At 42.7% G+C, this 69,891-nt stretch overlaps 2 protein-coding genes across 2 annotated transcripts; one reads left to right on the forward strand and one right to left on the reverse strand.

The window, feature by feature from the left end:
* Positions 1-6,751: 6,751 nt before the first annotated feature.
* On the forward strand, positions 6,752-16,333 carry LOC306925125 (galactose-3-O-sulfotransferase 3-like; the record flags this gene model as incomplete). The annotated part of the gene is made up of 4 exons (XM_079503807.1): positions 6,752-6,825; positions 12,149-12,226; positions 13,251-13,791; positions 14,435-16,333. 4 exons carry the CDS (start codon positions 6,752-6,754, stop codon positions 15,233-15,235), a joined length of 1,494 nt encoding a protein of 497 aa, XP_079359933.1. The 3' UTR covers positions 15,236-16,333.
* Positions 16,334-64,926: 48,593 nt separating this feature from the next.
* LOC306924378 (beta-1,3-galactosyltransferase 2-like) lies at positions 64,927-65,733 on the reverse strand (the record flags this gene model as incomplete). Its single annotated transcript, XM_079502873.1, has 1 exon — positions 64,927-65,733. The coding sequence occupies one exon, from the start codon at positions 65,731-65,733 to the stop codon at positions 64,927-64,929; it is 807 nt and encodes a 268-aa protein (XP_079358999.1).
* Between the last annotated feature and the right edge of the window lie 4,158 nt (positions 65,734-69,891).

The raw sequence follows: 69,891 nt of genomic DNA on the forward strand, positions 1-69,891 counted from the left end.
GTGGGATGATGAAAGAGGGTTTGGAGGAGACGTAGAGCTCGGTGTCGTCCGCATAACAGTGGAAATGGATATTGTACGGAAATTCTGTGCAAGTGAGAGGAAGTAAATGATAAAATAAAGCCTGATTGTTCAAAAAGGGGTCTTTGTGGGGATAGAACATACATAGGGGAGCCCAGAAAACACAACATCATTTGAAAAAGTTGAATTTATAGGACCTTTAATATGCAACTCTCCGGTAAAAAGGATTCTTTGACTGCTATTATTTCCATAGTGTACCATACCGCACTGTGCATGTGTCCATTTTGCTCGTACCCCCGCCCCCCATGACAAAAGCTTGAATGTCAAGATTCTTTTTGTTACAGAATGCATACTGCATATGACGCGCCCAATCTATTGTTCCTGTATCTGTTGACATAACAGATATCCTGTGTCCCACCAGGGTCAATTACTCTTCTCAATTACTCCTCTTCTAAATGGCATTATGACGTTTAATAACATATAATATTATAGTTTTGTCTTTTTTTCCTTCTTAAAAGAATTTACCCAACCACCCTCAGCGCATGCACGCACGCACGCATGTATGCACGCACGCACGTACGCACGTATTGTCCCATGTCATCTGGGAATGTGGAGCAACAACCTCATAGCTTCACTGTAAGCCACTCTGAGCCTCTGCATACTCATTACCCTGTACAAATGCCAGAGATGAGCATACAAGTGTGACATAGGCTCTGAACAATGTGTTCGTTAATCATTATGTGTTCAATGTTCAATATGTTTCTTTTTGCAGTTTTATCAATATTTATTGGTGTTTCTAGAGTAAAGAGTGAAGAGATTTGGTGAAGAGGGGGAAAAAGAGGAGGCCACTCCCACTGTGGGACCCTGGTCACTGATGTATATGAGGTGACAATAGACACAAATAAACATGCTCAAGTGTGACAACCCGTACGACTTGTTCATTGCGATGATACTAGCAAGGAACAATAGATGAGTGAGAGCACTTTGATTTGAGTTTTGGCACTTCCCACTGAGGAGGAGGCCTTTATTAAGCTGTGGAAACGGTAGCCTAGCTGCCTTATAGACATACCTTTGAGTACCACTACAGATGACAGGTGTAAAAATGCACAGGGTTGGAAAGAAGAATTAGCCGAGCCACTCCATAAACGCTGTGAGTAGGAAGCTATGCTATGCTATGCACAGTATGTACATGTATGTACTTTTACCACCATGTATCTTATTACTTTTCCTGATTGTTTTTATGCATTTTATTTTGTACAGAACTTTGGAAACCTTGTGTTTATGAATGTGATATATAAATCAATTGGATTAGATTGGATAGTATTCCCTAATAACACAAGCCCCTTCTCAACCATGTGTTTCTTCTCAACCATGACAAGCTTTGTGCAGTTGACAATTCCTTTTTTAATAGTTGTCTGTTTGCTAGTATTATGTACTCTTTTTTTTTTTTTTTAAGATAGCCCTTTTGCATTTGTCTTTGGATTACCCTCACATATCCATGGGAGAATTGATGTACAAATATTACTATGTTTAACAGAAATTGTATTGAATAGAATACAAGAACAAGTAGAATTAGCGTTTCAGTGGAATATCTTTAAAAGTCCAAAACATTTGGTAAAACCATGGTTGTTACGGTCTAATAGATGGTTGCTAGGGTGAAATAAATAAAGTACTTTAAATTAATTTGCTTTGATTAACGGGACTTTAAACTTAAAGGACAACTTTAGTTTTTTTCAACCAAGGTTCATGTTTTAGGTTGTTATTAGAGAAACTAAAAGATGAGTCTTATTTTCTTTTTCATTTGCTGCTTTCTTTCGTTTTAGGGATTTTAGCTGTTTTTGACAGGGCATGGGGCTAAATATGTATTTTTTTACAACATTTTATAGCGATTTCTTTTTTAATTATTTACTATAGTCCTAATAAACCCCAGGAAATGTCATCTGGCCACAAAACATCACGAGATCTACTGAATGTGTCAAACTGACATTGAGCCTATGACACAGTGTGGCTTCCCCCCAGTAGGCTACCTTCACATTCAGTAGATCCTGTGATTTATTTGTGGCCAGATGTAATTTCCTGGGGTTTATTAGGACTATAGTAAATAATAAAAAAATAAATCTCCATAATATTTTGTAAAAAAAATAAATACATATTTAGCACCATGCTCGAATGCCCCCGCCCCCCTGTAAAAAACAGCTAAAATCCCTAAAACGAAAGAAAGCCGCAAATGAAAAAAAAATCTTTTACTTTCTCTAATAACATCCTAAAACATGAACCTTGGTTGAAAAAAACTAAAGTTGTCCTTTAAATACGTTACTTTTTACTCACAATAATCACTTGTAGCACTAGTAGTCATTTTATAACTATACACATTTGTAAAGCATGTTTCATACATTACTTTTTATCTTGTGTTTATTGAGCACCATGTTTGCATTACAGAACATGTAGACAGACATATTCCATTTTTCTTTTCCCCTTTCCATTCTCCTCTTCCTTCCTCTGACAGTCTATTTTATAGGCTACAATTTGTTTAGTGTTTTCTTTTCCTACATTTAAAAAATAATCTTTAAAAAAAAAAAATAATAATAATAATTGTATACATTTTAAACACACAAACAAATCTAACAAATTCCACGAATAAAAATAAATATAATAATATAGAAGTAGTGAAAATAGCCAATCTACAAGCTCGCAATGCGAGGCGTGCGCTTTAAGATTGGCTATTTTCACTCTAGTTAAGGTCCCAGGCACAATTCTCTTTTTTAGATTATCACAACAAGGCAACATGCAGCTTTGATCAGTTTACATTTCAGTGAGTTGCCTTGGTTGTGATTGACTTAATTTGACTGACACCAGTAGATCTCATGTGCCAAAGGGACAGGAACATTGCCACTAGCGGGGCAGATAACAGAAATAATCGTTCACTTGCGGATACAAGCACCAAAAGTGGCACACATACTCCTTATGGATTGCTCTTTTGATAAAACCATTGTGCCAAATAAAATTTCAAGATGGCGGCCATTTTTCAGCCATTGAATATACAGTAATATTGCATTTCGCAATAAAATCCCATAGACTTGTCCTATTTGAATGATCTTGGTGTCAAATCATACATTTTTCACTATGTAGAATCCAAATTTGGACCCATGGACTTACTCACTGGCTTCCTTGTACCATATATCAGTCCCGGAATCCTAATATTCTGCTAAATTAGAGGTTTGTGTTATGTCTGACGTCTGACTCGGGTAAAATGGATGGTAGTGTATACCTTAGTATTGTTAGAGGTTTAGTATGTGTGTGTGTGTGTGTGTGTGTGTGTGTGTGTGTGTGTGTGTGTGTGTGTGTGTGTGTGTGTGTGTGGTGTGGGGGGGGGGGGGGGGGGTGGGGGGGCTGTAGTAGCCAGGGCACACTGGTGGCACCGCTGCTATGAAACTCAGCATGGGGTTCAGTATCAGCTGAGTAATTAGTTTGGTGTAGCTAAATAATGACGTCAGTGTCCCAAATTTTGTCTAATAACCCTCACATCAGTTAGCTAGTGTAGATTACATGTAGTTTACCATGTATGATGTTCAGTTAGACAGCCGTGCCTGAATTGACAGGGCATGCCAGTGCGGGAGAGCCGAGCCAAGGGTAAAGGGATATACATGACTTATTCATGACTCATTCATGGACTTACCCAGATGATGTACAGATCACACAGGACTTAAATGATACTGGATGAACGATCGGGCTACGTAGGCCTACAGTAGGTGTAGATCATATATTTTATTGTCGAACCTAGTCGTATCCCATACCTTATTGTGAATGATGGCGGTAAAAGGATAACCCCTCTGCCTTGATTCACTGAACACTGAAGATCCAGGACCGAGACTGAATTCTTCTCTCTCATCACCACATGCAAGACAATCACAACAACAACTAATATTCCCCTGGTGGTGGCATTGAAGAAACTCTGAGGAGGAACAAGGCGCAATAGCACGAAAGTTGTCGCATTACAACACGAAACTGGAGAGAGTGAGAACCACAAATCGAAAAAGCAGAGAGTGCTCAGTCAGTGGAATGCCAGACTAAGCTGAGTAGAACCAGCATTAAAAGCCAAACATGTTTCAGATGTGACAAAGAAGCTGCATACTCTGAACTCACAAGAAAGCTATGACGATGAATCTCAATAAGATTGTTAATGATTTGGAGGGACTTGTGATCCAGCATGTCTTCGCAAGATGTTAGCTGCTTTGCTAAGGACAATAGCTTCACTATAAGAGTCAAGGGGCTTCTGACAAGCCAAAGCCTACATCTTTCTGGACAGCCACAAGAACATCCCTTCCCTGCTTGTGAACCCCCCTATACTCAGGTATTTCTGACAGCAGGTTTTCCTTCAGTCTTGTGGAGTTGACAGCAGATGCATCAACACCCAGCTGCATTCCACTGGCTGAACAATCTCTGCTTTTCGTTTTGTGATTATCACTCTCTCCAGTTTCGTGTTGTTGAACATGATGCGACAACTTTTGTGATATTGCGCCTTGTTCCTCCTCAGATTTTCTTCAATGCCACCACCATCATCAAGTCTGTCTGGATCCATTTTATTAATATGCATCTCATTCATTGTGTGAAAGAAGGGAATATTAGTTGCAATCATAGTGTAGCCATCATGTTGTTGTGATTCAATCATAGTGTAGCCATCATGTTGTTGTGATTCAATCATAGTGTAGCCATCATGTTGTTGTGATTCAATCATAGCGTAGCCATCATGTTGTTGTGATTCAATCATAGTGTAGCCATCATGTTGTTGTGATTCAATCATAGTGTAGCCATCATGTTGTTGTGATTCAATCATAGTGTAGCCATCATGTTGTTGTGATTCAATCATAGCGTAGCCATCATGTTGTTGTGATTCAATCATAGTGTAGCCATCATGTTGTTGTGATTCAATCATAGCGTAGCCATCATGTTGTTGTGATTCAATCATAGTGTAGCCATCATGTTGTGATTCAATCATAGTGTAGCCATCATGTTGTTGTGATTCAATCATAGCGTAGCCATCATGTTGTTGTGATTCAATCATAGTGTAGCCATCATGTTGTTGTGATTCAATCATAGTGTAGCCATCATGTTGTTGTGATTCAATCATAGCGTAGCCATCATGTTGTTGTGATTCAATCATAGTGTAGCCATCATGTTGTTGTGATTCAATCATAGTGTAGCCATCATGTTGTTGTGATTCAATCATAGTGTAGCCATCATGTTGTTGTGATTCAATCATAGTGTAGCCATCATGTTGTTGTGATTCAATCATAGTGTAGCCATCATGTTGTTGTGATTCAATCATAGTGTAGCCATCATGTTGTTGTGATTCAATCATAGTGTAGCCATCATGTTGTTGTGATTCAATCATAGTGTAGCCATCATGTTGTTGTGATTCAATCATAGTGTAGCCATCATGTTGTTGTGATTCAATCATAGTGTAGCCATCATGTTGTTGTGATTCAATCATAGTGTAGCCATCATGTTGTTGTGATTGTCGTGCATGAGGTGAGTCTTTAGCAACACTTGCTCCAGTCAGTCTTGAATTTAGGTGGTCCTGGATCTATATTTGACATCTTGGTGAATGGTAAGTAATCAAGGTATCACAATATGATCATTATCTGTATTCAGTGAATCAATAATAATAATAATAATTTTTATTTATAACGCACTTTACATTTGAAACAAATCTCAAAGTGCTACAACAAGAAGAAGAATAAGAAAAATAATCTTAAAATAATGCATGATTAAATAAAATGACTAAAAAAGCACATTTCATGGTATACTGCTAAAAGGATTAAAAGCACACCGGGCAACTAATGGTCCAGCTGGCCAAATGCCTTGTTAAAAAGAAATGTCTTAAGTCCCCTTTTAAAAGCGTCCACGGATTGTGGTGCTCTCAGGTGGTCGGGGAGGGCATTCCACAGCCGAGGAGCAGCTGAACAGAAGGCCCGGTCCCCCATGGTGCGGAGTTTTGTTTTGGTGGTTTTGAGTGTGTTAGAGATTTCCAGAGCGGAGGGAGCGGGTGGAGGCTGGGGGTTCAATGAGTTCCTTCAGGTAGGAAGGGGCGTTGCTGTGGATGCACTGATGGGTGAGGAGGCAGACCTTGTATTCTATCCTGGAGGAGACGGGAAGCCAGTGAAGGGAATGGAGTATGGGTGTGATATGATCATATTTCCGCACTCTCACCAGGATCCTAGCAGCACTGTTCTGGATGTACTGGAGCCTCTGGATGCTCTTGCTAGGGATCCCGGTGAGAAGTGCGTTGCAGTAGTCAAGCCTTGAGGAGACAAAGGCGTGAACAAGTTTTTCTGCATCTGGCAGGGTGAGTGTGGGACGGAGTCTGGCTATGTTTCGGAGGTGAAAGAATGAGGTTTTGCAGAGGTGTTTGATGTGAGGGTCAAAGGTCAGTTGGGGGTCCATTTTTACACCCAAGTTGGTGACTACAGGTGAGAGGGGGAGGTCCTGGGTGGAGAAGGTGATGCTGGTTATTGGGGATGATTTGACCTGGTGTGGGGTGCCGATGAGAATGGCCTCTGTCTTGGAGCTGTTGAGTTGGAGAAAGTTATCAGTCATCCACGCCTTTATCTCCTCAAGGCAGGTGGTCAGTGTGGATGATGGTGATGATGGTGATGACAGGGGGGCAGAGGGGGGTGGGGACTGTCCTGAGGTAGAGTTGGGTGTCATCAGCGTAGCAGTGGTAGGATATCCCATGCCGGCTGATGACACGACCAAGGGGGAGCATATAGAGAGTGAAAAGGGTGGGGCCGAGGACGGAACCTTGGGGTACGCCGCAGGTGACAGGGTGTGATCGTGAGTGAACACCTCCCAGGGAAACGCGCTCGGTTCTGTCAGTGAGATATGAGGTGAACCAGTTTAGTGCAGTGTCGGTGAGTCCTATAGTGGAGTGGAGTCGGTTGAGGAGGATGGTATGGTCGACTGTGTCAAATGCGGCTGACAAGTCCAGGAGGATGAGGAGGGAGGGGGAGCCGTTATCAGCTGCCATCAGCAGGTCGTTGGTGACTCTGACCAGGCAGAGGGGTTATCCTTTTACGGCCATCATGCACAATAAGGTATATGGAATAGCCTATACGACTAGGTTTGACAATAAAATATATGATCTACACCTTGCCCCGATCGTTCATTCCAGTATCATTTTCCCCCGTGCGATCTGTACACCATCTGGGTAAGTCCATGAATAAGTCATGTACCCTTACCCTTGGCTCGGCTACACCCGCACTGGCATACCCTGTGAATTCAGGCGCGACTGTCTAACTAAACATCATACATGGTAAACTACATGTAATTTACACTAGCTAAAAGATGCAGGGCTTATTAGACAACATTTGGGACACTAAAGTCATTATACACCAAACTGATTACTCAGCTGATACTGAACTCCATGCTGAGTTTCACACCAGTGTGCCCTGGCTGTACGTTGACATCCGCTCTGTTGAGCAATTACATTACCCCCCCCCCCCCCCCCCCCCCCCCCCCCCACACACACACACGACACACACCACACACACACACACACACACACACACTAAACCACCTCCTAACAATACTAAGATATATACGCTATCCATCCATTTTACCAGAGTCAGACGTCAGACATAACACAAACCTCTAATTTAGCAGAATATTAAGATTCCGGGACTGATATATGGTACAAGGAAGCCAGTGAGTAAGTCCATGGGTCCAAATTTGGATTCTACATAGTGAAAAATGTATGATTTGACACCAAGATCATTCAAATAGGACAAGTCTATGGGATTTTATTACGAAATGCAATATTACTGTATATTCAATGGCGGCCATCTTGAAAAATGGCCACCATCTTGAAATTTTATTTGGCACAATGGTTTTATCAAAAGGGCAATCCCTAAGGAGTATGTGTGCCAATTTTGGTGCTTGTATCCGCAAGTGAACGATTCACCTGTAATTTGCATGTTGTCTGCCCCGCTACACTGGTAATGAGCCAGATGGAAGGATTGATATGATATGATATGAACTTTATTTGTATAGCGCTTTTCAAAACATAGTTCCAAAGTGCTGCACAGAGCAAGATTAAAAAAAGCAGAAACAACAAACAAAAACAAAATGAAAATGGCACAAAAACCAATAACAAGAATGTATAGAACAGTTAAAAAACACTGTGTGGGTTTTCAAACGCTACCCTTATGTGCACTGGCAGTGCGTTCCACAGTCTAGGTGCCCGAGCGCCAAAAGCCCGATCACCCCGGGTAACTAGGTTTGTCCGAGGGACATCCAGGAGGGCCTTAAGGTCCCCACACACCGAGCGCGTTTTTTCAGATTTTTAGCGGCGTTTCTCCATCGGTTTTCCGAAAAACGCGTCCAGTGTGCAACCACCTTTATCCGAGGATCTAAGGATGCGCCCGGATTTAGTGAGGGACAGCATTTCACGGATGTAGATAGGGGCCAGTCCATTTAGGGCTTTGAACGTAATAAGTAGAATTTTAAAATCACATCTGGCGCTCACCGGCATGCAGCCAGTGAAGATCGGTGTGAAATGAAATGAAATGATTACTATATTTACCCAGGGTATCTGGGCTAAGCTCAAGAACTTGTTTCCAGCCAGGCCCTGCTCATAGAACATTTCATCGTAGTGGTTCAATGCCTTGTTCAAGGGCACTTCAGCGGTGGTAATTTTAACGTGTCGGACCGCTGATTCGAACTGGCGACCTTCCCGTATCAAGACCGCTCCGCAATCCGTTCGGCCACCGCGTATATGGTCCCGTTTCTTAGTGTTAGTCAGTAGACGAGCAGCAGAGTTCTGTATTAACTGTACACGGGATGTAATTTTCTTAAGGCCAGAGTAGATGAAATTGCAGTAATCGAGACGTGATGATATGAGGGCGTGAATAACCGTTTTGAGGTCCGGGGCTGAAAGGAATGGCTTGATTTCTGCGATGTTCCTTAACTGGAAGTAACAGGATTGGGCGACTGTTGTTATCCGTTTATTGAAAGAGAGGTCTGAATCAAAAATCACCCCCAGGTTACGGGCTGCAGGAGTGACATTTGTGGAGAGGGAACCAAGTTGTGAGTGTAGTGCAAGGGTTAAGTGTAGTGCTAGATTGACACCCATTGGCTAGATCTGGTCCGTATCTTTGCATTGTGTATAATATAGTGCAGAAGAATTATTCATTAAACTATATTGCTATTATTATGGCTACCATTATGTAACCTTTATATTTTACATTGTGATATTTGGTAGCTTGAAATAGACTATGTCTGACAGCTATCGTTTTGGTACAGTCTTGTAGGAGTGTAACCATATAATAAATAATCAGTCAAGTACTTGCATTGTATTTAGCAATTTTAAGAATACAAAAGAAAGAGGGGTTTAATTACCTTTCCATTCAATATCGCTACACTTGGTCTAACGATAAATGTGTGTATTCTCTGTGTTCATGTCAAGGTGCGTTTGTCCATAATGTCCATACGTGTTACATGTGTCCATGTATTTCCCAGTGTGTTTACTTTTAAAATGTTTCACACAGATATAATTTCTTTGTTAAATAGTTACTGTCCGATTTTAAATCATTGAATCGTATTGTATCGCCATGAATGAACCAATACGTCCATGTATCGAATCGTCAACCATGTATCGTGATACGTATCACTGTTAAAATAATGATATAGTTACACCCCTACTGTAAAGAGTGAGTACGGATGAGGACCCAAAAGCAGGACACAGCAGGCAGAACAAGTAAACTTAGAATGATCCACGAATGGGCAAAGAAGGAAGTTAAATAACAGGTCTCTCAGAATACAAATACAGGACAGACTCACCCAACAGGGAACTAGTACGAACCAACCAGAACACAATGCAAACACAGGACTTAAATAGATGCAGGATAATAGGGCACAGGTGAAACCAAAATACAATCAACACTAGGACAGGCTGGAGGACTAGGCCTGACTCACACCTTCGCATCTAGCATACAACATTGATGCATGCTAGATGTATGAAAGGGTTTGTTTACATCTTGCCCCAATGCATTTCCAATGGAAGTCACATGGTTTGACACAACATTTGTGTTGTACGGCTTTCGGCAGGCCTAAGGCCTAAGGCCTGACTCACACCTTCACAACAGATTGATGTATAGCTGATGCATGAGACGTATTGACTGATGCAAGTGCATTTCCAATGGGAGTCACATGGTTTGACACAACATTGGTGTTGTATGAGGGGGTGGGGGGCAGTCGAAACACAGCCGAAAGCCGTACAACACAAATGTTGTGTCAAACCATGTGTTCTAACAGAATAGAAAGCCAAAACCAAACAGAACAGGACACATGACCAATACAGAACATACTGAAATGACAGAAACATATCGTAATACGTCCAAAACCGAAATAAGGACAGGCAAAAGTCCACGGTCCGAGGAGCGGACCGTAACACGTACTATCTTGTTATGGTTCAACTTGTTCTTGAAGCAGCTACAGTATAACTATGGTCTGATCCCTGTGCACCTTGGCAGAACTACCACCGTCCTCCTGAGTTTATTGTAGGCCTACTTCTCCCCATGATATCATGTACATCATACATGGGCAACTGGCGGCCCGGGGGCCACATGCGGCCCCCACCTTCACTTAATGTGGCCCTCAGGTTAATATCAGAATACTGATATATTATTGGTTTCAGCTGTTACAATTCCACAACATGCAAACATGACCCGCTGTTATTACTTCAGTCTAAATTAGTAGCTCATTGCTCAACATAAGTAAAATTAAAGGCATTTGAATTAAAGGCAAGATTTCAATTCGCACTGCAACGCGTTTTGAGCTTGTAGATCGCCTATTTTTGCTACGACAGTAATAGATGGCCCTAGACTAGAGAGTGAGTGTGGAAATATAGTGGCCCTCTCCATCATCAAAGTTGCCCATTAAATGTACATTATTAGATGTATTATGTATTAGATGTACATTAAAAACATAACCATCACAGCTAGAATATTGTCTCGACTCCTATATGGAGGGTATATGCGTGACATCATCATCATACCTGGAAGTTATGCGGGAATGCCTACTGAGTGGCAAAAACCTACTTTCTGGCCTTGACAGCCCATACATCCAAACAGAAAAGTCCTATTTGATTGCATTAAATGACTTTAAACAACATTAAATTCACTTTGTCACTCACTTTGCCACTCGATTTGCCACTCGATCTGCCATTCACTTTATGCATGCGCATATCCTCTATTGCCTCATCGATTGCTGATTGATCCAGAATTCCACAACAATAACCATACCCATTAGCTGGGTCCCAATTCGTCCAAAATCAACAAGATTGTGCACTTGGTGACAAGTTTTTGATTTTTGGCATGGTGTTAGGTATGGTTATAAGGTTTTCAAAGACCATTGCAAACGAGTTGGGCTCGCCCCATAGTGGTCTGTTTGCAATGAATTAAAATTAAAGTATATGGTTAAAAAACAAAATATTTGATAAAAGAGATTTTCCAATGGATTCTATTAGTATTGGATATGCTAAATAACATACTAAAGAATTGGGGAAAAATAACTCCTGGAAAGGCATCATTTTCAAGATGGCGTCCACGGTGGCTGCCGTGAGCTTAAAATGCTTAAAATGCCTATAAACTGGGATTTAAGTTTTTGATTTTTGGCATGGTGTTAGGTATGGGCATAAGGTTTTCAAAAACAATCGCAAACGGGTTGGGCTCGCCCCTAGTGGTATGCTTGCAATGAATCCAGCCCAACTCATTTGCAACTCGATTTTAACGAATTGGGATCCAGCTACATAGCCTGGAGAGACGATTGCTCTACGCCCACTGTGACATATAAGTAGCATTGTCGAGCCATGAGGCCCATAGGAGGGCAGGAGCCTATCTCCTGTTTCTGTAGTGTGCGGCAGCTTGATGTACAAGTACACCCCCTGGACATGACGCTATAGTATGTCGCAGGGACTTACCCAGAATCCAACCCTTGATGCTGAGTGTCAAGTAGGGAGGCACTGGGTTTTGAGAGTCTTTGGTATGACCCGGCCGGGGATTGAACACCGGCCGCACTGAGCTGTGACATATACTGTAAGCTCTGTGAATTATATTTCGTCTTCCTCCCACAGGCTCAGTGAGACAGAGATGTTACGGAAGGTTTTCCTGGTTCTAGTGGCTGTCAGCACGTTCGCCGTCCTGCTGAGAGGGTGAGTGACCACACTGCGCTCCTGCAACGAACAACTTGTCATTCACAGTCATAGTAAAACTATGACAAAACATTTCGTCAACTTTTTCACAGACAAAAACGAAATGAAAATTAAAAAAAAACTAAGCTATGATGACTAAAACTAAGACTAATGTATTTTCAATTTCATTTAAAAAGAAAAATAGATCAAAGTATAAAATAGCAGATCTACAATCTCACAATGCAACCAAGTGTAAAATCAAGCATTACGACGCCAAAATAAAATGTAGATTTAGTCAACTAAAATCACATGATATTTAGTAAAAGTAGACTCAAATTAAAACATGACTAACATGACTTGAAATATGACTAAAATTGTATTCAAGTCTATGACTAAACTAAATCCTTAATTTGGTAATATCATCCCTAATTGCCAAAAATACCCAAATTACTAGGTCACCGACTCACCGTCACATTGTGACACGCTTGTAAATTTAGAACCAATTAGAACTGGGAGGATTTTCAACCGAGTACAGTGAGGCAACTCATGACTCTCTACGAAAACTGTTCAGAAGTTATGGCAAATGATAGAAACTATGACATATCGACCAATCAGAAGAGTTGGACAAGGACTTTCAATCGAATCAAGTGACGTGACTCAAAAGTCTGTACAATGGTTATTTGTTGCAAAAACGATTCCTACAGTATAACATACGTATATAATGACACAATGTGACATAGCCGTTTACAAAATGCTGCACCCCCTCCAACTGTATATACTATTACTTTCCCCATTTTCAACGGTTTTTATTACATTTTGACGCTTTCTCATGCCAATAAAGCTCCTTTGAATTGAAAAATCAACACCACACAGTCTGAACGACAATCAGTTCAATACAAAAAGAACCATAAAGAACAACATATCACCAAGAAAACACCTGAGGTCCCAACTGTACACAGAAAACCATCCTATCGACAGGACACATAATACGTCTGGCAGACATATTATAAGTTAATTAATTAAATGTAAATGCTCTCCCTTCCAGGTATATGGATGCCTTCCACCTGAGCCTCTTTGCACCATCTCACCATTCTCTACCACCATTCGCAACCAACCACTCTCAGCCAGTCTCAACCAACGACTCCCAGCCAGTCTCAACCGACTACTCCCAGCCAGTCTCAACCGACCACTCTCAGCCAATCTCAACCGACCACTCCCAGCCAGTCTCAACCGACCACTCTCAGCCAGTCTCAACCGACCACTCCCAGCCAGTCTCAACCGACCACTCCCAGCCAGTCTCAACCAACCACTCTCAGCCAGTCTCAACCAACCACTCCCAGCCAACCCCAGTCCTGAAGCCCAAACAGACCAACGTGGTTTTCATGAAGACCCACAAGACGGGCAGCAGCACCATGCAGAACATACTGTTCCGCTTTGCCGAGCTCCACAAGCTGACTGTGGCGTTCCCCATAAAGGAGTGTGGCCACCTATTCTGCTACCCACGCTCCTTCAACACCCGCTTCGTCCATCCAGGCACCCTGCCAGCCAACATCATCACCAACCACATGCGCTTCAACCACGCTGAGGTGCATACTTTTTACATTTGGAAGCATTGTCATTATTGTTTTGAGTTTGTATCAGTCAAAGATACAAACATTGCTGTCCATTGTAGACTTAAAGTGTCTCAGTGTTGATTTATACATTTTTAACTCACAGTGTAAATGTAACTATTTTACTAATAGTCGGTGAAGGAAGAGCTTAGGTCTGTTTGTGGAGGTGATTCCTTCACATATACTTAAATATAGTTTAAAATTAATCTAGGATAAGGAAACCTGGTCAGTCCCCACACCTGTCCAATTTCCAGGCTCTGCCTGAGCCAATTGATTGCTATGGCATTGGCAACCCCAGCCTACACCTGCCGAATTCTCCCGCCCCCCACCCCGATATTTGATTACTTAAAGGGCCACTTCACCCCTGACACAACCTGATCTTATTTTAATGATGTTTAGGACACTAGAAAAACTTTTCCTGGGTTTGTGTGTGTGCAATCCCTGTCCTGGACGGGTCTGTGGACGTAAAAACAAATTCACTGAGTCAGTTTGCACTCTTTCAGGCATTCTTCACACATTCTCCACAGACGTTAACTGCAACTTTCCACATGCGGCACATCCGTTGTGAAAACATCTGTGGTTTTACTGTACATATGATAATAAAAATTGTATCTTGCAGGTGCGAAGGGTCATGCCGATAAACACCGTATACATCACGATTCTCCGAGAGCCAGCCTCCATGTTTGAATCGATGTTCACTTATTTCAAACAGCAGTGTCAGAGTTTCATGAACGTTCCCTCCTTGGAGGTCTTCATGGAGGATCCCCAGCGGTACTACCGGCCGAACGAACCGATCATGGCTGCCCGCAACGCCCTGACCTTCGACTTGGGCGGTGACAAGGACCGTCCGGAGACAGATGCGGCATACATCCGTGACTTTGTGGCGGAGGTGGAACGCTCCTTCTCCCTGGTGATGATCGCAGAGCACTTTGACGAATCGCTGGTTCTGCTCCGCCACCTGCTGTCTTGGGACATGGAAGACGTTTTGTATGTCAAGCTCAACATGCGCGCAGATGGCTCCAAGCTTAGCCTCTCACCGGGCCTCACCGCCAAGATGCGTTCCTGGAACTACTTGGACGCAAAGCTCTATGACCACTTCAACACCTCGCTTTGGCGGAAACTGGCGGCCCTCGGTCCGGCCTTCGTGGCGGAGGAGTTGAACCTCATGCGACAGGCCCAGGAGAGGCTGATGCAGAGCTGCTTTGGAGACAAGACGCCGCAGCTCCGCTCGGCATCGCAGATCAAGAACGCGAAACTGCGGCCCTGGCAGCCCGGCAACCATGTCGACATCTTGGGCTACGACCTGCCGGATAGCCATGTGTCGTCTAGCCAGGACCAGAAGCACTGCCTCAAGCTGATCATGCCAGAGGTGCAATATTCAACTCTTCTCCGGGACCAAGAAACACAAAGGATCCCCTAAGATCTCAGACACCTCCTGTCTGGAGCTGGACTTAAACCTCCACCCATGGAACCGTATCAAGAGGCAGGACCCTTTTTACACTGTAAAACCCTGTTTTAATTTAACATATATAATGTATAAATGAAATCAAAAGCCCATTTTGTTTCATTAGTACACTCTGAGTAAGGGTCCATTTGCTTCCCAACTGTCAATCATTTAGCTGACCCCCTTGATTGGACCCCTGGAATCCGGGACCCTTATGTTTTTTATGCTGAATTCCTCCAACTGTTGGGCTGTGTGGCTGTGTGTGTGTGTGTGTGTGTGTGTGTGTGTGTGTGTGTGTGTGTGTGTGTGTGCTCGCACATGCTTAAGTAAAAATGTTGGTTTTCACATAATTGTAAATATTCTTGCTTTTGTGAATATTTCTTCACATTTTGTAAATTTATAATCTCAGATCCACTGTCCTGCCGTCACTCCATATTTGACTGACATCATTTTTGTAATGGCTAGAAAGTAGAAACATATAATTCATGTTGTTAAAAAAAAAAGGGCAAGAAGGTATTTTATCTCTGTGATTCATGTGTCTTGCAATTTGTCACGACTGGTTATTGCCATGACAAACAAGCAACTAAAGAATGTAATGAACAACAGAACACACAAGTGTGGTGACATCTAGAGAGAGACGGCGACCGGGGTTGTCTCAGGGGCACAGCCATGGTCTGTGCCCCTGCAATCTGAGAATCCCATCGTCAAATATTCGGTCTTGAGAGACTATAGTGCCCCTGAGACAACTGCTTCTACCTCGTTCACCCCAACACTACAACAGAAAGTCAGCGTGGCTATGCAGATGCACATAATTGAGAAAGGACAAACAATCATGCACTTTTGTATATTGTATCTGTGTTCCCTCTACATTCTCCTTCCCCCTTCCAGATAGTTCCCATCTATATGTGCTTCTGTGATGTGAAGTGTTTTTCATAATTTATGAAAGTCTTTTACTAAAAGTCGTGCATATCGAATTGTTCTCAACCTGTGGGTCCAGACCTGTGGGGGGACCCACAGGTCTAACTCTCAACATGATTATTTATTTATTTATTTATAAAATACCTTCAGGTTTGATTATAGTTTCATTATTTGTTGGATTTCTGGACTGGACTTCTCACTGTCAATACCTTGTGTGTTCCCCTGGCTGTCCACTAGATGTCCTCAGTGTGTCTTCCAGTTTTAGTCAATTCAATTCAAAGTAGCTTTATGGCTTTATTGGCATGAGAAAATACATTTACATCGCCAAAGCAAGTGTCAAAATACAATTAAACAATTGAAAATGGGGAAAGTATACAGTTGGAGGGGGTACAGCATTGTGTAAAAGAGCTGTCATTAAATGTTATACAGGGTATAAAGCTTTTTAAAATGAATGCAGTAGGTCTAGAGGTCTACTCCCTACAGATAGTAGTCCTTATGGTGGTTGTATTTCATTGGCTAAACGTATTTTATTGCAACAGTTAAGTTGAACAGAAGCTGAACACGGAAGTGTTGGCTGCATAATAGTCCTTGCTTTTGAAAGGATTACTGCATCATGAATGATTGGCTGGTCTGGAATAGGATCCACATGCACCTGCACTCAATGACACAATCATTGGTGTCAGTGACGCAGGGCCGGCTGCAGGATGAAATGACTGAGGGGTCAATTGAGATTTGTGAGGGGGCAAAAAAAATATCATATTGCGTTGTTAAATGAAGCAGGCAGTGTCAGTTCTATGACTCAGGTGGTCATATGCAATATTAGAATGATACTGCTGCCCCTCCAGGGTGGGTCCGGGCCGGACGCTTCCCCGTTTTTCCTACCCGATTTTGCACCAGTGAGGGGTGGGAGGGGCTGGGGGCGGGGGGGGGGGGGGGGGGGGGGCGACGGCCCCAGAGCCTTAGGCCCTCATTTATCAACCGTGCGTACGCCAAAATATGGGTGTACGCCGAAATTACCGCAATTTTCGGCATTTACCATTTGCGCCAACGTTTGATTTTGAACTTGAGCCAGGACAAAACTCACGTCTGGTCGGGAGCTGTCGTACGCTTTGTCCTCACCTGTTTTTCTGTCGTAGAACAGCGGAGCAGCATTGTCTGAACTGCTGACACGCTGTCACAGGCATCTAAACATATGTTTTCACTCCTAAAATGTTAATATAAAACTGTATGTATATACATGTAAAAAGAAAAAGAAAAAGAGAGATTTCCAACTTTACAAGTAATTAAAATCGCGCAATTAAAAACAATATAACATGTTTACAATGTATTAGTTTGTGCTTAATCAAACAGTGCTTTACTGGCCTTGTTATGCGAGCGCACTTGTGAGATGATTTGGGAGCGCATCGCATGCGGCATGAGCGTGACATCAGATGCCTATAGAATCACTGTGATATTATTTTAAAAAAAAGGCACATGGACTGCACGCCTTTATTTCCAAGTGACAATGACAATCATACAGCTTGCCTATTTGCAATTGTAGCAGGCTATAGGCGTAAGGGGCTTAATCATTCACCATTTAAATAAGCGCTTTGACAGTTCAGATAAAAGCGAGATCATTTTCGGGGGTCGGGAGGCGTGCGTCGCCAGCCCAGGCCAGCACATACCGGCACACATGCAAACCTTCATCCATATGTTTATGATTCGTTCATCAATGATCAAATCACTCCATAAACGTTGATTATGACTGCCTTGACGACATGGTAGCCTATCTCTCATGCAGGCATCACTGACTCACCCACAGGACTTATCACAGCAGTGCGCAGTCTCACTGATCGCCTTCGCCGTGCACTGCGCACGAATGGGTAAAATTATTATAGGCCTACAAACGTATTCCATTCATGGCGATGCGATGTGTCATGTAGCCTTGAGGTGCGTGCGTGCGTGCGTGGACATGACAGAAAGGCAAGCGAGGTGAGAGGGAAACAGGTGAGAGGGAATTATTTAATTCATGCAGGTGTTCGTTCTTTATTTATTTAAGATACAACACACCAGTTAGTTGGGCTTGCAAGTTGTGTGTGTGTGTGTGTGTGTGTGTGTGTGTGTGTGTGTGTATGAGAGAGGGGGGTGAGGCGGGCAGTACGTTTTTCCTGTATCCATGGTTTCCAGGTCGTATTGCAGTTGTTCATGTCGCAAAAACGAGGGCGAGGCTTGATTTCATAGGGCGTGCCAGATAGATTTCAGCCGTCACATTTATAAACGTCCGAACGAAATTAAGGAAGAAACAGCTGTCTGCGATCACTTTGTAAATGCCGACCCGACGTGGGTGTACTACGAATCCTACACTCGAATTTGGGGCAGATTTTACACTCGATTGATAAATGAGGGCCTCAGTCTTTACAGTAGGGGTGTAACTATATCATTATTTTAACAGTGATACGTATCACGATACATGGTTGACGATTCGATACATGGACGTATTGGTTCATTCATGGCGATACAATACGATTCAATGATTTAAAATCGGACAGTAACTATTTAACAAAGAAATTATATCTGTGTGAAACACATAAAAATAAACACACTGGGAAATACATGGACACATGTAACACGTATGGACATATGGACAAACGCACCTTGACATGAACACAGAGAATACACACATTTATCGTTAGACCAAGTGTAGCGATATTGAATGGAAAAGTAATTAAACCCCTCTTTTTCTTTTGTATTCTTAAAATTGCTAAATACAATGCAAGTACTTAGTATTGATAAAGTTGATTATTTATTACACTCCTACAAGACTGTACCAAAACGATAGCTGTCAGACATAGTGGAAGCATCTAGTCTATTTCAAGCTACCAAATATCACAATGTCAAATATAAAGGTTACATAATGGTAACGGTAACAAGACAACTCACCCTTTTTGCCCCTCCAAGTGAGTTGTCCGGACATCTCACCCCGAACGTCCGGACAACTCACCAGGGGTGAGATGTCTTCACTTTCGGGGGTGAGATGTCTTCAAAATGGTGGAAAATATGAGGGCGGAGCTTAATGTCAAAGTGACAGATGTGTTCCCCATGAGTCAAGGAACATGTGGAAACAAGTTCCATGAATTTTGGCCAACAAGGCATGAGTTATGACTGTTCAAAGGTTTCATTTTCAAAAAGTTGCTATAGCGCCCCCCTTTGGCCAATTGGAGTAAGACTGCTTCCAGTGCTATTTGGCATGACCCTCTACTATACTGTGTGACATAAGTGACATAAGCATATGACGCTGCATGTATGTATTAGAGGCAGAAGAAGAATTTTCACAAACCAGCAATTTTCATTGGCTCATGAAAACTTCATTTTTTCACTTAAACAAAATGTACTACGATTTGTTGTCCGTATAGGTCCAAAGTTCACCTCACCCAGGCTTTCCACCACCTCAGAGGCAGGCGGGGCGTTACCATGTCTAATCACGGACGTAGAAAGAAATCGCGCTGTATCAAAGTGTCATTGCCAACGGTCAAACGGTTCATGAGATATGCACGTTCAAAGTTTGCATTTTCAATTGAGTGCTATAGCACCACCATTTGGCCAATCGTCATGGGCTTCGCATAGTCACCGTTTGGCATGGCCCTCTACCATGTTGACAAGTTTCGCGAAAACCGACTTCAGCCAGAACAGCTATTTTTGGCAGAAGAAGGAGAAGAAAAACAAACACAAAAACAATAAGTGACTTCTTGGTCCCTTAATAAATAAAAAATAGTGTGTGTGTGTGTGTGTGTGTGTGTGTGTGTGTGTGTGTGTGTGTGTGTGTGTGTGTGTGTGTGTGTGTGTGTGTGTGTGTGTGTGTGTGTGTGTGTGTGTGTGTGTGTGTGTGTGTGTGTGGTTGGGAGAGGGTTACGGTTAGGTTTAGGTGTGCTGTCCCGTGGGAGGTTAGGTTTGTTGATTTGTGAGTTCTCTTGGCACAGTACCATGGGTGTGTACGCATAACAAAACCACAAAGTGCTTTACATGATGCAATAAAATACAAGAAAAGGAAAACAAGGCAGATACAAATTGCTGTACGATTCAAATAAAATGACAATACAAGCATAATGAATCAATAAATATACGGTGAAACAGGAAAATCAGGTTGAACCATCTACAAATGCTTGTGCAAAAAGGAACGTTTTAAGGCTGTTTTTAATGTCCACAGAGGGGGCAAATCTCAGGGCTATTGGAAGAGCATTCCAGAGTTTGGCTGCTACAGCCTGAAAAGCTTTGTCACCTTTTGTCTTCAGTTTGGTGGAGGGTGGGTCTAATAGACCCTGTTTTGCAGACCTGAGGGCTCTACTGGGCACATAACGTGGCACCAGGTCAATTAAGTAACCCGGGGCCTGACCATGCATGGCTCTAAAAGTGAGCACCAGGACCTTGAACTGGACCCTGAAATTCACCGGGAGCCAGTGCAAGGAGGCCAGGACTGGCGTGATGTGGCAGCGTCTGCTGGACCTGGTTAAAACTCAATGGTCGCCAAGGACTTATTTAACTTCTTTTTCATGATGTCCTGGAGCGCCAAGGACGTGTTTTTCGTGTTTTATAACATGGTAAAAAAATTAATAAAATAAAATAAATTTAAATATAATATATAAAATAAAATAAAAGATATATGGTGGCGGTCTGGGACTTTTGGCGCCCCCTGGTGGCGGTGAATGAGTTAAAAGTCTGGCTGCAGAGTTTTGGATCAGTTGGAGGCGGTCCATGGAGGTTTTGTTTAAACAGGTAAAAAGAGAATTGCAATAGTCCAGGCGTGAAGAGACAAATGCATGAATAATGAGTTCCAGTTCTGTGTATGAGACTATATGGATCTGAGCTTGGCGATGTTTCTGAGGTGGAAAAAGCATGACCGGGTAACTGATTTGATGTGAGTGTCAAGGTGCATTGACTGATCAAAGTAGACGCCAAGGTTTCAGAGGGTAGGACGCACGTTGGGTTTGAGTGGCCCAATACAGTCTATCACCTTGGGAACAATGTTTTCGGGGGCTACAATGAGTACTTCTGTTTTTTCATTATTCAACTGCAGGAAATTATCTGCCATCCAGGCCTTAATGGCTGATATACAGTCAAGTAAAACTTTAAAATTAAAATCAGTTGGGCACTTGGTGTTAAAAGAATAATAGAGCTGGATGTCATCTGCGTAAAAGTGGTATGAAATATTATTAAAAGTGCTAATGAGGTGTCCTAAGGGTAGCATATATAGCGAAAATAAGGTTGGACCAAGCACCGAGCCCTGGGGCACCCCACAGGAGAGGGGGACAGAATCGGAAACATGGGGGCCCACCGCCACTGAAAACTTTCTGCCTATAAGGTAGGAGGAAAACCAGTCCAGGGCTTTACCCGTGACCCCCACTCTATCTCTGAGCCTATCAATTAATATGGTGTAATCGATCGTGTCAATAGCGGCACTGAGGTCCAACAGGTTGCAACGATTGGTATGAAAAACATCATTGAAGCTGAGAAGGGCCATGCCAGTGTCTGCTATGGGGATTAATGTGGTTGACACACACTGTAGGAGGAGAAGATGAGTTCAGATATGTACCAGTGCCACTGTCTGCTATTTTGTTTAAAGCTGCATTACACCTCAAGCAGACTGTAATTATGAAACCTTTTAATTCATTGTCTGGTTTGGGTGTTATTTTGTTCATAAAGTGCATGCTATTCTTGTGTGATCCTCAACACAGGATTTGATATATCCAGACTAACATTATTAGTATTGCCTTCACCACCAATAACCATGATGGTACAGCAGCTATCTGCACCCGGGGGCATCACTATGCCAGCTTGTGAATGTGATCGACATTTGCATTAATGTTTTATTTTTGCCATGGACATGCAAAACAAGTGATCAATGATATTACCAGAACACAAATGTATAGCCTACACTGTAGGCCCTACAGTACTAATAGACTCTTGTCGTGTCATATATTGTCTACTCTATTCCACTGCGCTACACATTTTAAAATAAGTCACTTATCAAAACGTATTTTTGGGGAAAAGCCGATCTACTAGCTCACAACACATTACGGCATGTTGTGACCTTGTAGATCAGCAATTGTCCTTTCTTCTTAGCCTATAATGACATGCCCAAAATCGGGATGTCAGGGTTTTTCTCCCTGGAAATAAAAGGCTAAAAGGCTTTCCGAGGCTAGGGTTAAAGTAGTTAGATATATAGTTACCCAATTAACTTACCCAGCAAGACTGGGAAGTTATCCACTGTATACTGGCAGGTGGCCGTCCTGAGACAGGCATTATATGTGGCATAATGCATGGTCCAAGTATATTCCATGTATGGGATTTCAATAAATGGGTCTTATACAGTAAGTACAGTTGCAGTCCGAGAAAGGTACACTTAGCTGCAAAGGTGAATGGGTGTGCAGTATACTTCATATTAGGTTATTGCAGATGGCCTTTCAGAGGACAGTGTTACTTGGGGACATGAGGAGACAGGAAGATTTATAGACATTATTTGCAAATATAAAATAGCTCTTCTTGGGTGGAAATTAAACATTCTTTGTGTAACTTCAAAACGGCTTTGCATTGAGAGACCACAGGTAGGATAAACACATTGTTTACTGTCCATATTCCTCTATAAACGGCCTGTTTTCACTGTTTCCAATTGCTCCTTTTTTTATACTTTTGTATAGCCTATATGCAATGATTAGCGCTGTGCTGCCAATCAATCTAAACGAGCAATTATCTGACATTCAGAGGTGTTGCACCAGCGAATATATATTCAATCTCCAAAGTCAAATTCATAAATTCACAATGTACCATGCCGCTCCTCGTTGTGAGCTGTATGATCTGAGCGAGAGAAGGGGTGCGCACGCTCTCCCTCTCTCTCTCTCTCACATTCTCTCTCTCTCTCTCTCTCACACTTACTTTGTGCTTGCTGCTGTTTTCAGAAGAATTAATCCAAGGTTTGTCATATATTATGGTTTAGTAGGCAACTAGGCATACACTTTAGCTGGTCAGTCAGTGTGTGCAGACTCAGAGAGAGAAGCAGCACTGCTCTGCTCATTAAATTGATATAACCTAGATATGTCATATGCGCATCTGATCAAGATAATTAGTTATTTGGCAACACCTGTGTGAAATACCAACGCTTTCATATAGCCTACTTTTAGAATAAGCTTTTTCTTTTTTTTGGTACCAGTGGCAATGTTCCTGTCCCATTGGCACATGAGATCTACTGGTGGCAGTCAAATTAAGTCAATCACAACCAAGGCAACTCACTGAAATGTAAACTGATCAAAGTTGCATGTTGCATTGTTGTGATAATCTAAAAAAGAGAATTGTGCCTGGGACCTTAACTAGAGTGAAAATTGCCAATCTTAAAGCGCACGCCTCGCATTGCGAGCTTGTAGATTGGCTATTTTCACTACTTCTATATTATTATATTTATTTTTATTCGTGGAATTTGTTAGATTTGTTTGTGTGTTTAAAATGTATACAATTATTTTATTTTAATTTAAAAAAAAAAGATTATTTTTTAAATGTAGGAAAAGACAACACTAAACAAATTGTAGCCTATGAAATAGACTGTCAGAGGAAGGAAGAGGAGAATGGAAAGGGGAAAAGAAAAATGGAATATGTCTGTCTACATTTCTGTCTACGTTCTGTAATGCAAACATGGTGCTCAATAAACACAAGATAAAAAGTAATGTATGAAACATGCTTTACAAATGTGTATAGTTATAAAATGATACAAGTACTACTAGTGCTACAAGTGATTATTGTGAGTAAAAAGTAACGTATTTAAAGGACAACTTTAGTTTTTTTCAACCAAGGTTCATGTTTTAGGATGTTATTAGAGAAAGTAAAAGATTTTTTTTCATTTGCTGCTTTCTTTCGTTTTAGGGATTTTAGCTGTTTTTTACAGGGGGGCGGGGGCATTCGAGCATGGTGCTAAATATGTATTTATTTTTTTTACAAAATATTATGGAGATTTATTTTTTTATTATTTACTATAGTCCTAATAAACCCCAGGAAATTACATCTGGCCACAAATAAATCACAGGATCTACTGAATGTGAAGGTAGCCTACTGGGGGGAAGCCACACTGTGTCATAGGCTCAATGTCAGTTTGACACATTCAGTAGATCTCGTGATGTTTTGTGGCCAGATGACATTTCCTGGGGTTTATTAGGACTATAGTAAATAATTAAAAAAGAAATCGCTATAAAATGTTGTAAAAAAATACATATTTAGCCCCATGCCCTGTCAAAAACAGCTAAAATCCCTAAAACGAAAGAAAGCAGCAAATGAAAAAGAAAATAACACTCATCTTTTAGTTTCTCTAATAACAACCTAAAACATGAACCTTGGTTCATGTTTTAAAGTTTAAAGTCCCGTTAATCAAAGCAAATTCATGTAAAGTACTTTATTTATTTCACCCTAGCAACCATCTATTAGACCGTAACAACCATGGTTTTACCAAATGTTTTGGACTTTTAAAGTTATTCCACTGAAACGCTAATTCTACTTGTTCTTGTGAAGTATTCTATTCAATACAATTTCTGTTAAACATAGTAATATTTGTACATCAATTCTCCCATGGATATGTGAGGGTAATCCAAAGACAAATGCAAAAGGGCTATCTTAAAAAAAAAAAGAAAAGAGTACATAATACTAGCAAACAGACAACTATTAAAAAAATAATTGTCAACTGCACAAAGCGTGTCATGGTTGAGAAGAAACACATGGTTGAGAAGGGGCTTGTGTTATTAGGGAATACTATCCAATCTAATCCAATTGATTTATATATCACATTCATAAACACAAGGTTTCCAAAGTGCTGTACAAAATAAAATGCATAAAAACAATCAGGAAAAGTAATAAGATACATGGTGGTAAAAGTACATACTGTACATACTGTGCATAGCATAGCATAGCTTCCTACTCACAGCGTTTATGGAGTGGCTCGGCTAATTCTTCTTTCCAACCCTGTGCATTTTTACACCTGTCATCTGTAGTGGTACTCAAAGGTATGTCTATAAGGCAGCTAGGCTACCGTTTCCACAGCTTAATAAAGGCCTCCTCCTCAGTGGGAAGTGCCAAAACTCAAATCAAAGTGCTCTCATCATCTATTGTTCCTTGCTAGTATCATCGCAATGAACAAGTCGTACGGGTTGTCACACTTGAGCATATTTATTTGTGTCTATTGTCACCTCATATACTTCAGTGACCAGGGTCCCACAGTGGGAGTGGCCTCCTATTTTTCCCCCTCTTCACCAAATCTCTTCACTCTTTACTCTAGAAACACCAATAAATATTGATAAAACTGCAAATGATTAACGAACACATTGTTCAGAGCCTACAGTATGTCACACTTGTATACTCTGTATAGCCTATGGCTCTTCTCTGGCATTTGTACAGGGTAATGAGTATGCAGAGGCTCAGAGTGGCTTACAGTGAAGATATGAGGTTGTTGCTCCACTAGATACTTCCTTAATGTTAACGAAGTCCACACCCACAACACCAGAGGGAGTGCAACGAACCATGTACAACCCAGATTCGGCACAAACAAGGGACTACATTCTTTTCGCTCCTATGCCACCAAAATGTGAAACGCCCTACCAACTGTCATTAAGACATGCGAATCCCTTGACTCTTTCAAAACCTCTCAAAGGGCACCTACGGACGGCTGCAATTCGAAACTGGCCCCTGTAAAATCGGAATCCCTCAAACACGAACGCAAGGACAACACAAGAGAAGAGACGGTCGCGGCCACACAGCCAACTCAAGGTATGGCCACTGAGCCGACTTGGGGACCCAACGCAAGGACAACACAAGAGAGGTCACAGCCACACAGCCAACTCAAGGTACGGCCACAGAGCCGACTTGGGGACCCAACGCAGCTCTTCCAAGTAAAACAAACAAATTAACGGAGCTGAACGTGAATCCCCCCCACCGCCCACCCCTTTTTTTCCCCTCACTGTATATGTTTCTTTTCCCTTTTTACCTCCTTTATGATGAATTCCTGTTCTGTCTATAGAAATGTCTATTTGTACGTCTCTAAATGTTTTGATGATTTGAACATGGTGGACCCTATTGGAAACAAGTGTAATGCTTAATTGGGTCGTCCACTCACAGTTAACAGCCTTTGTATTGAGTTTGTGCTTGAAATGTACTGTAATTCTGCAAACTGTTAATAAATTCTTCAATCAATCAATCAAACCACATTCCCAGATGACATGGGACAAAATTTCAAAACCCCAAATCTCGGCCACTCGCTGATTCACATCTTATGGACTTCACACAACTTAATGGAGGTCTTTGCGCTTGATGTGTCCGAGAACAGCATCATAGATAGAGGCCTTACCTCTAACCAGCCTTGTGAGAAGCAGTTTTCGATACACATCCAGGCTCAGAGAGCATTGGTGTAAATATTTTTTATTAAGCAAGCGTGCGTGCGTGCGTGCGTGGGGGTGGTTGGGTACATTTTTTTTAAGAAGGAAAAAAAGACAAAACTATATTATTATATGTTATTGAGAACATGTTGTTGAGAACATGTCAGAAGAGTTGACCCTGGGGGGACAGGATATCTGTTATGTCAACAGATGGAAATAGATTTGGCGCGTCATACTGTATGCAGTAGTATGCATTCTGTAACGTAAAGAATCCAGCCATTCTGCCAGACAAGCTTTTGTCATACATGTCATACATACAGTACATATCATTTTGTCATACACATACATGGGGGGCGGGTTTACGAGCAAAATGGGCACATGCACAGTGCGGTATGGTACACTATGGAAATAATAGCAGTCAGAGAATCCTTTTTACCGGAGAGTTGCATATTAAAGGGCCTACCGTATAACATGAAGTTCAACCTTTTCAAATTATGTTGTGTTTTCTGGGCTCCCCTATGTATGTTCTATCCCCACAAAGACCCCTTTTTGAACAATCAGGCTTTCTTATGATATAGGGGCTTTTATGTAAATTCACCTCAGAAACGAGCCGTTTGATTTGGTCATACGGTTTACGTCAGCGCTATCGCCCTACCTTGTATAATCCCTCCCCCTCAATGTTTGCAATGCCATTTTTGCCCACTCGACCAAATCAAACGGCTCGTTTCTGAGGTGAATTTACATAAAAGCCCCTATATCATAAGAAAGCCTGATTGTTCAAAAAGGGGTCTTTGTGGGGATAGAACATACATATATTTTACAGATATATTTTACAAAATCAATGCCCAATGAAGGACCCTTTTCAGGGCGGCAAACCTAGTTCCACACGGTCCAATTTCCCCGAAGGCCCCCTGAGAGCCAAGGGCCCCTGGGCCACGGCCCCACTGGCCCAATGGCTTATTTGTCCCTGCACTCGGTTCTCACCAGAGTGCCGAGCGGGGGACTGCCGAGCGGGGGACTGCCCACGGACCGGTGGGGGATAGGCGGAGGGGACGAGTTTTAGTGTACCATGGAGGAGTCGAGACAAACATCACCTTTCTTGCCTGACGAATAGCGACACAAAAGTGAGATGAGACACACACTAGCCGCTTTAAAATCATGAAACACTGCAGCTTGTTCTTTCTTTTTACTTGTTAATATATGTATCTAAAATATAGATTCCCTGTCGAATCTCATGATTGCCCATTGTCTTTGTGCAGTAATTATTTTGTGCCGTTTCAGTAAGATGATTATGTTCGCGTTTGTCATTTCTGGAAGATGGGTTCACACAGTGCATCCTCATCCTCCTGGATCTGAGCGCGGCCTTTGACACTATTTCCCACTCCACCATCCTTGACCGACTTGCATCCATTGGTATATCTGACACACCCCTACACTGGTTTCCCTCATATCTCTCTGGCCGTACTCAGTTCATTCAGTTAAAATCATTCACATCCCATCCCTCCCTCATCTCCTCCGTTGTTCCCCAGGGCTCTGTTCTTGGCCCTATCCTATTTATCATCTACCTCCTCTCACTTGCACAGAATTTCCATACAATATCCATTTCCACTGTTATGCGGACGACACCGAGCTCTACGTCTCCTCCAAACCCTCTTCCATCATCCCACCCTCCTCCATCTGTACCTGCAGTTTACAGGAAATCAAGTCCTGGTTCACCTCAAATTTCCTCAAACTTAACAGTGACAAAACCGAGGTAGTCCTCATTGGTTCCAAAGCCACACTCACCAAGCAACCCAGTTTCACTCTCACCATAGACAACTCATCGGTTTCCCCCTCCCCTCAGGTTAAGAGTCTGGGTCTCATCCTTGACATGTACCTGTCATTCCACACCCACATCAACACCAAACCGGTCCGCCTACTTCCACCTCAGAAACATCAACCGCCTCTGCCCCTCTCTAACACACAACATTCCCACCGTCTCTTAGGTCTGCCTCCTCCATCACTCTGAAAGTCCTCCCAGCCCGTCTGTCCACCATGGGGTCAAGAGCCTTCAGCCGCTCTGCCACCCACCTCTGGAACTCCCTCCCCCCTGATATTAGAAACTTGGGGCTGTATTTTGCGTGTCTTAAGTACCAGGTCTTATTACTTAACTTAAGACCTGGAGGCGTGATCAATGCCATTTGGCTATTCTGAGTGGCCAAAGAGCATTGACCACGCCTCCAGGTCTTAAGTTAAGTAATAAGACCTGGTACTTAAGACACGCAAAATACAGCCCCATGGGCTGTATCACCATATTCCAAATATTCTCCATATATATATAATATACCATATTCTCACCTCAAAACCCACCTGTTTAGGCAGGCATATGGCTGACCTTTGTTGTCTTCTGCTGCATGCTGTGCCTTAGTTTAGATTTTGTTTTTAACTGTGTTTTTGTATTAACTGTTTTTAACCTGTTGTACGGCGACCTTTAGTGCCCTGAAAGGAGTCTTATGAATAAAATGTATTATTATTATTATTATTATTATTATTAGTGCAGTCCTTTGAGGGGAGAGGAGGCTCCTGACCGGACAGAGAGAGCAGGCTGAGACGGCTCATTATTTAGCAGCTTGTTTATAAATATTATGGGGATGGCTTGGGGATTTCTGTCCCCCTTTCCCCTCGCCTATGCCTTTTTGGCACTGGCGGGGAGGACGGTTGGGACAGACACCAAAATAAATACATTGACCTACCTTTTCTAGCAGCAAAGAAATGTATTACCTTACATTGGAAGTCCTCTACCCCTCCTACAGTTTCACATTGGCTAAATTAACTATCCAGTTACACTCCTCTAGACAAAATTCATTATAATATTAACACCCCGAACGCCTGGGGTCATTTAATCCATTGAATCATAGCGCCCAGCGATTTGGTTCAAATGGTATCCCAACACTCCTTGACATGGTGTCAAAGATCTCAGTCCAATATCCTTCTACCCTAATAGACAGGGGGTACACAAGCACATGGCCGTTTATCCGTGCTCCTTCTCCTACCAAACCACACTGTTAGCACACATCTCTCCATGCCAACAGCACACTCCCAGAAAATAAATGCACTACATTGCATCCATGCAACTGTCATATTTACTATACAAATATTGTTTCACATCAACACACGATCCCACGGGCCAGCTTGCTGTGACGTCATAATCGTCACAAAGTCTCCACTAAGGTCTCCACCAGCACAGAGCCCAGCCATCCGAAGGCCCCTCCCCCTTTCACTGCTCCTGTGTGTGTGTGTGACCTGTGAACTACTCTCTGATGTATAATTATTATCATTATGAATTATTTGTTTATTTCGCATCTATATCAGTTATAGACTCTATATTGTTTGATTATTTTGTATGATGATGTCGTCAGTTTGGCAGCAAGAAAAAAAAGAAAGAGGTGCATATTGACAGGTGTGTGCAGTCTTTAACAAAAACAGAATCCTACCATTCTGCCAGAGCAAGTTCACCCACCCTCTGTGTAACTTCAAAGAATCACACACTCCACACTGTTGACTTACACAACAAGGTTGCTTAGCCTACTATTTGCCTTATTACAGTAAGCCTTTAATCCCTGAGGCCGGTTCTACAAATACCTTCTGAATCAGTATACTGTATACATTTTGATGGTGGGGTGACATGAAAAACAGATTTGATTATTATTATTTTTTCCAAACACCATTGTCCTTTCTTATCACTCACTGGCACTGTCATTGCTGTGATGCAGTTTGCTGTGATGCAGTTTGCTCTGTGGGGTTTGAGGTGCAGGCTTTTATAGTATAGTATAGGCCCATACACCTATCACACAGGGGATCAATATCACCATATATTTTCGATAACCTAACTTTAGTGAAATGTACACGATGGATAATTTTGCATTGGATTAGCCCATGCCTTGCACAAATGGAAGAAGAGTGGACAAGACGTAAAATATCTTCCCAATCAATCCTCTTTCCATTTGTTCTTAATATTTTGTATTGAAGTAGGCCGCAAAGAGAAGATACAATTGTACATAATATCAATCAATCTTTATTTCAGATCCAAACAATACAATATAACAGGAAATATATAATAAAAATAACAAAAAATAAAAAGAGATAAATAGAATGCACATAACCCACACTGTTTCTGACATACAAACATGTGCGCCTAACCTGACTGAACTGCGTGTAGGGTCCGTTATTACAGCGATGATGTCGTTTATTGACTCAGATGCCCTACACATGAACATGTACATAAGGTTAGGTAGTACAGCAGAGCAGGTAGGTACCCCGACACTAACAAACATCTGGCTAGCACTGGAGCTTCTTGGCACTCTCAGTAGCAGCCTCATACAGTCATTATAGGCCACTGTGAGTCGTCTGATGCTGCTTTGTCTATAGCGCCACCATAGGTGTGCAGTATACAGCAGTGTATAGAAGGATCTAAAGACCTACCACCACATTTAACTTACTAAATAAATTAATTTCACGATTCATCTGGCAGGGTAAAAGACCCAGGATCCGTCTCAAAACATTACAATTGGCCAAGACCGCTGGTGGACTAGCTCTTCCTAATTTAAAATACTATTTCTGGGCAGCCCAACTCAGACCTCTAACTACGTGGATAGAAAATGATGAATCAACCAGGTGGTTAAAAATTGAGAAAACTCTATGCGCACAGTCACAACTAGCAGTCCTTCCCTTCTCAGGGAATAAAATAAATGGAGATGCTATGGGAGTTTGGTCTAGGTTTACAATTAAAATATGGAAGGAAGTCCAGAAAGAATTTAAACTGCCTCTACTATCGTCAGGCCTTCAATTGGGTGCATGGGAGGTTTTGTGCCTTCGAGGCTAGACGCTGGGTTCCAGGGGTGGAGTTTGCCTGAGGTTTGTCCACCAGTTATTTTCCTCCAATCAGTTAAAGTCATTTGAACAACTCAGAAACGAGTTTAATCTGCCCAGAACTGATTTTTATAGATACCTCCAACTAAGACACTATTTACAAAGACACGATGACTGGGACAAAATTCAAACCCCTTCGAGTTTGGAATCTCTTTTTATGGACATACAAAAGCATGGTTCATTCACCAAAGTAATTTCTATCTTATATCAAACTCCGCTAGAAATGGTTCCCAATAATTCTCTTTATATAAAAGCCAAGTGGGAGGCAGAAATACAACAAGAGATTTCACAAGAAGAATGGCTAGACGCCTGCACTGAAGTGCATAAAGTAACAAACTCTAATTCTTGGAGAGAATATCAATGGAAAATTGTAAGCAGATTTTTTAAGACTCCATTATTGACTGGTAGAGCAGGCACTACTCCTACAACTGAGTGCTGGTGGGAATGTGGTGAACAGATCGGTAATCATACGCATATCTTTTGGACGTGTCCTAAATTACAGCAATTCTGGAATAATGTTTTTAATGACATTAACAGAGTGTTTGACACTCAGATACCACAAGATTTCAAGACAGCTATTCTAGGAGTAGTGCCGACTGGGTTTGAAGGTAGGAAAAAGGTGTACCTCCTCCAGATATTGTTAGCAGCGGCCAAAAAGACTATCACAATACATTGGCTAGGAAAACACCCTCCAACCCACGAACAATGGCTAAATAAAGTAAAAGAAATTAGAGACATGGAAGAAATTACTTATTTGGTGAGGCTACAAAATGAGCAATTTGTTAAGAAATGGACGCCCTTCGCGCGCATCGAGATTTAACATTACAAAGATTGATGGACACCCCCCCCCCCCCCTTCCCCCGCTTTCCTTTTCTTTACTTTATTATTTTTATTCTATTTTATTTCTTTATTTATTTTCTTTCATGTCTGTTGAATTACTTGATCAAGATGTTGTCTTTCATGTTTACATTTCTTCATTATTATTGATGTTAGTATTATTTATGATTATTATTTTTCAAATGTGTTACTTTCTATGTTGCTGCTGTCTCCTTGGGGAGACAATTCTGTATTGAATAACTGAATGATGATATATGATGCATATGTATAAAATGTATTGTCTACCCCGACAATGACAATAAAAAACAATAAGTTGAAAAAAAAAGAAGGATCTAAAGAGCTATATCTTCACACGTACCGAGCACATGCTAAATTTGCGACACAGCATGTTTGCTTGGGCATACAGCTTCCATCGCTGTCTATAGATGTCCTTGTCATCTCAAAGATCATCAGAGATGATATGGCCCAAATAAGTGATCTCGCTGCACACACTAAGAGCAGTGCCAGCCAGATGGAAGGCAGGAAATGTCTGTCTTCCCTACTTCGGATAATCATGATTTTACTTTTCTTAGCGTTGTATTTTATATTAAAATCAAGACCATACTGTGAGCATACGTCCAGAAGCTGACTGAGAATGACCAAATCATCTGCATACATCAGGTGATTAATTAGTGAGTCACCAACCCTAAGGGCCTAATAGATATTAGGCCCTTCGTGCTCGACAATGGAGTTAAAAAGGAATCAACCTCTATGGCCTCTGGAAGGTTTGGAAATACGGGGTTAAAGGTGTAGTGAAACGGAAATGGTGGACATTTATTGTGAAGTTTCAAGTTGAAACACCGCTATGAAGTTTCTGAACCAATCAGAGCGTCGCATCCCTTCAGGGGATGGGACGGTAGCTAGGGGCCGTAGCTATGCTGCTGCTATGCTACGCAGGACAGCGTGTGGATGTTTGTTTACAAATCAGATAGTCGTCCAGCTTTACCTGTTTACTCTTATGTGGCTTATTTCTACCCTATAATGTTTTCAGATAAATTTTTTAGCGTGATGATTAAGTTGAAACCGAGTAATACACTCCCTGGATGTTATCTTGAATGGGAATAAAAACGGAAGATGTTTGTAATCAGTAGAAGCTGTGCAGCCTGTGCTGGACGGATGCGGAGATATGGGGAATTAAACGGGTGAGCTTCATTTTTATTGGCTTTTATCGATGTGGGCCTCGACACGTCATCACGCAGCACGTTTTCGTTTTCAGGAAGTAATACAAAATATATTTTTATGGACGTTTGATATAAAAACACACAAAAATGAGAATTTTCTTGTTTTTTTGGCATCCATTGTTAGGTATGCCCATATGATGACCACGGATATTTTCTAAAAGTGTGAAAAACGTATTTTTCATTTCACTACACCTTTAAGGCTGCGCACAAAACTGCGAATCTGAAGATATCGAAATAAGTGATTTGAAAGGGAATAGCTGTTGAAAGGAGGCAAATACATTGCCAATATACATATCCCTGAGCGTGTCAACATATGAGTCTATCCGTTGGATTAAGAGGCCCCACCATCAGTCATCTCTTGCTAACAGGAGCTAATCAGCACCTCCGTTGTGCGAGTCTGCATACAAGGCTCTATGACAGGTGTGTGTCTTTAACACGGAATCCTACCATTCTGCCAGAGCAAGTTCACCCACCCTCTGTGTAACTTCAAAGAATCACACACTCCACACTGTTGACTTACACAACAAGGTTGCTTAGCCTACTATTTGCCTTATTACAGTAAGCCTTTAATCCCTGAGGCCGGTTCTACAAATACCTTCTGAATCAGTATACTGTATACATGTTTGATGGTGGGGTGACATGAAAAACAGATTTGATTATTATTATTTTTTCCAAACACCATTGTCCTTTCTTATCACTCACTGGCACTGTCATTGCTGTGATGCAGTTTGCTCTGTGGGGTTTGAGGTGCAGCGGATGTTATCTTGAATGGGAATAAAAACGGAGGATTTCTGTAATCAATAGCAGCTGTGCTGCATGGATGCGCACATATGGGGAATTAAACGGGTGAGCTTCATCTTTATTGGCTTTTATCGATGTGGGCCTCGACACGTCATCACGCAGCACGTTTTCGTTTTCAGGAAGTAATAAAAAATATATTTTTATGGACTTTTGATATAAAACACAAAAATTAGAATTTGCCCATTTTTTTGGCATCCAATGTTAGGTATGCCCATATGATGACCACGGATATGGTCTGAAATTTCATTTCACTACACCTTTAAAACAATCATGATTTTCTTAGCGAATATCTTAGTTATAATGAAATTGAGTTGACGTGGGTTTTTTTTAGGGTAACTGTTGTATATTATATATTACACTCGAGGGTCGTGCTTTACCGTCATTAATGCACTTCTGCACTGCATACAGAACTCGGCTCATTCCTGCAGCAACACAGGCGTGCATTAATAACGGTGAAGCACACCCTCAGTGACCCTCTTGTGTAATATTGCTTAATTCTATTGTATTAATATCATCACGTTGTCCAGAGACCTCATCATCCAGAGAGACATGGTCAGAGTGCTTGCAGTGTGTCTTATGCTGCTGTGTGTTCTACCAGCAGTGAGAACCACAGACATGGCCGTGGACTGTGAGTATCAGGAGGTCAAAGGTCAAAGTCATGCACTTAACTTGTCTCACACCCTATCATGCTTCACTTTTGATAGTGTGTGGGTTCTTTAGCCTACTTAATGTCCTATAGGTTCCCTGCAGCCATATGTGAAACCTGTGGTCTCTAACGTTGGTGTCAAATTAAACTTGATAAACAGGTTAATGCGGTAGTCAGTTCAAGTTCATCGCCTAAGGCTGGTTGCAAAAATCAAGTCTGTGCTATCCTTTAGTGATTTTGAGCGGGTTATCCATGCCTTTATTTCTACGATGTTGGACTACTGTAATGCACTTTATGTTGGTTTAAATCAAGCCTCCCTTGCTCGACTCCAGCTAGTCCAAAACTCTGCCACACGTCTACTAACAGGAACTCGCAGGCGTGAGCATATCGCACCTGTTTGGCTGCCTGTCCGTTATAGAGTTGATTTTAAAATGTTACTGTTTGTTTTAAAATCAATTAATGGTTTGGCTCCTCTATATCTGTCTGACCTTATTGAGGTTTATACTCCTTCAAGGTCACTGCGGTCTGAGGGCCAGCTAAATCTCAGGGTCACGAAGAAGACTCGCTTAAAGTCCAGAGGCGACCGAGCCTTCTCTGTTGTAGCCCCCAAATTATGGAACGCACTCCCCTCCCACGTCAAATTGGCCCCTGCGGGGGACAGACGGTGTGGGATTATGTCACAGCCCCACCAGCAGGGCAACTTTTGGTTAACATAGTTTTAGATGGCCATGCACAGAATTGCCTAATTGTAGCATGTGCTCACTCATATACTGTACATTGTGACATACATGCCATGATGCCTCTGGCCCCCAATGGGAGCTCTGTGTGTAAGAGAGACTATACAAAATGTATTTGCGCCTGGGTTCTTCCTTGTGTTTATATTAGATCTGCTCCTCAGATTGAAGTTCATGTATTTTTGTTTATATATGTATTTGTCATATTTATTAATTAAATGTGTCTGTCTGCATGTTCCTCAGAATGAAGTTGCTGTATTATTTAAATGTGTTAAATAAATTATGTATAAAATTGATACATGTTTATTTATTCCTAACTTTTCCTAACTTTTGTATAGCCTACTGTTTTTTTGAGTGGTGTAAACCACTCCTACAACTGGCTTTTTTGTGCAGAAGAAATGAGCATGGTTGCTATGTTCACCCTGTTGTAATGACGTAATGAAATCACACCCGGGTGAACAGGGTGAACATAGCAACCATGCTCATTTTTTCTGCACAAAAAAGCCAGGTAATGAAATCACACCCGGGTGTGATTTCATTACGTCAGACATGATTTCATTACGTCAGACAGACCTTACACCACTCAGTTCACACGGGTGTGATTTCTATATACCATGGGCTCCTGGCGGAAGTTCACCATGATCATGCATCCTCTCCAGGCAAAGTTGTTATCTGCATATCAGAATACACCTGAATACACGTAAATACCAGCTATCATATTAAACCAGCATAGACCAGCAAACCCTACCAGCATAAGCTGGTGACCAGCAAAACCATCATAAATACCAGCTACCAGCATAGACCAGTCAGTCACCAGCTAAAACCAGTATAAGCTGGTGACCAGCAAAACCATCATAAATACTACCTTAAACCAGCATAGACCAGCATAAACTGGTGACCAGCAAAACCAGCATAGACCACCAAAACCTAGCTGGTCAGTCACCAGCTAAGACCAGCAAGATGGCGTCCAAAACACACTCTAAAGCTGGTCACCAGCTAAGACCAGCAAAAGGTGACCAAAACACACTCTAAGCTGGTCACCAGCTAAGACCAGCAAGAAAGTTGCTGGTCCAGCTTATGCTGGTTTATGCTGGATTTTTCAGCAGGACGTCCTCCCCTCACTTGTGAACAAAGACCCCGAGATACTTAAACTCCTTCACCTGGGGTAATGTCTCATTCCCTACCCGGACTGCACAATCCATCCACCTGCTGAGAACCATGGCCTCAGATTTGGAGATTCTGATCCTCATCCCAGCCGCCGTACACTCGACTGCGAACCGGTCCAGTGAGAGTGAAGGTCTTGGACCGATGGTGCCATCAGGACCACATCATCTGCAAAAAGCAGTGAAGCAACCCTTAGCTCACCGAGCCGTATACCCTCTCCGCCACGACTACGCCATATAGTATTCGCCATATTGTATTTATATTTGAGAATACACCGACAATTCTATTTTATTGTCATTGATATGAAAGTAACGCTTAGTGTCGTGTCTGGGAAAGTTCTCGCAGACAGACCCCCACATCTGGTTCATATTACTGGGCAGCACAAGGTCCAGTTGACACATGGACTACAACTGGCTTTGTTAGTTTACGTGTCTGTTCGTACCCAAAAAATCACACCCGTGTGAACTGAGTGGTGTAAGGTCTTATATAGACTGATCAGCTGTGGTCTGACGTAATGTCTGACGTAATGAAATCACACCCGTGTGAACTGGGTGACCGTAGCAACCATGATCATTTTTTTGGCACAGACAGACAGACAGACAGACACGTAAACTAACATCGTAGGAGTGGTTTAACATCGTAGGAGTAGTTTACACCACTCAAAAATGAGCATGGTTGCCATGGTCACCCAGTTCACACGGGTGTGATTTCATTACGTCAGACATTACGTCAGACCACAGCTGATCAGTCTATATAAGACCTTACACCACTCAGTTCACACGGGTGTGATTTTTTTAGATGGAGATGACAAATATTATTCTCCCTCAGGCAAATGGAAGTTTTTCAAGGCTCATTCCTGCAGCAACACAGGCGTGCATTAATGACGGTGAAGCACACCCTCAGTGACCCTCTCGTGTAATATTGCTTAATTCTATTGTATTAATATCATCACGTTGTCCAGAGAGACCTCATCATCCATCATCAACTTATCTTCATATAATTGCTCCGTACTAAAACACATTTTAAGATGGCACGATTTATGTTTACTCACTGTTTCATTGGTCAGCTGTGGACAGTTTAGAAACCTGCCTACCTTTGACATCATTGGTAGGCAGGTTTGGGGGGAAAAACATGAGCTTTTTAATTATTAATGCAAGAACAATGGCTTCTACTTCAGCGTGCAAACGTTCCAGGTAGAGACAGATTGTAGTTTCTATTTGCTTGGAATATCTAGTGGTGATGTCACTGGAAGGATGGTTTCTGAACTGCACATCCCACCAGTGGCAGAGCGAGTAGACAGAAATGGTCCCATTGTCTAATGAGCATTAGCGAATACCAGTGATATGAACATAAGTGTTGACAATTATAATAAAGTTATTTTTCAAAACATGACAATGCATACAACTCACCCCATGTAATCCTTAAACTAACCATATATGTTTTGTTGGTGGGGGTTCTTTTCTTTCAGACTGTTGCCATTGGTGGCTGCAGAAGCAGAACATTAATGGGGCAGAATTCTCAGAGGAAGAAACTCATGGGGAGATACATCGGTGAAGAAATTCAGGACATATAAACCGGAAGGGCAAGAAATATTGTGTATGGGTAGGTGCGGGGGACAGACGGTGTGGGATTATGTCACAGCCCCACCAGCAGGGCAACTTTTGGTTAACATAGTTTTAGATGGCCATGCACAGAATTGCCTAATTGTAGCATGTGCTCACGCACATACTGTACATTGTGACACATGCCATGATGCCTCTGGCCCCCAATGGGAGCTCTGTGTGTAAGAGAGACTGTACAAAATGTATTTGCGCCTGGGTTCTTCCTTGTGTTTATATTAGATCTGCTCCTCAGATTGAAGTTCATGTATTTTTGTTTATATATGTATTTGTCATATTTATTAATTAAATGTGTCTGTCTGCATGTTCCTCAGAATTAAGTTGATGTATTATTTAAATGTGTTAAATAAATTATGTATAAAATTGATACAATGTTTATTTATTCCTAACCTTTCCTAACTTTTGCTGATAATTCTTCTGAAAACGAGCAGCAAGCACAAAGTAAGTGATTCACACAGGCGGGCAAGCCGGGCATTATTGGAAATGGATGCAATGCGCGAACTATAGTAGCCTATTTATTTTTGAGTGGTGTAAACCACTCCTACAACTTGCTTTTTTGTGCAGAAAAAATGAGCATGGTTGCTATGTTCAAAATAATTTCTGACGTAATTAAATCACACCCGGGTGAACTGGATGACCGTAGCAACCATGCTCATTTTTTCTGCACAAAAAAAGCCAGTTGTGAAATCACATCCGGGTGTGATTTCATTACGTCAGACCACAGCTGATCATGCTATATAAAACCTTACACCACTCAGTTCACCCGGGTGTGATTTCATTACGTCAGACATGATTTCATTACGTCAGACAGACCTTACACCACTCAGTTCACACGGGTGTGATTTTTTTTAACACGCAGCAGCATCTCTCTCTCTCTCTCCGTGCGTGCTGCACTCACACACACAGACAAACACTCTCTCCTCCTCCCCTCTCTCTCTCTCTCTCTCTCTCTCTCTCTCTCTCTCTCTCTCACTGTCTCCGCTTGCCTAAGGGCCAAGGGGAGGGCATTCCAGAGCGATGGAGCGCGGGCCGCAAAAGCCCGGTCACCCTCGGGTGACAAGATGAGTTATAGGTGGAACAAGAAGGGCCCTATCTGCAGATCTGAGGCTGCGCACCGGCCTGTGGGGTTTTAGCAAGTCTGTGATGTAGCTGGGGGCTAGTCCATGTAGGGCTTTGAAAGTGATCAATAGAACCTTGAAGTCGATTCTGTAACTCACAGGGAGCCAGTGTAGGGTAGCCAGGATTGGCGTGATATGCTCACGTTTACGTGTGTTGGTGAGTAGGCGTGCCGCAGAGTTTTGCACCATCTGGAGACGTGCTATGTTTCTTTTGCTCATGCCGGAATAAACAGAGTTACAATAATCTAGTTGTGAAGAAATGAAGGAGTGTATAACTGTTTCTAGGTCTGCATGTGACAAAAATGATTTCATTTTAGCAATGTTCCTAATCTGGTAGTAGCAGGACTGGACAACTTTGGTAACTTGGGTGTTAAAGGAGATGTCAGGGTCAAAGAAAACACCCAGGTTGCGGGCTGATTGTGTAATGTTTGCAGATAAAGTGCCGAGTTCAGAGTGGAATGGGAGGGTGGAGTGTGGAGGACCGAAAATGATAACTTCTGACTTTGAGTCATTCAGTTTAAGGAAATTTTGCGACATCCAATTTTTTATGTCAGAGAGACATGTAAGTAGACGATGTACATTTCCGGTAATACCAGGTTTTAGTGGAATGTACAATTGCGGATCGTCGGCATAGCTATGGAATTGGATGCCATGACTCCTAATGATGTTGCCAATTGGCAACATATAAATTGTAAAAAGTACAGGACCCAGAATCGATCCCTGTGGGACGCCACATTTAAACAGGGCCTGAGAAGAGGAGGCCTCTCCAATTGCTACGGAGAAACTCCTATCCGTTAGGTATGATCGGAACCACTCAAGTGCAGTGTTGTTTATACCGACCAGGTTTCTAAGACGTTCAATTAAAATATCGTGATCAACTGTGTCAAACGCACAGCTGAGGTCTAAAAGAAATAAAATTGAGCAGTCACCAGAATCTGCGTTTACAGGGAGATCATTAGTGACTTTTAAAATTGCAGTTTCTGTGCTGTGTAAAGCCTTAAAACCAGACTGGAATGTCTCAAAGGTGGAGTTAAGATTCATAAAAGTAATCAGTTGATTGGACACAGTTTTTCTAAAATTTTCGATAAAAATGGTAATTTGGAGATGGGCCTAAAATTTCTTAAAACTAGGGGGTCCAATGATGTTTTCTTTAAAAGAGGTTGTACTGAGGCATTTTTAAAGTTGGATGGAAATATGCCGGTGGACAGAGAACAGTTGATAATGGAGATAATATTAGGGGCAACCCTCAGCAAGTTCTCCTTCAAGAAGGTGGTGGGAATTTTATCTAGGGGGCATGATGATGATTTCATGTGAGAGACAATTTGAATGAGAGTTTCTAAAGTGGGTTGAAAGAGGTGAGTTGGGAGGGTGGTACTGGACAGGTGCACGGGGCTGACAGTATCACAGGCAACTGCTGTCTAATTCCCTCTATTTTGGCAACAAAATGTTGGAGGAACGCTTCACACATTTCTGAGGAGGCTTCTAGGGATTGACTGGGGGGTGGGTTAATGACTGATTGAATGGCTTGAAACATTATCCGGGAGTTATGTGAGTGAGAGGCAATTAGCTTAGAGAAATACTCACTTCTCACAGTCTTAACGGCTGATTGATATTTCTGCATCAGCTCTCTGAGGTTATTATGGGACGACACTAGTTTATCTTTGTTCCATTTACGTTCGGCCTTTCTACAACGTTTTTTAATGTCCCTGGTCTGTTCATTTTCCCAGGTAGTTGACTTGGGCTTTACGTGCTTGATTTTGAACGGGGCAATGGAGTCAAGGATGTGAGTACAGGCACTGTTAAAATCATTGACTACCCAGGCGGTGGCGTAACCGTCTGGGCACCCGACTGGTAATCCAGTCGCAGTGTGCCGCGGGTTCGACTCCCGAGCCCGACACGGCCTTTACTGCATGTCTTCCCCCATCTCTCTCCCGTTTCCTGTCAGCCTACTGTCTGTCCCTTCAAAAAACCAATAAAAGGCGTAAGCCGCAAAAAAAATATCTTTAAAAAAAAATCATTGACTAAATCATTTACAGAACGCTGGCCAGTAGGTGGGGAGGAGGGGGCGATAGCAGGAAAGGCCTGTGTGAAGAGATAATTAGAGTTAGGCTTAAAAGAGCGGGCGCGGTAGGACCTAGGTGGCAGGGGAGTTGGAGCAGGGAACAGAGACTGGAAGAGGATGGCTTTATGATCTGAAGGGGGGAAATCTGCAACATTTAAGTTGTGTAGGGGGAGACCATGGGACAGAACGAGATCAAGAGTATGGCCTTTTGAGTGAGTGGGTCCAGTAATGTGCTGTACCAAATTAAAAGATTCAAAGGCCCTCATTTATCAATCGAGTGTAAAATCTGCCCCAAATTCGAGTGTAGGATTCGTAGTACACCCACGTCGGGTCGGCATTTACAAAGTGATCGCAGACAGCTGTTTCTTCCTTAATTTCGTTCCGACGTTAATAAATGTGACGGCTGAAATCTATCTGGCACGCCCTATAAAATCTAGCCTCGCCCTCGTTTTTGCGACATGAACAACTGCAATACGACCTGGAAACCATGGTTACAGGGGAAAAAAAGTTTCACCTGTCAAACGAAGTGCACTTTCTGACAATGCGCAGGATTCGTTTGAATCGCAGCAAAGCTTTCTGGTGTGAATGTCACCTAAGTTGCCTTGCTGCCCCCTCCCATACACACACACAGACGCACGCAACTTGTTGTATCTTAAATAAATAAACCTGCATGAATTAAATAAAGCTGTAGGACTACCCTGTCTGTTTCTCCTCTCGCTTCGCTTCCCTTGCTGCCGCCTCACCCCCCGCACGCACGCATGCACACACATATCGCAATTTGCAAGCAACTGTCGCTGTGTTGTTAGTTGTATATTAAATTATTAAAGTCTTTATTCATTTAATATACAACAAGATATATTAGTGAACGAAAACCTGAACCTGTGAACCATGAATTATATAACAAATAGGCACGCACACACGCTGCAGTTTTGCAAGGTGCATCTCCTGTCCTGTCTGTCTCTCTCTATCACTGTGGTCCGTCCGTGACACCGTGACCAATTGACCATGCACGTCCGACAGTCTATTTAAATTGCCTCGCTGTCAACTGTCAATTATATGAATATTGCAGCCAAACCCGTAGCCTCATGTGGCACTGGACATTGGTGGTGGTATGGTGGGCTGCAGGCTGGCTTAGGCTATACTATCTCCGATGCGTTCCCACTTGCGCTGGCACGGCACATTTGGCATTCGAGCGACGCGTCGGGTTTATTAAACGAGGAGGAGATTGCACATACTGTAACTCCAGAAAGACATCGGCCTGCTGTAGATTCGGCTACAGTAGGCTACCCAAGTTGGGACTCTCCGCAGCTGCAGCGCTGCACTATACTATCCAACGTCCCGTCATGGAAATATTTCAGCACAGACAGCCCAAATCCTCGCATAGTATGCGCTCATCATGCAAAACACTGTTTAAATGGCTTACGCATCTAACTTGCAACATTGTTTTTAAATGCGCGATTTTAATTGCTTGCTTGTAAAGTTGGAAATCTCCTACTAATTTCATATGACACAAAGACACATCGTTGATGTATTCCTTTACTTTTTTTTACTTTTTTACATTTAGCCCATATACATACAGTTTTATATAAACATTGTAGGAGTGAATACATATGTTTCGATGCCTGTGACAGCCTCTCAGCTGGTCAAACAATGCTGCTCCGCTGTTCTACGACAGAAAAACAGGTGAGGACAAAGCGTACGACAGCTCCCGACCAGACGTGAGTTTTGTCTTGGCACAAGATCAAAATCAAACGTTGGCGCAAATGGTAAATGCCGAAAATTGCGGTAATTTCGGCGTACACCCATATTTTGGCGTACGCACGGTTGATAAATGAGGGCCTGAGTACGGATGAGGACCCAAAAGCAGGACACAGCAGGCAGAACAAGTAAACTTAGAATGATCCACGAATGGGCAAAGAAGGAAGGTAAATAACAGGTCTCTCAGAATACAAATACAGGACAGACTCAGCCAACAGGGAACTAGTACGAACCAACAAGAACACAATGCAAACACAGGACTTAAATAGATGCAGGATAATAGGGCACAGGTACAATACAATCAACACTAGGGCCTGACTCACACCTTCGCAACAGATTGATGTATAGCTGATGCATGAGACTTATTGACTGATGCAAGCTCACAATGCATTTCCAATGGGAGTCACATGGTTTGACACAACATTTGTGTTATATGAGGGGGTGGGGGGGCAGTCGAAACACAGCCGAAAGCCGTACAACACAAATGTTGTGTCAAACCATGTGACTTCCATTGGCAATGCATTGGGGCAAGATGTAAACAAACCCTTTCATACATCTAGCATGCATCAATGTTGTATGCTAGATGCGAAGGTGTGAGTCAGGCCTAGGACAGGCTGGGGGACTAACAGGACACAGGTGGAAACAAGATAGGTTAGACCAGGGGTTCTCAACCCGTGGGTCGCGGGTTGCAACTGAATGGCTGTAAAGTGGAAATGAAGAGTTTACATAAGTACACATAGTACATGCATTCACCTTCCCTAATGATTATGGTTTCAGTATTTATTTATGGTGTATTGTCTCTATTATTAAGGTTATTGTAGCAGTCAATTTATATTGGGGGTCGGGAGGGGGCGGTGCGGGGGTCCCGAGACGTTGCCAAAGCATTTTTGGGGGTCCCCGGCCAAAAAGGTTGAGAACCCCTGGGTTAGACAAGGTAGGCAGTAACTAGGCAGAGAGGAAACACTAGGAACCATACTACAAAATAATTTTGTAGTATGGTTCTAGTAAAATTTCCTGGTTCTAGTAAAATTGGTTGTTGCCTACAAAACCAAGGCAACAACAGAATAGAAAGCCAAAACCAAACAGAACAGGACACATGACCAATACAGAACATACCGAAATGACAGAAACATATTGTAATACATCCAAAACCGAAATAAGGACAGGTAAAAGTCCACGGTCCGAGGAGCGGACCGTAACACGTACTATCTTGTTATGGTTCAACTTGTTCTTGAAGCAGCTACAGTATAACTATGGTCTGATCCCTGTGCACCTTGGCAGAACTACCACCGTCTTCCTGAGCTTATTGTAGGCCTACTTCTCCCCATGATATCATACATTAAAAACATAACCATCACAGCTAGAATATTGTCTCGACTCCTATATGGAGGGTATACGCGTGACATCATCATCATACCTGGAAGTTATGCGGGAATGCCTACTGAGTGGCAAAAACCTACTTTCTGGCCTCGACAGCCCATACATCCAAACAGAAAAGTCCTATTTGATTGCATTAAATGACTTTAAACAACATTAAATTCACTTTGTCACTCACTTTGCCACTCGATTTGCCACTCGATCTGCCATTCACTTTATGCATGCGCATATCCTCTATTGCGTCATCGATTGCTGATTGATCCAGAATTCCACAACAATAACCATATTAGCTGGGTCCCAATTCGTCCAAAATCAACAAGATTGTGCACTTGGTGACAAGTTTTTTATTTTTGGCATGGTGTTAGGTATGGTTATAAGGTTTTCAAAAACCATCGCAAACGAGTTGGGCTCGCCCCCTAGTGGTCTGTTTGCAATGAATCTAAAATGAAAGTATTTGGTTAAAAAACAAAATATTTGATAAGAGATTTTCTAATGGATTCTATTAGTATTGGATATGCTAAATAACATACTAAATAATTGGGGGAAAATAACTCCTGGAAAGGCATCATTTTCAAGATGGCGTCCACGGTGGCTGCCGTGAGCTTAAATTGCTAAGTTAAAATGCCTATAAACTGGGATTTAAGTTTTAGATTTTTGGCATGGTGTTAGGTATGGGCATAAGGTTTTCAAAAACCATCGCAAACGGGTTGGGCTCGCCCCAGTGGTCTGCTTGCAATGAATCCAATGTTGGCCTATTCAACATACAGTAGGATTCATTGCAAACGGACCACTAGGGGGCAAGCCCAACTCGTAATTGATATGATTTTTTACATATTAAATCCCAGCTTTATAGGCATTTTGCAGCGATCGTGGACGCCATCTTGAAAATTATGCCTTTCCAGAAGTTATTATTTCCTACATTATAGTTATGTTATTTAGCATACCCAATACTAATAGAATCCATTGAATGTTTTTCTTGTATCAATTATTATGGTTTTTAACCATATACTGGCCCATTTAATATTAGATCCATTGCAAACGGACCACTAGGGGGCGAGCCCAACTCGTTTGTGATGGTTTTAGAAAACCTCTAAAATGTCACCAAGTGCATAATTGTTATGATTTTGTATGTATTAAATCCCAGTTTATAGGCATTTTAAGCTCACTGCAGCCACTGTGGACGCCATCTTGAAAACAATGCTTAAATCAAAAACGTGTCACCAAGTGCATACTTGTTATGATTTTTTATGTATTAAATCCCAGTTTATAGGCATTTTAAGGTCACTGCAGCCACCGTGGACGCCATCTTGAAAACAATGCTTTTCCAGAAGTCTTTTTCCCCCAAAACTTTTGTATGTTATTTAGCATACCCAATACTAATACAATCCATTGGAAAATCTATTTGTATCAATTATTTTGATTTGTAACCATGCATTAAAACCATATACTGACCCATTTAATATTAGATTCATTGCAAACGGACCACTAGGGGGCGAGCCCAACTCGTTTGCAACTCGATTTTAATGAATTGGGACCCAGCTACTGAGCTACATAGCCTGGAGAGACGATTGCTCTACGCCCACTGTGACATATAAGTAGCCTTGTCGAGCCATGAGGCCCATATAAAGGAGCCTATCTCCTGTTTCTGTAGTGTGAGGCAGCTTGATGTACACGTACACCCCCTGTACATGACGCTAGTATGTCGCAGGGACTTACCCCGAATCCAGGCATGGGTTTTGAGAGTCTTTGGTATGACCCGGCCGGGGATTGAACACCGGCCGCACTGAGCTGTGACATATAAGCTCTGTGAATTATATTTCGTCTTCCTCCCACAGGCTCAGTGAGACAGAGATGTTACGGAAGGTTTTCCTGGTTCTAGTGGCTGTCAGCACGTTCGCCGTCCTGCTGAGAGGGTGAGTGACCACACTGCGCTCCTGCAACGAACAACTTGTCATTCACAGTCATAGTAAAACTATGACAAAACATTTCGTCAACTTTTTCACAGACAAAAACGAAATGAAAATTAAATAAAAACTAAGCTATGATGACTAAAACTAAGACTAATGTATTTTCAATTTCATTAAAAAAGAAATAGATAAGTGTAAAATAGCAGATCTACAAGCTCACAATGCAACCAAGTGTAAAATCAAGCATTACGACGCCAAAATAAAATGTAGATTTAGTCAACTAAAATCACATGATATTTAGTTGAGTAAAAGTAGACTCAAATTAAAACATGACTAAAATATGACTAAAATTGTATTCAAGTCAAAATCCTTAATTTGGTAATATTATCCCTAATTGCCAAAAATACCCAAATTACTAGGTCACCGTCACATTGTGACACGCTTGTAAAATTTCCGCCATTCACCATACAAAATATATAATAATAATAATAGTAATAATAATAATAATAATAATAAAAAAATCTGCAAGCAGCAATGACCGGGTCCTTGCACGTCTGTGCACGTTAGGGACAAATATTGACCAATCAGAACTGGGAGGATTTTCAACCGAGTACAGTGAGGCAACTCATGACTCTCTACGAAAACTGTTCAGAAGTTATGGCAAATGATAGAAACTATGACATATCGACCAATCAGAAGAGTTGCAGGGATAATTTACTCCAATCATGGACAAGGACTTTCAATCGAAGTGATGTGACTCAAAAGTCTGTACTGGTTATTTGTTTAAAAAACGATTCCTACAGTATAACATACGTATATAATGACACAATGTGACATAGCTGTTTACAAAATGCTGCACCCCCTCCAACTGTATATACTATTACTTTCCCCATTTTCAGCTGTTTTTATTACATTTTGACATTTTGAGGCTTTCTCATGCCAATAAAGCTCCTTTGAATTGAAAAATCAACACCACCCCCAAGTCTGAACGACAATCAGTTCAATACAAAAATACAAAACTTTGTAAACCTTGTATATCTGGTATTTTCACTTTCTGTTTGGCGTTGAAGTTTGTCACTTTGTCATGCCATTTTATGACTCACGATTTGGATAACTTTTCATCGTTAAAGGACAACTTTAGTTTATTTCAACCAAGGTTCATGTTTTAGGTTGTTATTAGAGAAAGTAAAATTTGAGTGTTAATTATTTTTCATTTGCTGCTTTCTTTCGTTTTAGGGATTTGAGCTGTTTTTGACAGGGGGGCGGGGGCATTAGAGCATGGGGCTAAATATGTATTTGTTTTACACAATTTTATAGCGATTTCTATTTTTATTATTTACTATAGTCCTACTAGACCCCAAGAAATTACATCTGGCCACAAAAGATCACAGGATCTACTGAATGTGAAGGTATAGCCTACTGGGGGGAAGCCAATATGTCAGTTTGACACATTCAGTAGATCCCGTGATCTTTTGTGGCCAGATGTAATTTCTTGGGGTCTTGTAGGACCAGAGAAAATAATAAAAAAATAAATCGCTATAACATTTTGTAAAAAATACATACTGTATTTAGCCCCATGCTCGAATGCCCCGCCCCCTGTCAAAAAACAGCTAAAATCCCTAAAACGAAAGAAAACAGCAAATGAAAAAAAGAATAACACTCATCTTTTACTTTCTCTAATAACAACCTAAAACATGAACCTTGGTTGAAACAAATAAAGTTGTCCTTTAAAGGAGAATTCCATACTAAAAGGCTTTCTTACCTTTCTTTGTAGTTGTTACGTCCCCACCAAAGAGGTCCAGGTGTTATTTTGTGCAAAAGCTCCTTATTGGCTATTTCCCCTACCATAAGCCCTAAATGAATTGAATGAGAATTGAATGGGGCTATGGGGTGTTGTGCTAATTCGCTTATTTCCATCGCTCAAAATTATAACTTTTTTGTATATATGCTCTCTTCATAATGTAAATAATATCCCAAGCGGCACACAGTAAACTTATTTCGATGGAAATAAGCGAATTAGCACAACACCCCATAGCCCCATTCAATTCAATGCAATTCATTGAGGGCTCATGGTAGGGGAAATAGCCAATAAGGAGTTTTTGCACAAAAAAACACCTGGACCTCTTTGGTGGGGACGTAACGACTACAAAGAAAGGTAAGAAAGCCTTTTAGTATGGAATTCTCCTTTAAGGTCTTTTGTGTACACTGAGCGAGTTTGATTTGGAACTGACCATCCTGATAGGAGGAGTTCGTTAAAGTGTGACCCGTGAAAATGGCATAAATTGTGCCAAAATGACACAATACATTCAACATGGCTGACTTACTGTCTGGTTTAGGTCATGGCGCCAAGAGACTTTTTTTGTAAGTCTGGACATGATACAGGTGTGTACCAATTTGTATACGTAGACGAAACCGTATGGTGGGGTTTCAAGCACAAACTTCTGTAGGGGGCGCTATTGATCCATTAGGCCACACCCCCTTTGAGACGATTCAAATATGTCCTCCACTTGTGGGTAGAACTAGAAAGCAACTTTTTGAATATGTTTAGCGCCTCAAAAACGCCATTCATTGTGGATAAAATAATCATTGCAATTGGGCTTCGCACTACTGCTCAGTGCTCAGGCCCTAATACAACTTTCTTGTCCACAAAGGGATATTTGTGTTCACAACAAATAACCATAAAGCAAAAAACAACATATCACCAAGAAAACACCTGAGGTCCCAACTGTACACAGAAAACCATCCTATCGACAGGACACATAATACGTCTGGCAGACATATTATAAGTTAATTAATTAAATGCTCTCCCTTCCAGGTATATGGATGCCTTCCACCTGAGCCTCTTTGCACCATCTCACCATTCTCTACCACCATTCGCAACCAACCACTCTCAGCCAGTCTCAACCAACGACTCCCAGCCAGTCTCAACCGACCACTCCCAGCCAGTCTCAACCGACCACTCCCAGCCAGTCTCAACCGACCATTCCTTTCCAGTCTCAATCAACCACTCCCAGCCAACCCCAGTCCTGAAGCCCAAACAGACCAACGTGGTTTTCATGAAGACCCACAAGACGGGCAGCAGCACCATGCAGAACATACTGTTCCGCTTTGCCGAGCTGCTGTTTGGCCACTCAGAATAGCCAAATGGCATTGATCACGCCTCCAGGTCTTAAGTTAAGTAATAAGACCTGGTACTTAAGACACGCATAATACTGCCCAAACTGTCTCAGTGTTGATGTATCCATTTTAACTCAGTGTAAATGTAACCATTTTACTAATAGTCGGTGAAGGAAGAGCTTAGGTCTGTTTGTGGAGGTGATTCCGTCACATATACTTAAATATAGTTTAAAATGAATCTAGGATAAGGAAACCTGGTCAGTCCCCACACCTGTCCAATTTCCAGGCTCTGCCTGGGCCAATTGATTGCTATGGCATTGGCAACCCCAGCATTGGCAACCCCAGCCATGGTCTGTGCCCCTGCAATCTGAGAATCCCATCGTCAAATATTCGGTCTTGAGAGACTAGTGCCCCTGGCCCTGAGACAACTGCTTCTACCTTGTTCACCCCAACACTACAACAGAAAGTCAGCTGGCTATGCAGATGCACATAATTGAGAAAGGACAAACAATCATGCACTTTTGTATATTGTATCTGTGTTCCCTCTACATTCTCCTTCCCCCTTCCAGTTCTATATGTGCTTCTGTGATGTGAAGTGTTTTTCATAATTTATGAAAGTCTTTTACTTTCCAAAAAGTCGTGCATATCGAATTGTTCTCAACCTGTGGGTCCACTCAACATGATTATTTATTTATTTATTTGAGTGAAAAGCACAACAATGCTATTGTAAAATTTGATTATAGTTTCATTATTTGTTGGATTTCTGGACTGGACTTCTCACTGTCAATACCTTGTGTGTTCCCCTGGCTGTCCACTAGATGTCCTCAGTGTGTCTTCCAGTTTTAGTCAATTCAATTCAAAGTAGCTTTAAGAAAATACATTTACATCGCCAAAGCAAGTGTCAAAATACAATTAAACAATTGAAAATGGGGAAAGTATACAGTTGGAGGGGGTACAGCATTGTGTAAAAGAGCTGTGTCACATTGCGTTGTTAAATGTTATACAGGGTATAAAGCTTTTTGAAATGAATGCAGTAGGTCTAGAGGTCTACTCCCTACAGATAGTAGTCCTTATGGTGGTTGTATTTCATTGGCTAAACTTATTTTATTGCAACAGTTAAGCTGATCAGAAGCTGAACACGGAAGTGTTGGCTGCATATAGCCCTTTGCGCATGTTTCTTTCCTTCCAGGGAGCAACATGGAGTCCACCGTACGGTCTTCGCTTCCTGTTCTCTTTTAATAGTCCTTGCTTTTGAAAGGATTACTGCATCATGAATGATTGGCTGGTCTGGAATAGGATCCACATGCACCTGCACTCAATGACACAATCATTGGTGTCAGTGACGCAGGGCCGGCTGCAGGATGAAATGACTGAGGGGTCAATTGAGATTTGTGAGGGGTTTAAATGAAGCAGGCAGTGTCAGTTCTATGACTCAGGTGTTCATATGCAATATTAGAATGATAGTGCTGCCCCTCCAGGGGTGGTCCGGGGGGGCTTATTTTAAATTTGCGATGAAAATGCTTCAATCTGGTGCACGGGGAAACAGGGAAGCACCCGGTTTTGCACCAGTGAGGGGTGGGAGGGGCTGGTGGGGGGGGGGGGGGGGGGAGGCGACGGCCCCAGAGCCATAGAGTATCACCCTGGGCAAGACCTACGCTGTAAAGACTATGATTTCGCCCAAGAAAATTACGTTGATGCTTTACAAATCAGTTTACATTCTCCGCGAATGAAACAAGTGTTGTGATTGGTCGGGAAAATATCGTATCCGGGGGAAATACATCTGACGTGTGTTCCGGAGGATACATCCGCCGATAGCTTCTCTGCCTTACGTTGTGACCAGGCTTTTCTTTCCGCAGATAAGTAAGCCTGGGGCCGAGGCTAATAGAGTATAGTCATTTTAAACGTAGTTCTCAAGTCAAAAAAGGGTGGGCAGCCCTGGTATAAAGAACAAATAACAGCAATCATTTTGCAGTCATTTTGAGACAACTTTTCCCTATGCTATTTTATCACTGTCACTTCTTTGGATGTGAGCAATTTCTTTCCACAGAATCTGCTAATCTGTGGTCTCGATCCATTGATTTGTTGCTCCGTACGTTGGCGTAAAGAAAACAAAAAAAGTGGGTGTGCGTGTGTGTGTGGCGGTGTGTGAGTGAGCCCCGGCTAGTGTGCCCATATATGGCCGTCAGTCCATCGTGACATGCTCCATATATGGAGCGTTCATCATGGCCGCGGGAAGATGTTTACAGTAGGAGGTGCTGAATGCCTAGTAGGGGGTGCGCGCGCGTCAGCGCCCTGCAAAATGTGCGTGCACGCATTTTCGCGCATTTTCACGCAGAAAAGTGGCTTTTACTTTTCCTCTCCACACGCATGAGCAAACTGACACAGGCAATTAACCAGGATAAGGTGCCGATACTGTGATACAGCATATGTATTAGTCCATTAACAGAAATCTGTTATTGGACTATTATTATTATTTTCCCCCTCCTGTCCGAGGGAGGGCTGTGCCTGGGCGGCGAGGGTGCTCCAGCCCCCCCAGCACCCCTACTTCCCTCAGCCATGGCATCCATATATGGATGAAGATCACGACACGGACCTCATCAAACCCTGGATAGCCATACATGGAGAAGACTGGATCATCACCTAGATCTGCATATATGGAGCCGGCCAGCAAATCTACATCTTACCTCAAACCTCAAACCCTTAGATCTCCATATATGGAGCTGACCTGTTCTGACATTCCATATGTTGATCCTTCCCCATCCATCCTTCCTCTTCGATATCTCCTTTTGTCCATTTAAACTCTACACGCCCCAAACCCTGTACACTCAAGACACTGCCCCCGCTGCCACCGTTAGATCTCCATATATAGAGCTGACCTGTTCTAACATTCCATATGTTGATCTGACCTCATCAAACCCTGTACACTCAAGACACTGCCCCCGCTGCCACCGTTAGATCTCCATATATAGAGCTGACCTGTTCTAACATTCCATATGTTGATCTGACCTCATCAAACCCTGTACACTCAAGACACTGCCCCCGCTGCCACCGTTAGATCTCCATATATAGAGCTGACCTGTTCTAACATTCCATATGTTGATCTGACCTCATCAAACCCTGTACACTCAAGACACTGCCCCCGCTGCCACCGTTAGATCTCCATATATAGAGCTGACCTGTTCTAACATTCCATATGTTGATCTGACCTCATCAAACCCTGTACACTCAAGACACTGCCCCCGCTGCCACCGTTAGATCTCCATATATAGAGCTGACCTGTTCTAACATTCCATATGTTGATCTGACCTCATCAAACCCTGTACACTCAAGACACGCTCCATATATGGCCAGACCTCATCAAACCCTGTACACTCAAGACACTGCCCCCGCTGCCACCCTTAGATCTCCATATATGGAGCTGACCTGTTCTGACATTCCATATGTTGATCTGACCTCATCAAACCCTGTACACTCAAGACTAGGGTTGGAGCACGTTAATGTATATTGACAACGAGCACCTTATCGATCAGGCTTATTGAGCTGGGTTCTTATCGAGCCCACTATCGAGCATAGCACAGAACCAGTATATTTTACTAGGGCCTTCAAATAAAGAACTTTTCTAACAGACTGAGGAAATTGAAATTGACCTTTTTACCAATAAAATAATACTAAAGAAACTGTTAACTGGTTAATGTGTACCATCACTTTAAAAGCGTAATTTTTGAGGGACGCTAGCCCCTCCTATACAGCTTTTGTCCCCACACGTCTCAATATTTGCCATTGACAATGAAAGGAGAAATTAGGTCAATTAGGAAAAATAATAATACACTTGGCACAGAAACAAAAAAAAACGTACACAAATGAAAATAATACAATAGATGATCGCCTCCTGTCTTGATAATTTAAACGACGTCATTTGCCGCTATGCTCGATAACAGGCTTGATAAGCCCAAAGCTTAATGATAACGGGTAAAAAAAAAATCTGATAACAAGCTTATTGAAGCTTGGAGCTCCATCCCTACTCAAGACACGCTCCATGGCCAGTACAGAATTATTTTAGGGCGAGGTCGCGTGCACGCCATCCATCATGGCGTCTTACTGGTATAGTATCGTATAGTACAGGGGTATTCAACTGAGGGCTAATGAAAGTTACAGGTATGGTGGTGTGTGTGAGATATGAAGTGTGAGAATACCATGACAGTAATCCTTATTCTTATCCATATTCTATCATGTTCAAGGGCTTTTGGAGAGAAATTATAGTCATTAATGTCATGGCAATTATATGTTTATGCACTGTCAAATAAGTCTATTCTAAGGTAGCATATACTTGTATAGACATTATCCTGCTCATTACTTTACAGACATGTATTATTATATATACATACATTTTCATGTTTGAGCACAAAATGCATTTTGAGAACCCACAAAATCAGGGCCAAACTAGAAAAAGTGCCCCTCGGGGCACAGGTCTCCACCAGGGCAGGTCAGGTTGTGGCCTCCTGGTGGCGCTATAATAGGCCAATGTGAAAAGGGTGCCATTTCTTCATACGCCTTTGATGGCAATTGGATGATTTGAGGCATTTTGTTCCAAAAATGTGTTTTGCAAAAATCAACCTGTTGGTGGCGCTATAACAGGCCAATGTGATATATATATATATGTGGGATATATTCCTCAGCCTAGTAAGAAAATGTGTGAAAGATTTCATGTAAATTGCATGCTGCGTTCATGATTTGAGGCTTTTGTTCAAAACGGGGCAATCTTGCAAACTGTGAAAGCCAATTATAGCCAATTAGGATGGAATATGAAATATCGGACAGATCCGACTTGAGCACATGACCATAGAGATACTGTGTAACGATTTGTGAGATTTTTGGACAGAATCTGGAGGAGTAATATCAAAAAATGTGTTTTACAAAAGTCGGCCTCCTGGTGGCGCTATAAAAGGCAGATGCGGAAAATGCAGGTCAAAGGTTTGTCCTTGATCTCTAGGGAGTGTGCATGCAACGTTTCACGCAGATCGGTGCAATTTTAGGTAAAAAATGTGAAAAGCTGCCTCATGGTGGCGCTATAACAGGCTGTTCTGGAAAATGTGGGGCAGAGGTTCATCGTTGGCATCCAGGGAGTGTGTGTGCAAAGTTTGGCATCGACCGGGTTAACGGTGCCGGAGATTAGCTGGTAAAAGACGGACGGAAGGACACACACACACACACACGGACACACACACGGACGGAGTGCAAAACATACTCTCTCCCCATGCCTTCGGCCTGGTGGAGACAATAATAGCCTAAATATGTTTTTCTCCCCGACAGCCTGCTGCTCCTCGCAAACACAATTAACACACACAGAAACAGATACAACATGTTGCCTGATTTGTGCTTCTTACCACGGTACAGAACTGATTCAATGCATCTCATCCGCTGTGATATTGTAGGCTTTCGACTACATAAATGTTAACTGCGCCACATGCAACGTGCGACAAAAGCAATCCAAGTTTATGAGTTGAACTTGTAGGCTAGCGGGCAGCGGTGGCCGAACGGTTTGCGGAGTGGTCTTGTTATCGGAAGGTCGCCAGTTCGTATCCCCGGACCGGCACGTTAAAATTACCACCGCTGAAGTGCCCTTGAGCAAGGCATTGAACCCCTACCATGAAATGTTCTATGAGCAGGGTCTGGCTGTAAACAAGTTCGTCGAGCTTAGTCCATATAAGAACTGTGTTTGAAAAATAAACCGACCACCCCGGCCTTTCTGTCAGGGGAGTGCTGTGCGTCGTTAATGATGTCCATTCATATTTGATACAGCCAGTTTCTGGAGAAAATGGAATTAATGTGGCCGCAAAAGCCTTGAAACTACATATGAAGGCAATGTCGCTGCTAATATACGTCACGCCCAGCTGTCAACATATTGCGTTCCTGAGATTCCTCGTTGACGTAAGCTCAGCTGGTGGTGACTCGACTTGTACTAACCACGAAACATTAAATATCAATAAAATAAAAATAAACGTAATTGACATTCAGTTTCCGTTGTGCGACGAGCAGATGCAGCCACCCGCCTACCTGGAAATGTAGTGACGTCAGGACTTCGGTGCTCTATATATGAATAGAGACAGCACCCGGAGGAAACCCTGAGGAGAAATGGACATAATGGCCGAATTTGGTATTGCAGCGCTGGGCCAATTCTGGTCCGTTGACTATCATTGCGCACGTTCATGATGACACGTGAGCGCTCTTTCATACGTGAACGCGTGCAATGATAGTCAACGTTCCAGCGCGTTCACGATTTGGCCCAATTCTTCCCAGAATGCACTCTGTTCCTAGCCGGAAGGAGGAGTGAAATCGCCTCATGCGCTTTTGAGCAACTGAATGCAAGTGGATGAGAGGAGAAATCCGGTGCCGTCTCTATTGATATATACTCTAAGACACACACACGTAGGCTACAGACTGTTGCTTGATATGCGCTTCTTAATATTTAACACGGTACATCGTGTCAGAAGTTCAGTACTGATCTCAGGGACGGATTAACCCCCACGAGGGCCCCTGGGCCGGTAAAGTTTTTGGGACCCCATAGCACGCGAGCACGCAAATTTGTGTTTTTTCATGTTTTTATCATATTTCTTACCTAAATTGAACTAAATCAATGGCCAATTACAGGGCCTCAAACCCAGTTCTGCGCGATCCAGTTTCCTTGAAGGGCCCCTGAGAGCCAAGGGCCCCTGGGCCACGGCCCCACTGGCCCTTGGCTAATTTGGCCCAGACTGATCTATAAGCTGACAAAGCGTCTCATCGGGCACTTGGTCTTGTACATCGTATTGTTATCTGCACGACACCATCGTGCGACGAAAGGTAATCCTTATACATGCAGGCTTGAACTTGCATTCATATTCGGGGCGCATGTAGCCTACAGTATAGGCTACAGGGGGATAAATTGGTCGTTTATATATTGATTGCACAGTTTTGCGATATCATTGCAGCTGGTATAGGTTACAGTGTAGGCCTATGTCTCTCATCAATGCAAACGGCAAAAGCCGTTCGTGGTTTCATCACGGTTGCTTGCAATGCCAGGCAATAGGCCTACCAGTTTAAAAGCATCCTTATAGTTGGTGGTGATACATTCTCTATGGACATTATAGCAATAATAGCGTATTTTAGTAGTCTCCCCTCGTCCGTTCCGAGGTGTTTTGGAGAATTATATTCATCTAACTTCCATGATCAAACCATTGCGTGTTTTTTTTCTTCTTTTCCAACTGTTCAAAAGTGATACGAGTTCAATGCTTTCTAATTAAAAATCTTTTCCGCAAGTGTTTCCATACCCCATTTGCGCATTTCACTTTTTCGATATAGCCCCAAAACCCGCCACCTCAAGCGAAAAAGTGTTTTTGCGACTTATTCGCATTTTGAGGTGTTTCCATCCAGGAGATTTTTTGCAAGAGCCTTAATGCGCAAAAAAAACGGCTTTATGGAAACACACCTTGTGTCACTTCTGCTGATTGTCCGCTCTGCTCGCCTCGGATATTCACTCTCTCAACAATAATAAGCATCTGATCCTTAAGGTGAGAATATTCTCTATTTGGACATTATAGCCATAATAGCATATATAATAATAATAATAATAATGGATTTTATTTATAATGCACTTTACATTCCTCAGAATCTCAAAGTGCTACAGTAGGCAAAATATATGAAACATATAAAAATAGGTAAAAGCAGAAAAAAAAGAACATTACATGATTAAAAGCAGGAAACAAAAAAACAACAGTTAATGAACACGAGGTCAGAGAATAAAATCAGTGGGTTTGGGGGAAGGCCTTATTAAAAAGGTAGGTCTTTAGTCCTCTCTTGAAGCAGTCGATTGACTGTGGCACTCTCAAGTGTGGGGGGAGAGCATTCCACAGTTCAGGGGCAGCTGTGCAGAAGGCCCTGTCACCCATGGTGCGCAGGTTGGCCGTGACGGGGTTGAGGCAGTATGTATTTGATGAGCGGAGGGTGCGGGTCAAGGGTTTCAGGGAGACTAATTCTTTGAGGTAGAGGGGGGCGTTTCCGTGGACGCATTGGTGGGTGAGCAGGGATATTTTGTATTGTGTTCGGAACGCGACGGGGAGCCAGTGAAGTGAGCGGAGGATGGGTGTGATGTGTTCTCGTTTGCGCACTCTCATCAGGATCCTAGCAGCGCTGTTTTGAATGTATTGGAGCCTTTGAAGGCTCTTTCTAGGGATCCTGATGAGAAGTGCATTACAGTAGTCCAGCCTGGAGGAGACGAAGGCGTGGACGAGTCTCTCTGAGTCAGCTAGCGTGAGTGTTGGTCGGAGTTTTGAGATGTTTCTGAGGTGGAAAAAAGAAGTTTTGCAGATATGTCTGATGTGGGGCTCGAAGTTGAGGTGAGGGTCCATTTTTACTCCCAGGTTGGTGACAACCGGTGAGAGGGGGAGGTCCTGTCCAGAGAAGGTGATGGTGGTTATGGGGGAGTTTTGGATCTGGTGTGGTGTGCCTATTTGGATGACTTCAGTTTTGGAGCTGTTTAACTGCAGAAAGTTGCGACTCATCCACGCCTTGATCTCCTCCAGGCAGGTGGTGAGGGTGGATAGGGGTGGTGATGGTGATGGTGAGGATTGTGATGGGGCGGTGGTGTTGGTTTTGAGGTATAGTTGTGTGTCATCAGCATAACAGTGGAATGATATTCCATGTCTGCTGATGATATGGCCGAGGGGTAGTAGGTAGAGTGTGAAAAGGGTGGGGCCGAGGACAGAACCCTGGGGGACACCGCAAGTGACGGGCTGGGTGTGGGATTTGGAGCCTCCCAGGGAGACATATTCAGTTCGGTCGGAAAGGTAGGATATGAACCAGTTTAGTGCTGTGTTGTTGAGGCTGATGGTGGAGTGGAGGCGATTGATTAAAATGTTGTGGTCGACGGTGTCAAATGCAGCCGTGAGGTCCAGAAGGATGAGTAGGGAGGGGGAGCCAGCGTCAGCCGCCATCAGGAGGTCGTTTGTGACCCTAACCAGGGCGGTTTCCGTGCTGTGGGCGGAACGGAAGCCAGATTGAAATTTTTCGCTTAGGTGGTTGAGATTGAGATGGTGTTGGAGCTGTGCGGCTACTACTTTCTCCAATATTTTGGACAGGAAAGGGAGGTTGGAGATGGGTCTGTAGTTTGAAAGTATGTCTGGGTCCAGGGAGGGTTTTTTGAGGAGAGGAGTGAGAATGGCAGTCTTTAAAGAGGGAGGAATGTGGCCAGCCTGGAGGGAGTGATTGATGATGCTAGTGATCAGGGGACTTATGGCATGGATGTTGGATTTGAGTAGGGGGGTGGGGAGGGGGTCCAGGGCACAGGAGGAGGGCTTCATCCCTCCAACAATGTCCTCGACCTCCAGCTGTGTGGTGCTGGTGAAGCAGGACAGGGGGTGAAGGATCGCAGACTGTGGGGTGGCGTTTGGGACAGCTGGCGTGGTGGGGCTGGAGAGGAGGGAGCGGATGTTGTCTACTTTGGTTTTGAAAAAATTGAGGTAGGTGTTGCATTGTTCAACTGTGGTGTCGCTGCGTTTGGAGTGTTGTGGTTTCAGAAAATGGTTGATGGTGGAGAATAGTGTTTTGGAATTTCCTGGGTTGTCATTTATGATGTTTGAGTAGAACTGTGATTGTGCTTCCCTGAGGGACCTTGAGTAGGCTTTCTGGTGCTGTCTGTAGGCTAGGCGGTGGACAGTTAGCCCAGTGGCTGTGAGTCGCCGTTCCAGGACGCGGCCGGCTGCCTTCATTTTTCTCAGCTCTCCAGTGAACCAGGGGGCTGAACGTGAGAAGATGACTGTTCGTGTTTTGACAGGGGCGTGGAGGTCTAGGAGGTTTTGCAGGTTGGTGTTGTAGAAGTCCACTGCTTCTCCAGCAGAGGGGAGGGTTGTGGCAGAGAGGTGTATGAGGTCGGAGGTCATGGTGTCTTGGTTTATGTTATTGAAGTTTCTGAAACTGATTTGGCGTTTGGGCTTGGCGTGGGAGGGGGGGAAGGGCAGTTCCATGGAGACAACCTTATGGTCCGATACACCCAGGGAATAGACAGTGAGGTTATTTATGGGGGCGGAGTCAGTGATGACCAGGTCGAGTGTATGGCCTTTTTTGTGTGTGGAGGTGTTGACATGTTGTGTGAGGTTGAGATAGTCCAGTACTTGTAGGAAGTCAGATGTGAAGTGGCAGGAGGGGTTGTCCACATGGATATTAATATCACCGAGAATTATTGTGTTCGTGGATGTTGTGCAGAGTGTGGTGAGGAGGTCGTGAATTTCGGAAATAAAAGTGGAGCTTTGTTTGGGTGGCCGGTAAATAAGGAGCAGTGTCATGGGAAAAGGGGGTTTGCATTTAAATGCGAAACATTCAAATGAGGACTGTAGTGGCAGGGGGACTGGGGATAATTCAAAGTGGTTTTTATGGAAAATGGCTAGGCCGCCGCCACGGCCAGTGCTCCGGGCCTTTTGTTGGTACATATAGCCTGGTGGACAAGCTAAGTTTAAGCTGGTGTAATCCTCTGGTTTGTGCCAGGTTTCTGTGAGGCACATAAAATCAAGTCCCTTGTCGAGAATGTGTTTGTGTATTAGGGCTGATTTTTCGGTGAGGGCTTGTGTGTTAAAAAGTTCTATTTTAAGGGTTGGTGATGGGATGGATCTCTGGAGTGGCCGTAGTAGACCGAGGTCAGCGCTGCGTGTTATTTGTGGTTTCTTGTATGGATGGGAGGGGAGACGGTGGAGTTTGGTGTTGTTTCTGTAGGAAATGTGGACTGATATCGGCCTTGGTTGTTTGTGTCTGATTGTTGTTTTTAGATTATTAGTGCTTAATGTGTTTAGTGAGGGGAGCTGGCAGACAGTAATGGGGATGAGAGCAGGACTATGAGGGGTATGAGTAGAAGGTCCGCCTGGCCATAAGGGGGCAGTATAGGGGCTGAGGGTGCAAGGTTGTGAATGACCAGACGTGGTCATAGCAGGGGCGTGGTCAGGCGGGTCGGACAGGGCAGTGAGTCAATGTTGTTGTTGTTGTTGTTGTTGTGCGTGGGCGGACACAGCGTGGCGAAAGTGGTTCATGAGTGTAATACAGCCCAGCTCACTTGGATGTAATCCATCGGTGATGTAGAAGGAGGGGCGGTGCCAGAAAAGGAAAAAGTTGTGAATGAAGTTGATGTTAAAGTTTGCCGATTGACAAGCAGATTGTAGCCAGTAGTGGAGGGACATTAGGCGGCTGAATCGTGCGTCGCCGCGTTCTGATGTGGGTAGAGGACCGGAGATGTGGACGGAGAGGCCGCTGCTACAGAGGAGTGTGAATATTTGTTTGAAGTTGGACCTGGCTATGACTGAGTGGTTATCGTTTGTTCCAATGTGGAGGAGGATGCGTGTGATGGTGGACGGGAGAATGGCAAGGATTTCGGGGAGTTTGGCGAGGATGTCGGTAGTGGATGCGCCGGGAAAACAATATAATTTGGCATTTGCAAAACGGACAAACTTTACGACCGAGTCGCCGATGATGGCCATGGATGGTGCAGGAAAAGCGGGCACTAGTGGTGGGATGTTGTTTACCAGCCTGGGATGGAGACTGACCGAGGAGGATGACGGTTTTGCAGCCGCCTGCATGCAGTGCATAGAAGTGGAAACTGGCGGAGCAACATTAACCACGGAGGAGGAGGGGGGCACAACTGGGTGGTGGGACTGTCACTCCAAAATTGAGAAGGACAAAAAAAACATAATTCTCACAGGCCAGAAATATTTTCCGAATGGCCGGTTTTGGCCCGCGGGCTGCCTTTTGCCGACCCCTGCTGTAGATGTTCATAAACAAGAGCTTTCTGCACCTGGCAGTTATGACTGAGTCATTCTTGTTTTGTGTCATATACTGTATATATACTGTGTGTGTGTGTGTGTGTGTGTGTGTGTGTGTGTGTGTGTGTGTGTGTGTGTGTGTGTGTGTGTGTGTGTGTGTGTGTGTGTAGTATAATCTCTTGTGCACTACCAGAGCAAACAAAGCAGTTTCCTTGCATGAACCTTACCTGAGCCTTGGTGGAAATAAGGTTCATGAATGGATGTTTCACACCTCCACCAGAGTAAACACACTCGCACCAGGGACCCTTGCTCACACTTGTGTGCCATCGTGTTTTTACAGTACAACATGCCCCCTTCAGGCCAGCTGCCATAGACATGCAACCCTCAAAATATTGTACAGTACCACCCACGCTCTCTTCTCGTACATGGGCTATTGTACTGTATAGTGTCCTGTCTTGATTATGAATTGAACACACAGACAGGACAATGGAAACCCTTAAGCACAAAGGGCTTAAGGGCCAAAACCACAACAAAATGTGCATTTTGAAAAAGATCCATATAGGTGTAGCCCAGGCCTAAGTCTGGATTCTTCCTGCGTTCCTTCCTCTACACATGTGTTCCTGGTGTTGTTATGGTCTGTATAATTGTGCCGAGCAGGGAGAAAAATGTAGCAGAGCCCAACGCCAAGATAAAATGTTATATGCACACTTATTGCTGTTATCTGAATGAACTACAGTAGTACAAGCTCAGCATGTGAACTTTCCATTTTTTTGCAATTTAACGTAGAACAAAGTGGTTAATGAAATATATACAGCATCTGGTGTATTTTCCTTAATGCAGTTTTACTTTTACCTGATCAAATATTTTAGATAAACTACATTAGACTGGTTTAGACTGTATTCTACAGTGTTCTGGCAATTTCATGGAATCCTGTATGTTGTACAGATCTTATGTAGCCTAGCCATTTTGTAATGCTTTATCTTGATAGATAAAGCATGATATCACAGTGTAGTGATATGTTCCTGAACCAGGTTTTAACACAATTCATATTTTTCACAGTTTTGCAGATGTCAGTGTGTTGACATGAAATTCTGTCTTCAGAACCAAATTTTGTTTGCACACAAACTGAACGCATTATGATTGAATTGTATATAGTTGGTAATATCCAGAGTCTCATCATTGTCTCCACCAGGCCGAAGGCATGGGGAGAGAGTATGTTTTGCACTCCGTCCGTGTGTGTGTGTGTGTCCGTCCGTGTGTGTGTCCGTCCGTGTGTCCTTCCGTCCGTCCGTTACCAGCTAATCTCCGGCACCGTTAACCCGGTCGATGCCAAACTTTGCACACACACTCCCTGGATGCCAACGATGAACCTCTGCCCCGCATCTTCCAGAACGGCCTGTTATAGCGCCACCATGAGGCAGCTTTTCACATTGTTTACCTAAAACTGCACCGATCTGCGTGAAACGTTGCATGCACACTCCCTAGAGGCCAAGGACAAACCTTTGACCTGCATTTTCCACATCTGCCTTTTATAGCGCCACCAGGAGGCCGAATTTTGTAAAACACATTTTTGGATATTACTCCTCCAGATTCTGTCCACAAATCTCAAAAATCGTTACACAGTATCTCTATGGTCATGTGCTCAAGTCGGATCTGTCCGATATTTCATATTCCATCCTAATTGACTATAATTGGCTTTCACAGTTTGCAAGATTGCCCCGTTTTGAACAAAAGCCTCAAATCATGAACGCAGCATGCAATTTACGTCAAATCTTTCACACATTTTCTTACTAGGCTGAGGAATATATCCCACCCTTTTCACATTGGCCTGTTATAGCGCCACCAACAGGTTGATTTTTGCGAAACACATTTTTGGAACAAAATGCCTCAAATCATCCAATTGCCATCAAAGGCAAACATATTACTTATTTATATTACTCCTAAACATTTTGCCAAACATCTCACACAGTCCTATCCTCCTGGTGGAGACCTGTGCCCAGAAGGGCACTTTTTCTAGTTTTAAGTATAGGTTTGATGCTGCCATTGAACTATTTATTAACCATAAAATATGGCCAGTCATAGATGTAGTTCATGTCTTTGTATACTGAAATCCTCATACTTAGTCACCCATTGGGTAAATCACAAAGCTGGCCAACTCACTATAAGCACTTATACTTGAAAATACCAGGTGGGTTGACGATTTCATACAATTGATTGAATACTTTATTAACAGTTTGCAGAATAAAAGAAGGCACAGAAAGTACAGTTTAATACAAATACAATGCTAAAAGGATTGAACCCATGAAAGGACTATATGGCCTGTTTACATTGGTGTCCCGAGTATTCAATTCATAGTTCTAAGCTTGAGAGACAGTGAGACTCATGTCTTTTATCAGTGTATTGTTGTGTTATCTCAAATATCTCCAGTACAGTAGGCTACATATCATGGACGAATGACAGACCATATCAATTATCAACAAGAAGCCCAGAAATAAGAATCATATAAAATGGCTTAAAATGGCTAAAAAGTTTACTGTTGCTATACTATTTAAAATGTCTCACTTGGGTGAAATTTGGAAGACGCACATGCTTACAGCAGTTAAAATTAGCTTGTGAAAATTATAATTTAGAACAGAAGATACAAAGGAACTTATTAACTCTATATAGACACATAGGCGCCGGAGGGGGGGTCATTTGGGACTATATGTCCCTGCACTATTGGGAGTTGATTGGTCTATTTATTTTTCCCGACCCGGCGCTGGTAACATGCACTGTTTCCATTTTGTTGCACAATCGTCGTTGTATTGGCTACACGCTTGCCTCTCGCTGCAACGACCATTATGCAGTTAGGAGCTCCCTCAAGGTGTCAGTCAGACAAGCTAATACACAACAATCATCGTTCTTTGTTTGTATGCTGGCTGTAGTAGGTGTGAAAACAGCGGGGGCTCGGGCTGCTAGAAATGATCTGCTGAGACTGGCTGACCAGGGAGGAACAAAGTTTCTCCGTCATGTAGTTGTAACTTTCACGAGTAGGCCTATGAGCTTAAATGTCCCTTACATAGTCAGGAAATGAATTAAATTAATATTTACAATCTAGACTTTAACCAACGTTAATGCTTATATAATCAGCAAAGCAAATACAATTCTGAGGAGCCGGAGGCATCATCCAGATTTGGTTACACTTTTCGGAGCTACATGAAAACAAACAGCGAACGTCATGACTTCAGCCACCACCACCCCCCCACCCCCACCCCGCAAAACAAAATAATACATAAAAATGGACCCCGCACTTTTGAGAGCCTGACGGCACTGCCTAGACCCACTCCCACTATAAGAACATTTTGTGCCAGTAATCCAGCATCCGACCGGGATCTATCTGGTGACTTGTGACTATGTTTCTGTATATGGATCTGGAGAAGGGCACTCTCCAGGGGTTGAACAGCCCGCCGGGCGACGGTGTGGGCTTGATCCCTAGCCTTTCAAGGCAGATTGCCACGTACACATCTTCCAAACGCAGGAGGGGAATATTCAGAGAAGTTCCGTACAATTCCGTCGCCATGTCTCCGGAGAACACATAGCCCGTCCCAGAGCAGAAGTCGGGGTACATTTCGTTTGAGTACTCTTCTGGGGGCATGTACCACTTTGAGCTTTTGTCTCGGATTGGCACCCCCTTCATGATATAGCCCGTAAAGTAGTTTCTCTTGGGTTTCAGTCCAGGTCTCAGCAGCTTGTGGATGAGGAAAACGGTGTTCACAAGCATGTCACTGTCAGTTTTCATAACATAGCTGGCCCGGGGACAGTGCATGGCCACCCAGTTCATCCCCATCAGTGTCTTTAAAGTCAGGTTGTAGTAGGTATCTAAGAAGTCCTGCTGAATGATATCGTGGTGCCTCAGGCTCTCAGCCTCCAGGGTCTTCTGCTGTAGGCGTCCCAGCTTGCTTTCCTGCACCCCCAACAGGAACAGCCGAATGATTCCTAAGCCTGGAGCGAGGCTCTCATTCCCCCATGTCTGCCGTATGGCATTCCGTGCCTCTACTTCACTAGCCACAGTGAGTATCAGCAACACTAGGAATGGTGGTGGCTTTCCCTTTGGGCATTTGTTTGACTCCCTATTAAAAAGTACGTTTCTGAACATGCCAAGTATTGCAAGATTGTCCACCGCCTGGCAGCCAAATCTCACGAAACCCCCGGAACAGAAACGATACCTGCTGCTGTTTAAATCCTCAAATAAAATGATGGTATCGAAAAGCAAGTGATTAGAAAACAAACTGTGATATGTCTTCTTTTATATGCCTGAACCGATTATATGACACAGGTCTCAATGGTTCATAAATAATGTTTGTTATTATGAGCTGGTCCAGCTTGCCCCATTCACTGCTTTGTATTCATGTAACTTCCGGTGCGAGATTTGGCTACCATGAAAGTGTCATGGCGCAGCACAGTCACGTGACCATGACACTTCCTTCTCTAAGCTTCCTTGGCTAGTCCTAGGAACATTAAGAAGGAAGATGGGGGCGTGGCACAGTCTCCTGCGGGAGGTTTGCAACTCTCATGCACCTCTAGCACCTCTGCTGCAACACTCCATCATCGCAGTTCCTGTTTACACTGCACATGTGCAAACCTCCCGCAGGAGGCCAGCGGTGGTAGTGCACAGGCGAAGGATACCCATGCACCAAGAGTTCCATCGAGCCAGCGAATATAACACCTTCTGGGTGTTATACTTCTGGGTTGTGAGCTGGCGAATATAAGGGCTTCAGAATAAGTGGCGTATACTAGAGTACTTATATGTGCCCTACAAGGTTGTTACCGATTTAAAATGACTATTGATTCCCATTAAATTGGGCACTTTGCACATGTTCCTACCATACGTGTGGCGAACTAAAGCAAAAGAGGGCGCTGTTTCTCCTTTATTTGCCGATGGATTCTCAGATTGCCTATTATAGGCAATTATTATAGTGGTTTTCAACCAGTGGTCCGGGGACCACCAGTGGTCCTTGAGGGGGTTCCAGGTAGTCCCCAGCTAAATGATAGAGAGTAGTGACCAAATTGACACTTATAGATCTTATAGGTCCATTTGGTCACTCGGTAGGAACCTTTTAGGGCACATATAAGTGCTCTAGTAGTATACACCATTTAAAAAGACATATCATAAATGCATTTTTTAAATAAATGTATTACTTAAAAAAAACATTATTTATGAGGTCTTATTCTAATCTGAAGCCCTTATATTCGCCTGCTCGCAACCCGGAAGTAAACCACAGGTGTTATATTCGCTGGCTCGACGGAACTCTTCGTGGGTTTCCATCGTCTGTGCACTACCACTACTGGCCCGCAGGAGACCGTGCCACGCCCCCGTGCATGTTCCTTCTTAATGTCCTTCTTCCTTCTTAATGAATGAACAGTTTCCATGTTCCTTTGTCATTTCATTTCACAAAAATAAAAGTTTAACACATGTAGGCTACTGCAATCAAAGCGAGCATCAAAATAACATGGAAAATTAACAAAAGAAAAATATACAAAAACATTAACATTTAGTAAATGTACATGTCTGTTATAGGCCTACACATTTTTTCCACAGTTATGAAATTGATGTTTTTAAAATAAAAACAAAATCAACATTGTACTATTCTCTTTTTTCATATCCTTTTTATTATTTCAGTTCAAGATCAACAACTCTCATGCACCTCTAGCACCTCTGGTGGAACAATCCATCATCGCAGTTCCTGTTTACACTGCACATGTGCAAACCCATAGACATATATAAAGGCTAGATGGTTCAAGGCGGAGTCTCTGACGTAGTTCACCCGGCAGCCATCTTGCTGAGGGGCTACAGTACAGTGGGCAGTATTATGCGTGTCTTAAGTACCAGGTCTTATTACTTAACTAAAGACCTGGAGGCGTGATCAATGCCATGGCTATTCTGAGTGGCCAAACAGCATTGACCACGCCTCCAGGTCTTAAGTTAAGTAATAAGACCTGGTACTTAAGACAGGCATAATACTGTCCACTAGTATGTTCAATGGCAGCTCAAACAAAAATAGTCATAACTCCCTCAAATCTTGATGGATTTACAAACGGGTTGGGTTATTACAAACGTTGTCAACGTGGCTGTAATTCAGGACACTTATCTGCTTAATTTTGTGTTTTATATGAACGTTGTATAAAAGCATATAAGTATGCGGACGTCTCTGACATTTATAACAAACCAAACCGTTGGAAAATCGGTTGAAAATTGAGCAAGTTATGGATGTTTAAAAAGTACATGCCCCATAGACACAATGCAAATGCTGCCCCTCGGTAAGATGGCCGCCACGTAGCAACGTGGCCAACGTGTCCATTGGCCAGAGCGCAGGTGTGCCATCTAGTTTTCTTATATATATCTATGTGCAAACCTCCCGCAGGAGACCGGGCCACGCCCCCGTGCACATTCCTCTTTAATGTTCCTAGCGTAACCCTTGAACTCCCGTTGACGGTATTGACGGAATTAATCAATAAATCCAGACCTCCCGTTGACGGAATTGACGGGCTGTCAATCGGGAGCCTAATCGGGACCTTAATGTAGCAAAATTTAGCCTTTTTTGGCTAATTTGGCTAACGGCCGATGTAATGTTTCTAAAACCGGCCGAAATCCGCGCGTGCATGGTCGATCACGCACGCGCATGATCGCGCATGCATCGCTGCGTAAAATGCGATGTTTTGGGCTTGATTAGAGCTTAATTTGACTTAGTTGTGAAAAATACGATGATAGCTTAGCATTCCGGACATCTGATGTTGTTGCACAGTAGCAAAGATACTACCGGATATTTTGATCCAAACCGGAAGTGGTCATCGTTCACTCGCTCCCTTTGGTCAGAATCGGCACAATGGTGACGTTACCGCCACCATCAGGACTGATTGTCCCAATACTATAGTCTTGCCCCGTCAAAATGAGATATAGGGCCCTATTATGCGTGTCTTAAGTACCAGGTCTTATGACTTAACTTAAGACCTGGAGGCGTGGTCAATGCTGTTTGGCCACTCAGAATAGCCAAATGGCATTGATCACGCCTCCAGGTCTTAAGTTAAGTAATAAGACCTGGTACTTAAGACATGCATAATAGGGCCCATGGTGTGTAAATCGTAGATTTTTCTTTTGGCATTAAAATGATGAATTAAAAATATGAATATATGTCACAAAAGGGCTGCTATTGGGGGTGGCACCCCAAGGGTTTTAATGTTCCTACTCCAGGAAGTAAGTGAGCCCAGTGTCAATGACATTAGAGACACTGGGCTCACTGCTAAAATCAAAAAAATATAAAACCACATATTACACACAAAGACTTTTTTGCAAAAAGGGTGAAGTTGCCCTTTAACAACATGCATGTTTAAGACTGCAGGCGGTTAAAATTGGGACACCTGTGGTAGCATGAGGAACATACAGTTTATACACATTTATAAAAAGTAGCTGATTATTTTATTGAAATAGTTTCTAAAAGTGAAGAAAAGGCAGCACACGATGCAGGATAATTGATTGAATATCAATGTTTTGACCTCCCTGGCTATGAGTGTGCTGCCTATTCTTCACTTTTAGAGAGAGGAAGGTGGGAGGGAGAATGTCCCTAACTAAATACTGTAAAAAAACAAAGTCAACATTTAACATGGATACCTCTGTGAATGAAAGTGCTTAAGCGAATACATTGGTGTTCTTTGTTCTGATGTTCCAGGGTCAACATTATACTTATTATATTTATTTTAAACGTTACTTTGTTTAATTTTGCCCATTGTTTATAACTATAGGACACTGACTGGCCTGGCCTACTTTGAACAATGCAAATTGGAAATGCGTGCAGTTATTATGTCTGTGTCCCTTTTATGCCCATACCTCCATATATAGAGTTCTTTGTCAGGCATGCCCAAATATGGAGTATATATGCAGATGTCAGAACAGGTACGCAAAGACAATGATTTATTGTATTATATTACAAGTTTTCTGAAATTGTACATTTAAATATGCAAAATAGGTATCATATAGGAATATGCCCAAACTTTTCAAAATCAAAATAGGAAAATTGGATAAAGCCAAAGTTAACCTTCAAATGTAATTGTGTTTACATGTTAGACTCAAAGGTTTAAACGTGGGAATACGCAGGTCTTTCCACTCCATGGATGCTGGTATCAATGGGCTAGTGGGGTGCAGCCCTCCCTATCTTATAGAGTAAAGATGAGAAATTATTATTAAAATGTTTTAGAAGAGATACTTCGATATGCTGGTAGAATCTAAAGCAGCAACAACATCAAATAGTTACATGGAGGA

The sequence above is a fragment of the Electrona antarctica genome (assembly GCF_951216825.1).
Source record: "Electrona antarctica genome assembly, chromosome: 6".
Lineage (NCBI taxonomy): Eukaryota > Metazoa > Chordata > Actinopteri > Myctophiformes > Myctophidae > Electrona > Electrona antarctica.